General features: G+C 38.7%; 6 protein-coding genes and 2 pseudogenes across 8 annotated transcripts; 5 read left to right on the top strand and 3 right to left on the bottom strand.

The window, feature by feature from the left end:
- The first annotated feature begins 15,232 nt into the window (after nt 1-15,232).
- LOC116109290 (tubby-like F-box protein 7) lies at nt 15,233-19,419 on the top strand. Its single transcript, XM_031395523.1, has 4 exons — nt 15,233-15,656; nt 16,318-16,405; nt 18,075-18,204; nt 18,502-19,419. Exons 1-4 carry the CDS (start codon nt 15,327-15,329, stop codon nt 19,076-19,078), a joined length of 1,125 nt encoding a protein of 374 aa, XP_031251383.1. The 5' UTR covers nt 15,233-15,326; the 3' UTR covers nt 19,079-19,419.
- A 1,689-nt stretch (nt 19,420-21,108) lies between these two features.
- On the bottom strand, nt 21,109-31,660 carry LOC116109251 (annotated as a pseudogene).
- LOC116109289 (pentatricopeptide repeat-containing protein At1g02060, chloroplastic) lies at nt 24,074-27,329 on the bottom strand. Of its 2 annotated transcripts, XR_004124752.1 has the most exons (3): nt 24,868-27,329; nt 24,567-24,707; nt 24,074-24,478 (listed from the first exon to the last, which is right to left on the bottom strand). XR_004124752.1 is itself a non-coding variant. In XM_031395522.1 (2 exons), the coding sequence occupies exon 1, from the start codon at nt 27,094-27,096 to the stop codon at nt 24,889-24,891; it is 2,208 nt and encodes a 735-aa protein (XP_031251382.1). In that variant the 5' UTR covers nt 27,097-27,329; the 3' UTR covers nt 24,074-24,707; nt 24,868-24,888. The 2 variants fall into 2 exon arrangements, 1 of the variants encoding a protein (XP_031251382.1); XM_031395522.1 differs by having other exon boundaries at nt 24,074-24,707.
- An 8,823-nt stretch (nt 31,661-40,483) lies between the features above and the next one.
- LOC116109299 lies at nt 40,484-45,045 on the bottom strand. Of its 2 annotated transcripts, none has more exons than XM_031395541.1 (8): nt 44,187-45,045; nt 43,809-43,961; nt 43,589-43,684; nt 43,390-43,476; nt 41,712-42,290; nt 41,528-41,638; nt 41,323-41,421; nt 40,484-40,788 (listed from the first exon to the last, which is right to left on the bottom strand). In XM_031395541.1, the coding sequence occupies exons 1-8, from the start codon at nt 45,015-45,017 to the stop codon at nt 40,756-40,758; spliced, it is 1,989 nt and encodes a 662-aa protein (XP_031251401.1). In that variant the 5' UTR covers nt 45,018-45,045; the 3' UTR covers nt 40,484-40,755. The 2 variants fall into 2 exon arrangements, with proteins under 2 accessions (XP_031251401.1, XP_031251400.1); XM_031395540.1 differs by having other exon boundaries at nt 43,589-43,690; nt 44,187-45,044.
- A 167-nt stretch (nt 45,046-45,212) lies between these two features.
- LOC116109252 (polynucleotide 3'-phosphatase ZDP) lies at nt 45,213-50,764 on the top strand. Its single transcript, XM_031395486.1, has 12 exons — nt 45,213-45,671; nt 46,102-46,161; nt 46,307-46,339; nt 46,441-46,506; nt 47,103-47,222; nt 47,366-47,422; nt 47,872-47,948; nt 48,361-48,442; nt 48,581-48,697; nt 50,049-50,173; nt 50,321-50,390; nt 50,500-50,764. Exons 1-12 carry the CDS (start codon nt 45,306-45,308, stop codon nt 50,545-50,547), a joined length of 1,221 nt encoding a protein of 406 aa, XP_031251346.1. The 5' UTR covers nt 45,213-45,305; the 3' UTR covers nt 50,548-50,764.
- Nucleotides 50,765-54,378: 3,614 nt separating this feature from the next.
- Nucleotides 54,379-57,081, top strand: LOC116109300 (annotated as a pseudogene).
- Nucleotides 57,082-60,685: 3,604 nt separating this feature from the next.
- Nucleotides 60,686-63,216, top strand: LOC116109253 (squalene monooxygenase SE1-like). Its single transcript, XM_031395488.1, has 8 exons — nt 60,686-60,928; nt 61,172-61,283; nt 61,379-61,553; nt 61,700-61,880; nt 62,053-62,271; nt 62,349-62,624; nt 62,710-62,988; nt 63,106-63,216. Exons 1-8 carry the CDS (start codon nt 60,686-60,688, stop codon nt 63,214-63,216), a joined length of 1,596 nt encoding a protein of 531 aa, XP_031251348.1.
- Nucleotides 63,217-66,490: 3,274 nt separating this feature from the next.
- On the top strand, nt 66,491-69,390 carry LOC116109282 (squalene monooxygenase SE1-like). The gene is made up of 8 exons (XM_031395512.1): nt 66,491-66,730; nt 67,058-67,169; nt 67,271-67,445; nt 67,675-67,843; nt 68,027-68,245; nt 68,491-68,766; nt 68,863-69,141; nt 69,258-69,390. Exons 1-8 carry the CDS (start codon nt 66,491-66,493, stop codon nt 69,366-69,368), a joined length of 1,581 nt encoding a protein of 526 aa, XP_031251372.1. The 3' UTR covers nt 69,369-69,390.
- The last annotated feature ends 1,274 nt before the right edge of the window (nt 69,391-70,664 follow it).

The raw sequence follows: 70,664 nt of genomic DNA on the forward strand, positions 1-70,664 counted from the left end.
ATACATATATATTATTGAAATAACATGTTATCATAAAAAATTTTAAATAGAATATCTACATGTCGTTTTAAAGAATTGTCTTACTTGCATTAATAGTATAACATTATATGGGTTACATAATATTCTAATATGGGATTAGAGTTGGCATTATCTACTAGGGACAAATATTGATGCCATCCATCGTCGCAAATGTAGCAACTGTGGAAATGATAAAATCTCAAGGAAAAAGTTTACATGTTTTCTTTTCTAAAGAAATTTAACTATTACAATAAATTAATTCCAACTTTTCAACTTCTATTTTTGGAAATATTGAAGTAATCATTACTTCTCTCTCATCCTTCCATAATGTCAATGGAAGGAATTGTTTTTCCTCCAAGAGGCAGGGTTTAAGAGCCAAAAATAAATTTATTTTACTGAAGGATAAATTCCCAAAAAAGTTTTTGATGCGGATCAACTTATCCAAATAGCATTGTCCTTATTTCAGTTAGTATAAAATTGAGATATATTGTTATCAAATATATATATATATATATAAATTTGTTGAAAAGATTACTAATTAAACTCTAGATTTTTATTTTTCTATCTTGTGTTATAATCACAATTAGTTTAAATTAAATAGAGTAAACGATATTTTCCCGCCCAAGGTTTGGCGAAAAGGCAAATTTCCATCCCTGGTTTTATAAATTACAGATTGCCACCCTTAAATTAACATGGTTAGTTTTCTCCCAAAATAACCCCACACATCTCAAATTTCTCTCAAATAACCCCCACATCTTAATGGTAAGGCTGGTGGCGGCTCGCGACGGGGTGGAATGGCCTGAAAGAAAGCTACAATCAATCAAAAACAAAAAACACTTTAAAACCAATCATTCCCCTTCCAAAACAAACTCCAAATCAACCTCCAATCAACCCAAACACAACAATTTCACAAAATCCTAAAGGGGAAGGTAGACGACGATTAGCAGACAACTAGAGATGGGCATTTGCCCTGGCCCCACGGGGATCCGACCCGCCCTAGCCCGAATGGGGTGGGGAATCCCCGAAAAATTTGGGGATGGTCCTCAGAAAAATCCCCGCACCTGGGCAAGGGTCGGGGGAGGGGATAGTGCAATCCCCAGCCCGCCCCGCCCCGCTTTTTTGAGAATTTTATGTTTTTTCTTGTTCCCTTTGCGAGATTGCATATAAAATTAGAGTTTAAATCATGGTTTAAAGTAATGTATCTAAATTTATGATATACTTTTATAATACTTTCTAATGTTTGTATTAAATTTATAGAAAAATAATTTAAATGAGGGAGTCTAATAATTAAATATATGTTAGGGCCAAAAATCGCCCTTGGCCCAAATAAGCAAACAGGACCACTAGTGAAGGAAAGACCGGGCCTAGTCCTAGAGAGGCCCAAGCCAGATCGGTCCCATTTGATACGAAATATGGTCGACCCAAACTATCTGGGTACGGGCCTCCCAGTTCCAGCTCACTTCTTAGGTTTATAGGCGAGTTCCGAGCCCATGGCTTATTGATCATATTCCTGTTCCTGATCAATCTCCTATTCGAAGTCATTTTCCTGTTCAGAACACTTTTCTGATCAGAATCACCTTCCTATTCGGACACTGGTAAGACGACTTACCACGGCCCTAATTCTTCTAAGGTTTGCACCAGAGTCACATTAGGACTCCTACTCCCACCAGGATTGGGAGACTAGACAGTCACTATATAAACAGAGACCAACCCTCTCACAAGGGACATTACACCTTCACACCCGAAGCTCCTACTCGGGAGCTTTACATCACCGCCGTAGTCACAGTCCCTGACTAGACTTCCGGTAACCTCTCACTCCCTAGCCCTCACTATATTAGCCTTTCAGCCTTGCTGACTTGAGCGTCGGAGTGCCTATGACAAACACCACCCCGGTGTTTCCCGTTCGCTTCACGCGTGTGTTTTTCTACCTGTGCAGGTACAGCAGATCGCTAATGGCCTCATCCTCACGGGATCAGACCCCCCTTTCGTATAGGCAGATTTTTACGTCTACAATTTGGCGCCCACCGTGGGGCCTCTAGCAATCATTCGGCTCGACGAACCTTGCTACGTGGAGGAACATTCCATGGCTGACAACTCCGATAACGCTAACCTCGGCCTCGAGGCCAAACTGGAAGCTCTAACTGCTCTCATACAACAGAACTTGGACAAGGTGGCGGCATTGGAAGCTGAGAACAATGCGATCTGGACAGAAAACGCGTCCGTCAGGTCAGAAAACCAATCCCTCAAGGAGAAGGTAAGTCAATTCTATGACCTAGAGTTCCTTCCCGACCAAACACCCCTTAATCGGTTCCGCACCCCTGTTCCGCCCATGCAACCTCTGCTTACGCTAGAGCCCCGACCCTCGGCCTCTGGCAAAAGGCCGCGTCCCTTAAACCTGTCTGGGGTCAACAATTCTGTCCTAATTCATGGAGATAAAGTTATGCTTGAAGAGCACCAATCAGCTGATTCATCCCAACATCAAGACCAAGACGATCCAGTGGCCGAGAGCCCTCATCCACAAGACCAGCTCAATCTAACCATCCCAACACATACTCCATTCGGCCCGGCTCATCCCCGCGGGATGAACGGCCAAACAAAACCAACAGCACCCGAGCCCATCCATCTTGACCAACCGAATGACTATCAGAGGACTCCCCTAACCATCCATGTAAGGCGAAACACCAGAACAGTGACCTTGGGAGTCATCCAACCGGAAGGAATGACCGAAGACTTATGCTACCAAGGAACGCACGAAGGGACTCGTCAGCCTAACCCAAGAGGGATGACCCAACGGAATGTACCAAAGATAAGTGCAAAGGCCGACTCGCTCACGCGGGATGACCTAGTGGCATCCCTTCTCCTATAGAACAGGTGTTAGCCAAGAGATTGGCCGATGTGGAAGCAGTGATGCGATGCATTCCAGGAATGCCGGTCCCAACCAAGAAGAGCAGGCCCCATTGTTATCGGATTCACCCTTCGTGGACGAGATCGCCCTAGCCGACCTGCCACAGAAGTTCACTATCCCCAACATGAAAATGTACGATGGCAGAACCGATCCGGACGATCACATAGCCTCGTACAAACAACGGATGTTCACCATCTCAATACCTCGACCGCTTAGGCAAGCCTGCATGTGCAAAAGTTTCGGTTCGAGCTTATCCGGCCCAGCACTGCAATGGTACACAAACCTCCCGAATGGATCCGTCAATTCGTTCGCTCAACTCACCGACACGTTTGTGGAGTAGTTTGCCAGCAACAAGAAACTCAAGAAGCTGTCAGCTGACTTGTACAGGGTATACCAGAGAAGGGGCGAGCCATTGAGAGAATATGTCAGTAGGTTTAACAGAGAGAAGATTTCCATCCCAGCATGCAACCCTGAGATAGCCGTAGATGCCTTTAGGAAGGGTCTCCTCCCGGATGGAGAGCTATACAAAGAACTTACAAAACTGGGATGCACAACAATGGAAGACGCCTTGGCCCGGGCAGTGATCCAAATAAGGTAGGAGAAGGATAAGATAAACCGAATGATTCACTCCAGATATGAACCAAGGCGGAGCGACAGGAAGCCAAAGCCTGGACCGGTAGAGCACTGTTACCACCCTCCAGCACGCAATATGGGCAAAGTCAGGAAGCCTTATGATTGCCAACCCTCGAGAAATGATAACAGGCAGTTCGGATCGAACCGACCTAGGATACCAGAGTACAACCTCAGCGTCGAACCAACCCAGGTCGTAGCAATAATGAAAGGATTAGGATCCACAGTCAAGTGGCCTGGCAAGCTCCATCCCGAGGCAAGGAGAGACACAACCAAGTAGTGCGAGTTCCACAACGACCATGGGCACAACACCGCAGACTGTATTGCCTTACGACTCGAGGTTGCCGCACTTCTGAAAAGGGGACATCTCCGTGATCTGCTTACTGACAAGGGGAAGAACACTATTAGCCAGAAAAGCTCCAAAGAACAGTCAACCCCCTCCGCGGGAACCCACACTGAAAGGTTTCTGTTCGCTCATCTCCGAGGGATCAGAGATTAGTGGGGTAAGTTACTCATCGGCCAAGCGGTATGCTAGAGCCAACCACCACCATGAAGTCTAGTCCATCCATCCGGTCTTGCGATCACACTCTCATCAGGTAATTCAGTTTGAAGATGACGAACTAGTCACCATGGCCGCTCCTCATCACGATGCTTTAGTCGTATCCCTGCAGATTGCCAACATCCTAGTGAAAAGGGTGTTTGTAGATGGAGGTTCGTCAGCAAACATCATGTTCCTCGAAGCAGTAAAAGCAATGGGACTAGAAGAAGTAAACATCAACAGGCGGCCGACGCTGCTGGTTGGGTTCAGCTCGGAGCAGAAATACACTATTGGAGAGATAGTCCTTCCCATCTACGCCGGCGGAGTGAACAAATAGACCGTCTTCCTGGTGATCGATTGCCCATCTCTCTACAACGTCATTTTGGGTCGGCCTTGGATCCACGATATGTGGGCAGTCTCATCTACCTTCCACTAGACGATCAGGTTTCCAACCAAGTGGGGGGTGCGAGAGATCAAGGGCGACCCCAAAACTTCCAAAGACTGCTACAAGAACGCCTTCAAGAGCAAAGGAAACTCCTCATAATAATTACAGTCTCATCCAACCCCTCAGACCGAGCCTGACCAATCGACCATTGAGGAGTTGGATGAAGTGCAGATACATCCAGATGACCTTAAGAGAAAGACACACATAGGTTCCTGCCTCGAACCCGAGACAAGAGAGAAGCTGATAGAATTTCTCAAACAGAACGAAGACTGCTTCGCTTGGTCCCAGGCCGACATGACCGAAATCAGTCCAGACGCAATGGTCCATCAGCTCAAGGCAGATCCGGATCACCCACCAGTGAAGCAGAGGAGGAGGAAATTCACACCTGAGCGAAACCGGATCGTCAATGAACAGATTGAAAAGCTCTTGAGTAACGGTATGATCAGAGAGGTTCACTACCCCGAATGGCTAGCAAACGTCGTGGTCGTAAAGAAAAAGAACGGAAAGTGGAGAGTCTGCATCGACTTCACTGACTTGAACAAAACCTGTCCCAAGGATTCTTTCCCACTCCCACATATCGATATGATGGTAGATGCGACCGCAGGGCACGAACTCCTTAGTTTCATGGACGCCTTCTCGGGATATAACCAGATCCTGATGCATCTGGATGACCAAGAGAAGACAGCCTTCATCATAGAGAGGGGAACCTACTGCTACAAAGTAATGCCGTTCGGATTGAAGAACGCCGGGGCCATCTACCAATGGCTAGTCAACAAGATGTTCTCCAACTACTTAGGAGAAACTATAGAGGTTTACATCGATGACATGCTCGTCAAGTCCCTGATTGCCGAACAACACCTTGACCACCTTAGCCAGGCATTCGCCATCCTCCGAAAGTACAATATGAAGCTGAATCCAGCCAAGTGCTCATTTGGCATCTCATCAGGTAAATTCTTGGGCTATATGGTTACCCAGAGGGGGATAGAAGCGAACCCTAACCAGATCAGAGTGATCCTCAACATACCATCCCCGACTTGCATCAGAGATGTCCAGTGCCTTGCAGGACGAGTGGCCGCCCTGAGCCGCTTCATCTCCAGATCAGCTGATAAGTGCCACCTATTCTTCCATGCCCTCAAGAAGTCCAAGAAGTTCGACTGGAACCCCTCCTGCGAAGAAGCCTTATAACAGCTGAAGAGGTATCTGACCACACCCCCGCTTCTTTCCAAACCTATGGACGGGGAGCCGCTCTACTCTTACCTAGCGGTCTTAGGGATAGCCATCTCAACAGTGCTAGTTCGGGAAGAAGAATCAAAGCAGTTACCAGTCTACTATGTGAGCAAGTCGCTCCTCGACGTAGAAACTCGATACAGTCAACTGGAGAAACTGGCCCTCGCCCTCATCCATGCATCCAGGAAGCTCAAGCCGTACTTTCAATGCCACTCTATTGTTGTAATCACCTCCTTCCCACTCAAGAAGATACTGCACAAACCAGAACTATCAGGCCGACTCACGCAATGGATAGTAGAGCTTAGTGAATTCGACATATCCTACCAATCTCGCACCACTGTCAAGTCCCAGGCACTAGCAGACTTTATTGCCAACTTCACACCAAGCGCCACCACCCAGGCCGAAAGAGAGTTACTATGCATGAACGGCGCACCACCCTCAAAGTGGATTCTCCTAGTAGATGAATCGAGTAATGTCAATGGAACGGACTCAGAATAGTACTGATCTCACCAGAGGGAGACATCGTCCAGCGAGCAATCCGGTGTGGGTTCAAGTGCATGAATAACGAGGTCAAATATGAAGCCCTCCTAGCCGAACTTTCCTTGGCCAGAGAAATTGGAGCCAAAAGACTGGAAGTGAAGTCCGATTCCCAACTCGTAGTCAATCAACTACAAGGCACGTATCAAGCACGCGACTCAAAGATGACATTCTATTTGAGCATGGTCAAAGAGCTGCAGGCCCAATTTGAAGAGTTCTCCATCATGCAGATCCCCAGAGCTGAGAACTACCATGCCGACGCCCTCGCCAACCTTGGCTCGGCACTCCCATGTTCCTCCCAGTCATCCATTCCTCTCTTATTCATGTAGTGGCCAGCCAACTGGAAGGAATAACTACCGAACAAGTCTCCTGCAGAAGCCATGGGCATTGAACAAGCCGACTGCTGGATGACTCCGGTAGTAAGGTACCTGGAAAATGATGAACTCCCGACTGACAAGAATGAAGCACACCGACTGAAAGCAAGAGCCGCCAGATTCACCATACATGAGGGCTAACTCCTTAGAAAGTCATTCTCAGGCCCTTATCTCAAATGCGTAAGCTCAGAAGAAGCCCAAAGCGTTCTATCTGAACTCCATGAAGTCGAATGCGGGAACCACGCAGGGGGCCACAGTCTTGCACACCGGGTGATCACAGCTGGATATTACTGGCTGACCATACGCACCGATTCAACCGCTTACGTAAAGAAGTGTGACAGCTGTCAAAGGTTTGCCCATGTCTCACACCTCCCACCAGAGCGACTCCACTCCATCCTCACACCTTGGCCATTCATGAAGTGGGGAATGAACATCGTGGGAAAGCTACCTACTGCACTCGGGCAACAAGTCTTCATGTTGGCTGTAACAGACTATTTTACCAAGTGGATCGAAGCCGAAGCCTTCCACAAGTAAGAGATCGAGAGGTAAAGGCCTTCATCTAGAAGAATGACATCTGCAGGTTCGGGATACTGAAGGAGATCGTCACCGATAATGGGTCCCAGTTCATTAGCTCAAGCTTCAGGGATTATTGTGACAAGTGGGGAATCAAACTGAGTTTCTCAACTCCCCGCAACCCCCAGTCTAACGGCCAGGCCGAGTCATCAAACAAGACCATCATTCAGACATTGAAAAAGCGACTGCAGAAAGCCAAAGGCGCATGGGCAGACGAGCTACCCGGAGTCCTCTGGTCGTACCGAACCATGGCTCGATCATCAACGGGCGAAACCTCGTTCTCCCTTACATACGGTTCTGAAGCAATCATCCTAGCAGAAGTATCAGTTCCGTCCATCAGGCTCTAATGGGCGGACAAGGAATCAAACAGTCACAATCTCTGCCAGAACCTAGACACCATGGATGAGCTACGGGAATGGGCTAGCATCCGCAACGTAGTTTACCAGCAACAGGCCACCCGACATTATAACCGCAACGTGAGGATCCGTACTTTCAAGATAGGCGATTGGGTCCTCCGCAGGGTATTCCAAAACACCAAGGAGATCAACTCTGGCAAACTCGGCCCTACCTGGGAAGGCCCCTACAAGATAATCAAAGCAACAGGGAAGGGCGCCTACAAACTCCAGACCCCCGAAGGCAAAGACATCAACAATAGTTGGAATGTCATTCACCTCAAACACTACTACTACTAGGTGAACTTTGTTTTTCTTTATTTTTCATTTTAAAAAGGATGAGTAGGCTTATCCACCTCCTCTTAGACAGTCGGCCTCATGGCCAAAAATTTAATGAAGTATTATTCAGAAACTTTTGTCTTTCAAACCAACCTCGGTCGATGAATTACTGACACCTTCAGATCGGCCATGCCGATAAAAGTACTAACGCCTTCAAATCGACCTTGCCTGATAAACGTACGTACACCTTCGAATTGACCATACTCGATTCATGAAGATACCTTCAGTTCGGCCATGCCGATAAACATACTAACGCCTTCAAATCGGCCCTGCCCGATAAACGTACGTACACCTTCGAATCGACCCTGCTCGATTCACGAGGACACCTTCAGATCGGCCATACCGATAAACGTACTAACGCCTTCAAATTGGCCTTGCCCGATAAACGTACGTACACCTTCGAATCGACCATGCTTGATTCACGAGGACACCGTCAGATCGGCCCTGCCCGATAAACGTACGTACACTTTCGAATCGACCCTGCTCGATTCACGATGATACCTTCGGATCGGCCCTGCCGATAAATGTACTAAATATCGGCCCTGCCCGATTTGCGAGTTGCACCGTAGTATTGGCCCCATTCGGTCTACGAAACTCAGCATGACTTATGATTCACACCACCTAGTCGGCTCGATCCGACCCAAGAACTACATTCTAACTTCGTTCATCCAAGGGAATGCACACTCGGTCGATCAGACCGAATGAATGGTCTTTACACCATTGACAAGCAAAGCACCAACCCAGCCCAACATAAGGCCTACATGCCTTAACCATTGGGCCACTCTAAAGTAACATACATGACGTAGTGTACCTACAAATAAAGAAACAACCAACAGTTCATTCATCCAAGGAGACAACACCAGAAGTCAAAATAATCAAATGTTATACATATAGCATCAAACAGCCCAGTTCAGAATACAAAAATGGCACACACGCCAGACAAAAGGGCATCGCAGGCCCCAAAATACATAAACAAAGAAAAAACGCTAAGTATCCTCAGCACGAGCCTCATCTTCCATCGTCGAATCGGTCACCATGTCTGCACGGCCAGCGCCCAGCCCAACAGCCTAGCTGCTCGCATCATCAACACCCGATGGCCTCGGCTGGCTGAGGTTAGGTACCTGCTCATCGTCCTGCCCACTAGGATGACCACCTCTTTCTTTCAACAACTCTTGCATGAGCAGGATGTCTTCATCTGGATCCCAATGAGAGGTCCGTCCTTCCTTGAACTCTAGCATGAGCTCACCTCGGGCCTTGATGATAACATCATCAGCAATGGAGATGCACTGCTCCATGAGAGATTCGACCTTTGTGGTTCTCTCGGCCAACTCACGCCTTAATCTCTCGACCTCACGCTCACTATCCCTGAGGCGCTGCTAACTCTCCTGCTCAGCCCTCTGAGACGTTGCCTCCTTCTGGCGCAAGCTAGTATTGGCCTTGGACACATCCTGTATCTGTTTCTCCTGCACCACAACGGACTTCCTCAGATGAAGACTGCTAGTGAGCACCTGCAACAAAACATTGCCATCAGAACAAAATTCAAAACGAGAACACTGAGTAATACTGTCATACCTGAATAGCGCGGGATACCCCCAATCAGCAGCAGCAACTACCCCTATCTGATTCAGACGCGCCTAATCTGCCGGAAACAAGAAAGAGTCAACCAGCTTGCTCATAGAGGTCGCATCGGAATAAGTCGATGCAGTAGCCGGAATCGTGAATGTAATCATCCCGGACTCCTCGTCCAAAACTACAGCGTGGGACGACCCGGCCCCGGTGGCAGGCTGCTGACTCGGCGATTGCTGACTCGATGGCGTCACCAACAAATCCTCTACCCTCCTATCCTCTCTGGCCAAGGACTCCCTCCTTCTCTTCTCTTGGCGTCGAGCGATAGATTCACTCGCACTCGAGACGGTCAACTTCTTTATCAACGATTCTGCAAGTGCAAATTCTCCAACTGTTAGTGGGTTTAGCCCGGACTCACCAAAAATGATATGGTTGTAGTATCGACTCAGAAGCACATCCCAAGTCTGCTTCAGCGAGGGGAAGGGAGTACCTCTCTGTATAGCCTCTACTCCGGCCCAAAGAATGCTGGTCCTCAGGTTGGACTCTGCTAGCACTACTCGCCAATCCCTCTGCTCTAATGGGATGGCTAACACCCTCTGGGTAGCTACGTCCAAGCCGTCCCCGCTCTGTCCAGCACGATTGAAATCAAGCTCTACAAGCAAAAAACACAATCAAGATTTAGTAATCAAAAGTACGAAGGAAACAATTAAGTTCTCACTAGTAGCTCGCCAGCCGATCGGGATCTCACCCTGGCCTCTTTCTCTAAATACAGCTTGACCCCTCAGATAGAAATATTGGTTCTTCCAGTTCTTATCACTGAACTGTAGATCGGTCACCAAGTGAGACCGATCGTGCCTCAAGTTCAACAAGTAACGACCCTTCTCTTTATCATTCTCCATCAAGAAGTACAAGTACAACAGCTCGTGCAGCCCGAACCTCACTTGGTTCCAAAACATAGAGGTCTTCCAAAGCCATTAGCAGTCTTTAAGCATTCGGCATAAGCTGAGATGGGGCAATCATGAAGTGGTTGAGTACTTCCCACACGAGGCAAGGGACGGGTAGCCTCAAACCATCGTGAAACCACTTCTCATAAACACTGATCCAACCTTTAGCCTCACAGTCAACCCACTCATACGACCATGGCATCCGGATGTCAACCGAACTTGGAATGTGATACAAGGTCCGGATGCCCCACACATCACTATCTTTCAGCACAGGCGGATAGTCTCTAGTCAAAATCCCGCTGCCCTGTTGGCTTGGCGCCTCCCTAGAGCCACTACCGGAGGAGGACGAACTACCAACTCCTTCGTAGTCTTCCCCACTTCCCCCATGCCTACCCGAACCACTCAGGCTGGGAGTACTCGCACGTGGGGCAGCTACACTAACTCCGATCGGCACCCCAATCGGGACGCCCTCTTCAGGCATCATCACTATGGTGGGGGCACGCTCATATTCATCTCCAACATCCATCCCAACCTCACTAGAGCTTGCTGATTCGGTGTCTGACATGACGGCTAAATCGCCCAGCCCGCCCGACCGACTCCGTGTTAGCTTCAGAATTCCTAAAAACTGTCAAAGAACCACTCGCCCTGAATGGGCGACCGAACGAAGGAAGAGGCTCACACACTACTGATCGCCCTTCAGCACCAGTCGACCTACCCGACAACAAGATCGCTCCCTACCCTTGATCGACCCCTCCAACCGACCGACCCTGGAACCAAGTTCAACAGAGCACTGATTCGCTCGCCCCAAACGACCGACCCACCTCCAAGCTCAAACCTAGGTACCTACTTGCCCTGCTCACCAATCTACCAACCTAAAAACACCCACTCGCTCTGGATGACCGATCACCTATTCAATCCAAGCCACACGCGCCCTCACCACTTGGTCAGATGGACTTACCGAACCAAACAATACTTAAATCGACTTCGTCTTCCCGATTCTACCTAAAACGCTCGAAAAAGCACCAAAAATAATAGCCAACTTGCCGGAAACACACCGAAAATCTGAAAATCTGAGCCTATTCTAGAAAACCAAAATGCCAACACTTCTAAACTCCTCAAAACCAGTCAAAACTACTCAAATTTTTCAAAAACTTCACCCCTCATCCAAAAACCCAGCAAATAACGGAAACAAACCCAAAAATCAGTCCAAAGGAAAGAAGATTTACCGTAAAGCGACACACTGCAGAGAGAAGGCCACCACCGCTTCAAGAAACCGAAATGAAAAGAAGAAAGAAAGAGAAGAAAATTTTTGAAACACAGAAAATGGAAATGGAAGACGAAGAGTCTGTAAAATCGTTTTTATAAAAAGGATCTGACGTAGGCCGACACATGGCGACCCATGAGTGGCCGAGGATCAGAGAGACTCCTCGTTTTCCCGCCTCCAGAACGAAGATGGATCAGCACCGTATGCGTGGCAAGAATCTAAGTAACCTAGGAAACTGCAGTGTCGTATGGAAGATGCGTTAGATCGCCCGAGCACCCCGACCGAGCCAGCACACGACAGCCAGATTGTGCCTGACACACATCCAATCTACACAGGCCCATGAGGTACTCCTGGTCGGTCGAGAAGCTTCGAGTTGCTCGGCCTACACTCGTTCTCCAAGAGACCAAACCGGGATGCCTCGCTCATTCGTTCTTCTGTAGCGAACGAGTAGTCAATCACTGGTCGAGACCCGCATTTTACACTCACTCGATCACCTATATACCCCGACCGAATGAACCTTCGGTTCAATATGATCCCTAATTCGGTCGACCCGGCATGCTGAACAAACGCCCCAGCTATAGTACTGCAGCTTAGTTCTCTAGTCGGTCGGACGTACCGAATGAGCGCGTGAGCCTTCGAAGCCCGTTTCTCTTTTCCTTCGGCCCCCTACACCGATCAGGTACATCATTTTTCAATGATAGCCTACATCGGATCAGGAATGGATACCGAACGAAACCTGACCAAACAATCACCTGCAACAATCGGATTACTCATGCCGACAATCGTTCATCCAGGAAGGAAGACTGAGCTCACCTTGATCGCTGCCTACTCTCTGACTTAAGAAACTCTTAACTCAGAGAGTGGGGGACAAACTGTTAGGGCCAAAAATCGCCCTTGACCCAAATAAGTAAACAAGACCACTAGTGAAGGAAAGACCGGGCTTAGTCCTAGAGAGGCCCAAGCCAGATCGGTCCCATTTGATACGAAATATGGCCGACCCAAACTATCTGGGTACGGGCCTCCCAGTTCCAGCTCACTTCTTGGGTTTATAGGCGAGTTCCGAGCCCACAGCCCATTGATCATATTCCTGTTCCTGATCAATCTCCTATTCGAAGTCATTTTCCTGTTCAGAACATTTTCCTGATCAGAATCACCTTCCTATTCGGACACTGGTAAGACGGCTTACCACGGCCCTAATTCTTCTAGGGCTTGCACCAGAGTCACATTAGGACTCCTACTCCCACCAGGATTGGGAAACCAGACAGTCACTATATAAACAGAGACCAGCCCTCTCACAAGGGACATTACACCTTCACACCCGAAGCTCTTACTCGAGAGCTTTACATCACCGCCGTAGTCACAGTCCCCGACTAGACTTCCGGTAACCTCTCACTCCCTAGCCCTCACTATATTAGCCTTTCAGCCTTGCTGACTTGAGCGTCGGAGTGCCTACGGCAAACACCGCCCCGGTGTTTCCCCGTTCGCTTCACGCGTGTGTTTTTCTACGTGTGCAGGTACAGCAGATCGCTAGTGGCCTCATCCTCACGGGATCAGACCCCCCTTTTGTACAGGTAGATTTTTACGTCTACAATATATGTATTATTACTTTGTGAATTTCACAAAATAATAATACATGGCCCAAAAAAAATTTAGATTAGATTATTATAATTTACCAAACCAATATATTATGAGGTTTATGTTGCAATAGATGATTTGAGTATATTATGAGGTTTATGTTGTAGCCTGAAGAATGTTTATATTTTATTGCTTTGAAATCCATGAGCATATTTCAATTTTTGCCAAGAAATTGTTGTTATTCACCATATTCATATCAATTCTCAGAGAAATTTTCTTTTAGGTATTTATTTTATGAATTTTAGTAGATGAGACTATTTCAGTGGAACATTACAATGCCTCAGCAACATAAACATCAGAATGTGGAATCTAAATTCCTCTATTTAATACTATATAAAAAAGGTGTCACTAACTTAATAACAATTAAATTAGTTTATGGTGGTAGTTATGTATTGCTTTTTAAATCTTATTTTAAATTTTACAAGAAATTGTTGATTTTATATTTTCTTAGCATTTTTAATGAATTAACCACTAAAATTAAGCAGTCAAATATGGTACCTACTAACGTGCTAGTTTCTCACAATTAAAATAATTATAATAATTTAATATCATTGTTGTGAGAACATGCAGAAAGTTTTGATCTACACGGGGCAAAAATCCCCGCACAAAAAATCCTTGTTTGGGGGATAAATCCCTGCGGGGGGAAATTGCCCGCAAAGCCTTGTTCATCAGGTCGGGCTGGGATGGGGATGGGCGTGATTCCATCCCCATGGGTCGGGGACGGTCATGAGAAAAATTTCCGCCCACGGGGACAGTCATGGGAGTGGGTAACGGGGACGGGGACGGTGAATAGGGTCCCTGGTTAGCCCGTGCCCATCCCTACGGACAACCGAGGTCAGGGGTGTTGGGGGTTTTGGTGGAGGGATGCCTATAGTGCTATGGGTGGTGTCATGAGTGATTTTCGGCACAAAGATCAGTCGGAATTTGGCTAGAAAGGTGTGACCACCAAGTGAAACCCTAAGGCAAAGGCGATGGCGATCGACGAGCAATTGTGATTAGCAATATTAGGGGTTTTGGTTGGGAGAAGCTGATGATGCTATTGGCTGTGTCGAGGGTGGTTTCCAGTGTCGGGATCAGCCGAAATTTGGATTAAATGCTCAACCGAAACTAAGAGCGGTAACCGTCGATTGGGGGGTTCAATTAGGCGGGAAGGTTAGGGGTTTTGATGTGGGGGTTGAGGGGATTGTAATGATGGTGTCGGATGAGATTGACTGCACCAGAAACATGCCGGATTGGCCTGAAATCGCCGGTCGCACAATGGGGTGAATTTGAGATATGAGGGTTATTTTAAAATTTTTATCTTTGAAATGTTACCATTTTAACCGTTACATTAACTAATTTTCTGTTAATTTAAGAGTGGGAATCTGAAATTTTTGAAACTAAGGGTGGGAACTTACCGTTTGGCCAAACCTCGGGTGGAAGATGTCACTTACTCAATTAAATATTAACTCTAATGGAACATATCAGTCAACTGTAATGTAACCAAACCTAATTTCATGATATTAAAAAACATTATTGATTGTGACAACAGGTGAACGTAAGGTTGACTTTTTTGAATTTGAAATAATTATAATTTAATGAAGGCAACTTAACGTTGAAGTCATTCATTAATTAAGAGTTAATTAATTAATTAATTAATTAAAACAGTCAAATTTGTTGTGATTTATGAAAGAAATAGTCAGCCTCATTAACCCAACGCCGAATGACAATCCCTATTGACTCAGCGTCCTCTCACTAATAGAAATCAGCCACGTAACAAAACTAAATTCACATCAGTCGCCCGTCACAATCTCTTTTCATCAACCGTCCGTTACTCTACGCTCTCTTAAGCTCTCCCTTTTGTACTCTTCTTCTTCAACACAAGCAAATCTCTCTCTCTGAATAAAATCCAAAGATTTCTCTCTTTAAAATTAAAAAAAAAAAAAATTTAGAGACGCAAATGTCTCTGAGAAGGTCGTGTCTCTCTCGAAGGATCTCGAGATCGTTCTCGTTCAGGGAGACACAGAAATCGTTGAAAGAGACGCGACTCAGCGGCGCCGGTGACGACTCGGCTGAGTCGGACTCGGCCTCCGGGTCGTGGGCCGGGATGCTGCCCGAATTGTTGGGAGAAATCATAAAGCGCGTGGACACGAGTGAGGATCGCTGGCCTCAGCGCCAAAACGTCGTCGCATGTGCGTGCGTTTGTAAGAGATGGAGAGATATTACGAAAGATATTGTTGGGTCTCCTCTTCTTAATGGAAAAATAACTTTCCCTTCTTGCCTTAAGCAGGTCATTTTATTCTTTTAATTTTTAATTTTTTTTTTTTGAATTTTTTAAAATGATGAGTGGATTGAGCTTGGATCTTCGTAATTAGAGCTTGATTGAGGGATATTGATGTTCGTTCATGTGTTTTTCTTGCTTAATTTAGGTTATTTTCTTGATTTGATGTTAACTAGTCATCTTTTTTATTTTTTAAATTAGGGTTAATTAAGACAATGTAATACAGGAAAGATTAATAGTTTAAAATTTTTGAATTTTGGGATGACATTATGTTGGAATAGACGAGATGAACAACTTTACCAAATTTGGGATTTGGGATGTTTCATTTATGTGCTATTTTGAGCATTTTTGAGGGTATTATGCTAATCGAAAACATAGATGTTAGAAGGCATTTGAAGTCTTATAAAATTTGTAAATGTTAATGCTTTTTTGTGTTGCTACTTTTATTTGACTTCTCAGTAAACGAAATTAGAAAAGTTTTGTATATCTTAGTTTTATAAACTTCAACCTTTTTGTAGGAATTTTCTTTAAAAACAAGTGATACTTAAGAAATTGCCTTTTCATTGCCTTGATTGTTCATGTAAATTATGGGTTGGTGATTAGCTGTATGCCAATGAAATTGTTTGCAGTTCTGGAATTGATGTCTCTGTTATTTCTCTTTTAAATGCAGCCGGGTCCACGCGACCTTCCTCATCATTGTCTGATAAAGAGGAATAAGAAAACCTCAACCTTTTACCTTTATCTTGCTCTTACGCCATGTAAGTTACTCTTTTTGAAGTTGAATCGGTCATAAAAAGAGAACCATGAAAGCTGTTTCTTGGTCGAACTTACTATGTTTTCTCAACAGCAACATTTATTTGACTGGATATATATTTAATTCGCACATGCAGTTAACAAGTATTAAATATGAAAGGGATATATTTCATTTTTTCAAATCTGTGGATTGACTTTTCAGTCTTGGTAGGGACATGACATTTTAGTCAACTTGATTTGGTCTGAACTTGATAATTTTTAAGTTTTAGAAAGCAAATTGTTCCATTTTTCTTTAATATATTCTGATTACTAGATCATCTGTTAAAAACCATTTATAGTTATACAATAATGTGATAGATGCATATTGGTATTCTTTTATATCTTTTAGACACATGTTTATTTTCCGTGTGATTCTCCTTTTTTAACTGTTGAGAGTGAACCATAGATAGAATGTTTGTATGGGTACTCCCAACATTGAAATATCCATGGAACGAAGGTTGCTCATGAGCTAGGATATTGTGTTATTCTTGATCTGGGATTTTGATGTAGGATATTGGTAGAATGGAGCGTGATGGCTTTTTCTGGGATAATACAAATAGTTTATAAGTAGGATAATTGCGCATTCATGCATCTTCAAAATTTGTAGTCTAGGAGGAAAGAGTAAGATGGCATAAAAGAAGAGCAATTTTAGAAGAAACTAAAAAAGTATATAATTTATTAGAAAGAATTGTGAAGTCCATTGAGTTGTTAGCCAATAATTGGAATTTTACTTTTTAAGTTTTTGAATTTAACAATTAGGTTTTGTTGCAATAAATGCTGATGCTAAGTTTGTGATTAATCTTAAGTAATTTATCAGCTTAGAGTTGCTTTCAAATCTTGAATCCTTTTCCCCTTTCTGCCTCTCTGCTCATCTCGTTGATTCAAAGACATCAGCCATGCATCTTGCTTACATAATAGCTAAAGCTTTCTCTTTCTAACATTGTGTAGAATTTATTGTAATGGCTGAATTTGCATCTTGTGGTCTATAGTATAGCTTTACAAAAGGTTAATGGTGCAATGAATCCCATTCTTTTCCTGCTGCGGCCCCCTCCATTCACCCACCCCTCCCACCCCCCCAATTTTATTTTTCAATCCTTGAATTCTTTAGCCGAGTCTTCAAATGTGGGAAACACAGAGGGTGGTGTCTTGGCACTTAACATGATTATAACTTTCAGCCTACAAGAGAAAAAGGGTAAACCCAGTCAACTATTCAATTGAACTGACCTTTACAATTACAAATTCAGTTGATATGAATACAATATATTGAACAATTAAACCATGGATCCAAAATTTTCAGGGTTATACTTTATGCCATGGAAATGTTTATTTAAATTTCAATGGTTTCTTATTCTTTGGCAGTTGTTTATGAAAAGATTTATAATAAATGTGGTGCAATTAGTTAAACAACTTGATTGGGTGACCAACTTGGTCTAATATTTAGGTAGTCATGTGTTTAGCTAAGTTTCATTCTAATTGTAATATTTGTTTCCACCAAGCTTGATGTTAGAGGTTAATTTTTTTATCTTTCCTCAGTTTTGAATATGTACTGCAGTTCTTTTACTTGCAATTAGAACTTTGATGGCCTTGCTTTTGAACTCTTGATCATTCATTCTTTCCTATTGTTCTTGCTTCCAGCATTCAACGATAAGGGAAAGTTTCTTTTAGCAGCTCGGAGATATAGATGTGGTGCTCACACTGAGTATATTATGTCACTTGATGCCGATGATCTATCTCAAGGAAGTAATGCCTACGTTGGAAAATTAAGGTATAATGTTTATTTAAAGAAGTTTGTGTGAGGCATTATAAGTTTTTTGCTTTGTTCGTAATACAGCTATCAGAATTTCTATGATTGTGTTTCGATACCTTTTCAATTATATATTTGATTGAAATTTGACTTTTCAAACTTTGTCTTACATTGTATGTTATGTCTTCCTGAAAAAGATGTTGTCTTGATTATGGCATCTTTTGCAAATTTTCTTTTTAGGGTTCATTATGTGACCAAAGCTCAATTTCCTTTCACAATTTTTAGTTTATATTCTCAGTTGCGTTTAAATTTTTGCAGTTCGGATTTTCTTGGCACAAACTTTACAATCTATGATAGTCAGCCACCACATAGTGGTGCAAAGCCTTCAAGCAGTAGGTCTAGTCGAAGATTTGCAAGCAAGCAAATAAGCCCCCAAGTACCGGCGGGCAATTTTGAGATTGGACAAGTCTCTTATAAGTTTAACCTCCTAAAGTCAAGAGGTCCAAGGAGAATGGTTTGCACACTGAAGTGCCCATCATCAGGAGAAACGGCTAGTGACAAGTATCTGGACAATTCTGAGATGAAGAAATCAGAGACTGCTGTTTCTGGGTACACAGTTTTGAGAAATAAATCGCCAAGGTGGCATGAACATTTGCAGTGCTGGTGCTTGAATTTCCATGGACGGGTAACAATAGCATCAGTAAAGAACTTTCAGCTGGTAGCAACAGTGGACCAAAGCCAACCAGGAGGAAAAGGAGATGAAGAAACAGTTCTCCTCCAGTTTGGTAAAGTGGCAGATGATACTTTCACAATGGATTACAGGCAGCCGTTGTCAGCCTTCCAGGCATTTGCCATCTGCCTTACAAGCTTCGGCACAAAATTGGCATGTGAGTAACATGGTTGGGTATGTTATATATAGTTACCGGTTCAGGTGGATGTTTTATGATTATTGCTTCACTTACTGTAGTCTTGAACAGTTTTGTGGGAGGAAGCATATGATGTACATGTTGCTGTTGTATGAGTACAACTTTGTTGAATTATTATTGGTTGCTTAAAAATCTTCCAATGGCTAGAAACAGCGTCCAAGAATTGATTATTAGCGCCCATTGTTTAGAGTCGGTCGTTTGGAGCAGGGAGTCTCTCTGGTATCTGATAATGCTTATATTTAAGCTAAAAGAATTGTGCAATTAAACTCCGGGATTCAAAGGCGAAACGGTCTTTGTATTTTGCAATGCATTTGATGAAGAGGTCTTGGGCTCATGGCAATTGGTTCTTTTAAACCAGATAAAACAAGGCGTGTTCTCTTATAAATATCTCAGTCCTTTAAAATAATAATGATAATCACCAAAAAAATATCATAAAACTACTTCGAGAGAGTAGGTAAAATAGTATTCTTTTAAGCTAAGTGTAATTGGTATACAGGAGTAATAACAGAAGTTCTCTGGTGAATAGACTTAAATCAAGAAAAGACCCATCAAACACAAAATGAGATTCTTCTGGTTTTTCGTTGTCGGCTAAGCCAAAAAGTGCCCTTTAGTTAAAATAAAATGAATAATGTTACAACTTTCAATCCATTTAATGTCATTAAATTTCAATTGTATTGTAATTTGACCTGAACTATAACTTGGGGATCAGTGTTTGAGATCATACATCATATCTCATATAGAGAAGTTGAGTGCTCAACAAGCTGGCTTGGAGACCAAGAAAGGGACCTTACCAGTTACCCCAATTGAATCTCAAGGGTCAGCATTCTTACTAAATACAACCAAACCAATTTCTCTCTGGCTGACCCTGACCCCAATTGAATCTCAAGGATCAACTTTCTTATTATAAACAACCAAATAAATTTCTCTCTGGCTCTGGGGTGGAATGCCAGAGAAACATTCAATGCATAAATCTGAGTTGGGAACAGCAAACTGCTGCTGTGATGATCGTTCATTACCAAACGATGCTGTAGTCAGTAGGGAATGAATAGCCTAAAAATATATATAAGAATTCTGTTACATATTCCATGTTTAAATCCAAATTTCCAAACAGATTTAACATTTAAAAATGACCTGTGACTTTTATATAAAGAATAATATTACTCTTCACTAATGATACCAAGTTTCCTATCCCAAGTGATTTGTTCTCAACTCTCAAGTGACTTTGATGTGTAAATGAGAAATTGATGTGTTAAATGACATTTCGACACCACATGAGACTACACATCATTTGAGATGAAAAATTTAGGATTTCATTTGAGAAAATAATATTACTCTTATATAAGAAAGAGCAATATTACTCATATATAAATTATATTATCTTCTAGTGGCTTAAGATACAATCATTCAGTCCAATGTTTTAAAACCTAGCCCGACCCAACTGGTTGAACCGAGACACTAGAGCCTTCACCAAGTTTAAGTTATAAATCTTCCTATTTATTGAAAACCCTATAAATTAGGACATAAACAATTGAAGACTACAATGTTCTTTTAAAAAGAAATTACCAGTGAGTGTGAATGAATTGACCGATCGAAAATTGCAAAACAATGTCGCCAGATAAAGCCTACCTTGCCGATGATTGGAGAGACGAACTGGGGAAGGGTGAGATAGATTTTAGTCAGGAGGCTGAGGAGAGTATTTTGTGGTGATAGGGAGTATTGTCGCCGCCCGAAATAGGCACTATTTACCGACACCAACAATGGTGTTTTAGGTGTTTTTGCAAAATTTCAAACCTATAAAAACTTAGATGTAATTTTCAAAGGTATTTTTGTTAGATATTAAATCTATGGACATCGGTTTGATCCACCTGTCAAACCAATCAACCTGAGACCCGACCACTTTGCAAGGTTTCACCCGGGTTGAGTTTTAAAAAATTTGATCCAGTCCATATTCATCCTCTAATCACTCCAGGTTTACATAGGAATGGCAATGACAATTTACTGTGCAAATCTTCTCAACACAAATAAATTGCTATAGCGTAGAAATTGACAATGGCACTTTCAGCTTATGATGCAATAAGCACATGAAATACAGTTAAGTGCAAGTCAAAGACCGACCTCAAAGATTTATAGTGATAACAAAGAGTCAAACTCTAAAAGACACTTCTAATAAGCGAACCATGACAACGGTAGAACAAGTTCATATATACCACCAATTTTAAAGACTCACACAACAAACGACAACATTAAAAGTACTGGAAGTAGTTTCCTACAAGTTTCACTTCACTTCTTTCCTCGCAGTTTTGCACCAAGGGCCCTCTCCAGCTTGGTAAGTATCTGATGATTAGGAATGGCTTTACCAGACTCATACTCCTGTATAATTTGGGGCTTTTCATTGATCAGCTGCACAGAAAAGGAAGAATTAGTCAAGTGTCCTAATTAAGAATTATATATATGCATGGGGAGGGAGAGAGACCTGAGCAAGTTGAGACTGGGTAAGTTTCTTTTCTGTTCGTGCCTGCATAATTGCTTTCTTGAGTTCAGTTGGAACACGTTCGTCTGTTCATTTATAAAAACACCACAATAGAAGTTAGAATACTTTTATCCTCTCTTAGTGAAAATACTGCAAACAGGACAAATTAATGCATAACACCCAAAAAAAAAAAAAAAAAAAAAATATTGAAAGTTGGAAACAACAAACTTTAGTATAAATTAAGGAGAGGCAAGCGTGAAAAAATTTCTTGTAATACACATTAGTCAATTTCACTTGCCAGTATACATCACAGACTATTTAAATAACAATTATGAGAAGTATAAGACAAGATTGGTTGGTTCAGAACAAATAACAAAAAAACTTACTGTTATGACCTTATAACAAGCTTTTGAAATGAGACAAACAAATCCACAGCTTATGCCAAACAAGACTCAGCAGACTGAATTAAAAGCATGTGATATGCTCTTGATAGTCTTACAAACTATTCAATTCTTAATCCTTATTCAGATATCTCTTGATTCACATGATTTCTAATCATTCACTTGCTTTGACTACTTATGTTATGGTTGGGAGCATCAATTAAAAGCCTGGGATATAAATGACAGGATGTTATTGAAATTCTAAGGCTGACTTGATGGTCAGGCAATGAACCAGGGAAAGCATATAATTTCAAGGTTCAGCTATTTTAACAGTATGCACCCACCCATGTTTTCCATCATTCGAGCACCCCCTATACCTTTCAATCCACTATGATACTGACTATACAATACTAGTTAACCTAGAACAGCTGCACATGCTCAAACATGATAATCCACCCTGCAACACTAACTACCTACATCATATGCAATATCATAACACGACACTATCATATAATATAACTTTTGCACGAAGCTAACTCACGATCACCATATCAAACCATTTTAAAAACAGATGGACAGTACAATAAACACATTATCAATAACTTGAGAATGGTTGGTTGAAGATTTTTCCTCTGGAGGAGCTCTGAAACCTTCCAAGTCTATACAAGGTGCATAATTATAATAACAAGTAAACAAAGTTTAAGATACAAAATATAAGAAAGATACTCACGAGCAAGATTCTCTGTATCTTCATCAAGTTTCCTCGTGTTCAAAGAAGTGCTGCTGGAGGCAGCCTTGTTTGTGCCGCATTTGCTGCAGGGGAAACAAAAGACTAAGCATTTAAGCAGCTCATAATTGCATATTTACAAGCTGACTTTTGAAGATCACCACTATCCAATTCATATCCTTGACACAGGTACAGGGTAAATGAATGTCTTATCATAAACAAATATCTCGTTAGAAAACCCACTAAACTGTATTAGATTAACAAAAGTTTGGTGTCAACATTACTCATTGTTCAGAATGATCCAAACAACGGAATAACCATCTCATTTAATTCAAATTTTCATGCTGTACATACAATAGAAACCAAAACACAAGATCAGCTTGCAACATATTTCATATCAAAAGAAGTACTCATTTGATGAGAAAACCAACATCAAACCCATCAAAGACCTTTTCATTCCACGTTACCATTAAGAGAAATAACTACCCACCTAAACAGAAAAACCCTAAATATTCATATAAAAATGATTCATCTCCCAAAGAATACAAAACCCATCAACAGAAAAGTACAAGAAATGTGACAAAAAGCTGATGTACACCTAACAAAGTAAATAACAATCCATAAACCCTAAAACAAGTCATTTTCAGCTGATATAAAAGCTCAATTACCAGATTATATAGGCATCTAAGATAAGAAATAAGAGCAAATTAAAGATTAAAAGGTCAAAATATGAAGAGAGAGTTAACATTTTTTTATGGTTTCAATATCGGCGCCAGAGGACGGGCGGCGTTGACGACTTTCTCATCTTTCTTGGCGGCGGCGTTGGGGGCTTTCTTCCTAATGACGACGGGTTCCCAGTCCTGTGAATAGGTCCAACTCCGCCATTTTCGCAAATATCTCAAGCTCCTGTTGATTGATAGATTGATTCGATGAAATGATGAAATGAAATGCAATCTGATAGAAAATGCCCTTTGATTTATCTTTATAGGAGATTCCTTTGGTCCAGAGTGCCGTGTCGTATATATCTTGCGCCCTAATTTCTTTATTTCCCTTTTTACCCTTGTTTATTTGCGTTTTCTCAATTTCACCTTCCATTTAAGTTTTAATACAGTTCATTTATTTATTTTTAATTTTAGTTGTTTGAGTAAATAATCTAAATCATGTAGGACGAATGCATTTGTTTTTTCCAGTTTAATTTACTATTTATTTTAATAAGAATTTCAAAATTAAATGTATTTAATAAATCTTGTACAATAGTAATTTGGATATATTAATAAAGTATTTTAATTTTCTTTTTTTTAATATTCAAGTCAAATTTCAAAAGTTAATATGTAATTAAGTAGAAAACAGAAAACCAACATAAGGGGGGTGAGTGCGAATATAGGCTATGTTTAACCAACAAAATATGCTTCTATTAGTTTGTTCAAGCTGTAAATTACATTCACCACATTTAATTAGAAATAGAAACTACTGTCTTTATGCTATTCATTTTTACATTTTCAACCCCTGAACTTCTCATATGCAAATGGTAAAAAAAATTACTAAAAACCAAAGCTTAAATCTATGATCTATGCAGTGTTTTTCTAGACTTCTAGTCAGCATATCGGCTACTACTGAGGAATGCCGAAATTCAGAAAACAAAGGTAAGGAATGATGGAGTTAACTCAAATCCAACAGCACTTTACATTAGCAAACGCCTCAGCGGTAGCAGTCTTGCGTTGAGAAGTAATGCTTCGAGTTAAACATCATAATCAAGGATTATCAGCTCTCTATCAACTAGCATAGTAGCTATCTGCAACGCAACAAATGGGTTAATGTACAGAAAGTAGTTTCATGTCAGGAAAATGAAATACAAAAAGATTCAAATCGTTTAAGCAAACCATCGATAGAGTGTTTATCGAACAGGCAACTTCAATTCTCGCAGAGATTACAAGTGTCATCCGTCAAGGATTCTTGATGTCGCAGTTAGAATTCCAACTGCGGGTTGAAGCCCCATTTTGACTCCTTGAAATGTGTCTAACCTGTAAAGTAAATAACAAATTTTGAGTTCTTTTCAGAGAAACAAAATTCTACATATAAAATGCTAGGTAGCAGTCGCATCTGTATGAGTCCATCTCACATCTTTGGCGTCCTCCCTAATAGAATGGGAAGAGATATGAAAAAAGGGAGAATGGGAATTACTTGCGTCATGGAACCGAGAACTTAATTTGGAGATTTGTTTGGTCGCAACTGTTTTGGCATCCTCTTAAATACAAACTTAGCTTCCTCGGGTCTTCCACCGGCTTCTAGGGCATTTTTCAAATCTTCTAGGCAAGACAAATGTTGATGGAGCCCTTTCTCCACCTCCACCAATTCATAGTACAATTCAAATGCTTCTGAAAGTTTATGGATTTTACATAGACCTTCAATAACCGTGCTGTATAGGTGAATATCAACACTATGATTCTTCTGCAAACTAAATAACAACATTTTATGTGCCTCTAAGATCTTTCTACTCTGACAAAGGAAACTGATTACTTCTCCTATCTCAATCACAAATCCGTTATCATAAAGCAAACCAACAATCTGAAATGCTTTATCCCTCAGTCCACTACCAAAGAGTAAAATAACAGTACGCGTTGAAAGAGTGATGCTCTGTCTAATTTTTTTCTCCAACATTAACATTACCAAGCTTGCAGATTCATGGGCACTCTTCTTTTTCACAAGTTCTGCAAGTATAGAGTGGAAAGTAGATGTTCGAGGAAGATGAGAGCTCTTCAGCATCTTCTCTAGAGTCTCCTGGGCAAGAAGAGGATCACCCTTCTGCAAGAGACCGTTAATCAACGAATCATACATCTCAAAATCAGGCACATAATCTCTCCTTAACATCAAAACCAACAGCTCATAGCCAGCTTTAAATCTACCTTCCTTACAATGTCCTACGATCAAAGTCTTGAAAGATGACGGATCTTGTGTTCCTCTCCTCATTAGCTGCCTAAAAACTTTCTCTGCCTTCTTAGTCTTCCCATTTCCACACAGATACTCAAACATGGGATTGTATGCAGCAACCAGAGGAGTACACCCAGTATCACTCAACAGGATCTCTTTCTCTGAAAGCTCATCAAACAACTTCTCCGCTCTCTCAAAATCACTAGAGTGACACAAACTCCTTATCAGAGCACTATACGTACTCGAATCTGGCAGGACCTGCAACTCCCTCATCTTATCAAACATCTCAAATGCCTCAACCAAGTTCCCTCCACTACAATGTGCAACCATCACTGTGTTGAAAGTACACGTATCAGGAGTAAATCCTCCACTTTCTTTTGCTCCCTCCAAAACTTCCCTTATCTTCTCAAACTTCCTAACTTCACAAAGACCCTTTATAAGAGTATTATACGTAATTCCACTAGGCTTCAATCCTTGACTGATCATCTCTTCGAAAACAAGCAAAGCCTCATCAATCTCTTGTTTCATGCAATACCCTCTAATCAAAGTGGTATAAGAAACAACATTCGGTTTCAAATCCACATTCTTCTTCCCCATACCCTTGACGACATTGCAAGCTATCTTAACCTTACCGGCTCTACACAACCCATCAACAATTGTATTAAACGTAACAACATCAGGGACACACTTAAACCTTTCCATTTCTTTAAAAAACCTAAACCCTTCATCAACCATTGAATTCTTACAAAACCCTCTAATCAAAATGTTAAAAGTATAAACATCCGGTGTAACACCAAACGTGCTAAGCATTTCATCGAACACGTTCTTTGCCATACTGGTTCTTCCCCTTTTAAACAAAACTAACAAAAGAATATTAAAAGTAACAGCAGAAGGCGAAACCCCCATACTTTTCATCATTGTGAACATCTTTATAGACTCTTGAAACAAACCCGCTTCACCATAGCTCCTAATCAAACTATTAAAGAATTTGTCCTCCAGTTTAACCACCCCATCAGATCTCTTCTCAATGGAGAGAAGAAAATTACGAGCCACGTTAAGGTTTCGGTTTCGGCCCAATATTTCAAGCATTAAAAAGAATGATTGGTGATTGTGGGCGAAACCCATCTGCTGAACCCAGTTGAAAAATTGAAGGGCTTTTTGCGGAGATTTAATCAGGCGAAGAGTTTGATCAACGGTGGTTTTAGAGAGAGATGGGGCTAGAGAAGAGAAAGACGACTGGAGCTCACTTGACCAGGAGTTTGTGTTAATGAGTCGGGCCATGGATATAGCCGTGCTGGTTTTTGTCGTTGATTTGGGCCTTTTGGAGCTCTGCCTCATTCGCTGTTTGGTGCTTTTATGATTACCAGTGAAATTACAGTTGGTTTCCGAGGAGAAACACCTGAATTTGTGAAGCTGAGGCGGATGGTGATGGGAGCTGGAGTTAAGGAATTGCTCAACGAAGAATGATAAGATTCGCGCCATCAAAATGAATTCTGATTGTCCGCGCTCTATTTATAAATTTTAAATGCCCTTTTCAATTTCACTACAGGATTTTCGAATGAATGCTGGGCTGGACCACCTTGAATGGCGTGAGCCACATGCGGGGAGACCCGCACGTACGGTTTTTAGGGGGATCTGGTGGAAAGGAAAGACCGGCCGACGCCCACCCGACTAGAGGGACTGAGAAATTAATAGATTACAAAACTTATCTTCAAGCTTTACCTTATTCTGATAGTTCAGAGGGCGATCGTGGAGTCACTGAATGAAGTCCTCCGTTTCTTTCGGAGGTGCTGACCCGCAGCAAGGCAGAGATGACTAAGTGGCATATGAAATATGGCGACAACAACCGCATGTCGTCGAAGGAGATAACAGGTGGAGCCAACGACCCACTAAGACTAACGTATCTAAAACTACATCCCCGAGCGGTAGTCAAACGGAGGCGTGAATGTAAGATGCGAGCAGAATGATATACCGGACAGAGGCTAGGGCTGCTTCCTTCCCACCACGTCCGTCCTTGTGTGTCGGAGATATAAAGCGAGTGCACTGGAAAAGAACGGGAACTATGATTGGGATTACCACCCTGGGTGACTAAATGGTAAGAGAGCAAAGGGATTGAGTACGGTTTCTGAGTTTGAGTTTCTTCGTACCTAATAGGAACGAGCATCGTGAGAATTTATCTCGCTGGTTTCGGAGAATTATTAAGGCGTGTGTAAATTACTAAATTTTTATAAAAAAAATAAAAATATTGGGCCTTACCTAAAAATGGATGCTTTGACACATCCTTAAGACACAAGAAGATACTGTAATTTGTTTTGGAATAGGATTTTGAAGTTTAAATTTAGTTAAAAATTCAGTAAATCCTCATTTCATTTATCTTAATTTACTTAGATACTTTTCTAGTTAATGGATTATGGATAAAGAGATTGGCACAATGTATACTCTAAATTATTTTTGTATGAGCCAAAAATCCAATTAAACCTGACGAGGTCCAATAGCATCATAAACTTGTAACAACCCTGGGCCTTGGCCCAATTTCGATTGAATCCATACTTAGAATACCTTGTAAGCTGCATGCTCTATGAGTTGGGCTATCCCACGAGTTAAGTTAAACTGAGTCCGGCCTATTCGCTGACAATAGTTCATAATAAGGATCAGAATCCTAGTTAATTTCCTCTTAACAAGATCCCAGATCTCACCCAAAGAGGAAAGTCTGAATCGATAAAGGCAGAAAATCTAATCTCCTTCCAAAATGATAACTCATCTACTAAGTAGGACTTAGAGTCCTATTAGGATTCGGACTCCTTGGGTTCACTATATAAACAACGGTTCATTAGGCATGGCGAAATCACCTATAAGTTCCAATACTCTTACTCCCAAGCTCTTTGCATATTTCGACGACATTCCCATGTTGATTAACAATGGCTCGCATCATAAGATTCTGTCTTCACAAGTTCAATTGTAAATTTTATCGTTTGCAATTTCCTAGTTAATTATTGAATTAATTATCAGTCGATCTTTATATAATATCTTAGTTCTCTTAGTTATACCACTCAATGACTCAATAGTTCAATTATTGGGTAATCTTGAGATAGGGCATCCTAGTTTGATTCCAAATTTATTTCCTAGATAAAAAAACCATTTCCTGAATGCAGTTTCCTAACTCTACTAGGGATCAAAATCACTGCTTATTTAAGTCACATTTCACCAGGTTAATTAATTGCATGTTTAAGTTTGTTTCAAGATGATAATCAAACGTAAAATGAGAGCGCAACCTGAAATCTCACCATGCAAGAGAAGATTACTGCAGATAGCAATGGGATCATTCTATCTCCCTAAAGATGAAGACTCACTGCCACTTGGGCAAGATGCCCACTTCGTTTGTCAAGAGAAGCAGACTTTCGGGGTGGCTGATGGCGTTGGTGGCTGGAATAAAATAGGGATTGACTCAGGTGTATATGCACGTGAGCTCATGACAAACTCTCTTATTGCATTATCCGGTTTACCCAAGTAAGCCGTGGTGGATCCAAAGAAAGTTTTNGTTTGACCAAGTATATATTATCGCATTATCTTTATTTAATTTTAAAATTCTATAGTATACCCTTGTTTAATGTAGTACATTTTTTAGTCATTTTATAATAAAATATACTTATAAGCCACATTTTACCAAACGCATTAACTACTTATCAGTCACTTATAAGTACTTTGACCAAACACGTAATTGCTTAAAATTTCAAATGCTTATAAGTTAAAATTAGCTTATAAGCACTTGTTGCTTATAAGCTAATTTTCATAAGCTTAGACAAACACCCCCTTAATTGCACGTTTAAGGGGGTGTTTGTCTAAGCTTATAAGCTGTCAAACTTGCTTATAAGCTCTAAAATTAAGCTGACCTGTTTGTTTATAATTTTTTTGAGCTTATAAGTTGAGCTTATAAGCTAAAAAAAATAAGTTGGGGGGGAGGTACTTTTTTTTTTTTTAGCTTATAAGCACTTTGCTTATAAGCTAGTTTGACCAAGTATATTACCACATTATCCTTATTTAATTTTAAAATTCCATAGTATACCATTGTTTAATGTAGTACATTTTTTAGTAATTTTATAATAAAATGTACTTATAAGCCACATTTTACCAAACACCTTAATTACTTATCAATCACTTATAAGTACTTTAACCAAACACGTAATTGTTTAAAATTTCAAATGCTTATAAGTTAATTTTAACTTATAAGCAATTGTTGCTTATAAGCTAATTTTCATAAGCTCAGACAAACACCCTCTAAGTTTGTTTCAAGAAGATAATCAAACATAAAATGAGATTGCAACCTGAAATCTCACCATGCAAGAGAAGATTACTGCAGATAGCAATGGGATCATTCTATCTCCCTAAAGATGAAGACTCACTACCACTTGGGCAAGATGCCCACTTCGTTTGTCAAGAGAAACAGGCTTTCAGGGTGGTTGATGGCGTTGGTGGCTGGAATAAAATAGGGATTGACTCAAGTGTATATGCACGTGAGCTCATGACAAACTCTCTTATTGCATTATCCGGTTTACCCAAGTAAGCCGTGGTGGATCCAAAGAAAGTTTTGAAAGATGCCTATTCGATCACCAAGGCTCAAGGTTCATCCACTGTGTGCATTGTTACTTTAAAAGATTATTGTTTACATGCTGCGAATATGGGAGACAGTGGATTTATGCATTTTAGAAACAAGAAATTTATATATCAGTCATCGGTGCAACAACGTCGTTTTAATTGTCCATGTGAATTGGGTAATGGAAAGAGCAGCGATTGTCCTGATATTGTTGAAGAGTCGAAAGTGATGGTGGAGAGTGGAGGTATTGTAGTTTGCAGAAGTGATGGGTTACTTGATAATATGTTTCCGTTGGAGATTGAATGAATTCTAAAGGGGACAAAAGGAAAAATATGGAGGAAATTTAACTCCCCGAACATCCCAAGTTTGCATTTAACAAAATGACCCTAAAAATCTTTTTTATTATTATTTTTTTAATTTAGAAAAGCTGACGTGGCACACTTAGGATTCATTAAACATGTGAAATGGGTTAAACTGAAAAGATTTAAACAAATGTGGGTAAAATATAATTAACGAAAGTTGTTTAAATTTTGAAATTTGAAAATAAGCCCCACCCATTCAAAATCGCTTAATCGAAGGTGTTAGCCAAAAAATGACCGACGAAGACTATTCCTTTCTCTGCGATTTCTGGCGACTACAATGCCCAAATTCCGATAAATTTTCAATCCTAAAGCTTCCTTACACAAAATCATGGCTGACATTCACAAAGAGGAGGAAAACCCAACCCTTCTTCGAATCCTAGACTCCGACGGCTCCAACAGTTCAAAGGCTATCGAAAACGACGCTCCGGTGGATCATTCGATGAGTGAAGGTGGTCCACATGTAAAGGAGATGACGGCGACACCAGAATAGAGAGAAGAATTAGAAAATAGTTTTGAAGAAGAGGACACCAGCGAGAATTCAAGCGAGGAGGATGACGCCGGTGAAGAAATGGTATGTATTTTTACTTGTTTTTTTGAATTGAATGAGAAAATGGATTGATTTGTGCGAATTTAGGGGAGATGTGGTTGTGGTGTTTTGTCTAGTAGTTGGCAGGCATTGGTGGAGTCACTTTGTTTGGGTTCCAAAGGATAGGGGAAGGCAAGAGAAGCCATAGGGAGGTTGTTTTAGGGAGTTTAGTGGGCTGGGGATGGCAGGAGGTGGCTGATTTGGCAGGCTGGAGGGCTACCTTGCATATTGGCAAGGCTGGCCACGCACAGCGCTGCGCGCGCTGTGCTGTGCAAAGGGTTGCATGATTGTTTGCATAGATTTTAGAATTTAGTGTGAGATTCAGACCAAGTAAGATAGGGAACATATTCATATGGAAGTTGAAAACAAAATTAAATGTGTATAATTTGGAGATAGATTACATAAATTTAGAATAGAAAACTAACAGCCGAAAGATTCATTAGTTCTAAAAAGAAGGATATACCCTGGACAAAGCATCCATAGCACCTCCCATATGATTGATGTCATTAATGTCCAAGCAATTTACTAGAGCTTGCAACAGTTCAGGCCATACCGAAATCCCACCTAGTTAAACAAAAAAACTAACAACAGTCCCAACAGTGGACCTAATATGCCTATCAACAACTCCTAAACAAGGCAACAACTCTGACTTTATATACTGTTGGTTTGTAGGAGCCATAGATTTGTATGTTGTTCTAAGGTTATTTTTCAATAGAAAACCAACAACTTGTTGAACCTACACTGATTTACCCTATTTAAAGTTCCCACAAACATAGTGGCAATTGTTAACCAGAAGCTTTAAGCTACATCACCACCTAGAAGTTATCAGAAGTATAACTAGAATTCAAAAATATTTCAAGTCAAAACCTCGATTCATTTTCACTTCAAGATTCAATATGTTATTAGTCCGACAAAGAGATCAGTAAGGTTGTAGTTCAGAGTTGTTATTTCAAAAGGGCATTAATCAAAATGACGTCAACTTGAGCAGATGAACTTTAAAATAGAATAGTGACAGCATTATTGCCCATAATTGACAACTGTAGGGTTGTAGGGGTTGCATGATTGTTTACAGGGCTGGCTATGACTATTGTGTTAGAAGTGTTAAATTGTAGGGCTGGCTATGATGCATTAGATTTTTCGTTGCTTTATTATATAACAGGCAAATTACTTTCTTTGTTATATTTTGGTTGAATGTCAAAACATTAGATGATTGAAGGACAAATATTAAATCTCATTATACGATTAGACAACTTATTATTAGAAGAAGGTCACTACTTTTAGGTTGGCTCACCATCACCACTCAACTTTATATCATAATTTCTAAATCAAACAGAACCAGTGAAACCACAAAAAGCCTTTTTTTTTTTTTTTTTTTGTCATACATGTGAAAAGATTAGTTGAAAAGTTAATTGTATGATACTTTTTGTTTGTTTACAAAGTATGTTGGCAGCCTATTAGTTGTTTTCGTTTCTTTTTTTTTTTGCACTTGTATTTAGTTTATATCGATTGTGCAGATTTTCCGGAGCGTAAACTATAAAGACTATGAGTTGGAGGTTGTAAGTGATAAGGTACCGTATTCCCCTGTAAGGGTGATGGTTAGGTCGAGTTGGCAAGTTTTTACGAGAATAATGAAGATTTTACAAGAACTGAGGAATGGTTTAGATCGATTCAAAGAGAGTTGTTTCGGTCATTTTATGAAGATCAGAGAAAATTGGAAAAAGGCATTCTGGGGGCAGAGAGTACATTATATGTTGCTGCACTCAGTTAAAAGCAAAAAAAAGAAAGAAATATGGTTCGTGGTGGATGGAAAACCACTACGTTTTGGGATGATGGAATATGCCTTGGTGACATGCTTAAGATGTGGGAAATTTCTAGAAGCGGCAGAGCAACAGATAATAAAGAATAGTAGGGCAGCCATAAACTTGGCTAAAAAGGTTTTGGGAGAGAAAATGTCTATTACGAGACGCGATTTAGAGGAGAGGTTACAAGAAGGTGGGTATAGCTCTTCAGAGAGGTTCAAAATGTGTTTGGTATGGTTTGTGCATTCGATCCTAATGGGTTCTGACTCAACAAAAGTCGTTAATATAGATTGGGTGAAGTTTGCAAGCAACTTGGACTTATTTAATGCTTATCCGCGGGGACGATCATCATTTATGCTAACCATGGACTCCCTGCAAGGAAAAGACATGGCGTTAAAGCAATCACAATCTATCGATAAGAATAGAGTGAGCACGTACAGTTGTTTGGCTTCCCATAGGCAATGCAAGTAAATATTAGGGGCTTTTTGTTATATTTTTTGTATTATATGTGTTTTAATTATGATATGGACTATTTTTTTTACAATGTAGGCTTGGATGTATGAGGTCATCTCTGTCCTGGCTAGGGGGGCGGGGGGGGCGGTGGGGAAGGAGGATGAAGACTTTGGATGAGCGACCGCAATTTCCTAGGATGTTGCGGTGACACATCGAGAAGTGTACCCATTGAGATTACAACAAAATAGACATCAAAATTCAAGCGGTTGGGCTAAGATTAAAAGATTAAGCTTTTGAATATGCACTTGCTTTTAAATATGGCTTAAATCTGATTGATTTTATTTCTTATTGTAGGGAGTCATCCGTCCCTTCCTCACTGTTACTAGGGGTGAAGCGGGAGAGAAGTATGTTACATCCTTCGAAGCACTGGAGGATGAAGCAGATGAATTGATATACTGCCTAATGCAGGACCTAAAAGGGGTCACGCATGTGAGTGCAATTGTAGGGTCACTACTTGAGAATGCTGTTGACGCCGAGGATGATGAAGCTTTAATCGGCGGGAGAGAGGAGGGAGGAGGAGGAGGAAGAGGAGGAACAGGTTCGTACGCCTCCACCCAATTGGGAAACCGGTGCAACAAGTACCGCTTTGCCGAGGCGTCGGGGTCGGGAGAATAAGGTGGTTGACCTCATAAACGATCTGTTTGAGAGTTTTACAACAGCCGTTTATGAGAGGTTTGAGAAGATGGAAGAGCGGATGAAAAGGGTCGAGGAAAAAGTTGATAAGGTGGTAGAGAAAGTTGGTAGGGTGGAGGAGGAAGTTAGTGGAGTATTGAAAGTGGTTGAAGTGCAACCTGAGCTGAAAAGAGAGAGGCAAAAAAGTAAGTTTGTCAAATCTCCTTACACCGTAGCAACGTATAGAAGGAAGAGGAAAATGAAGAAAAAAAATTGAGGAAGTCCACGAAAGTGGAGAAACAAAAATGGAGGAGGTTAACGAGGTTGCTAGAGGAAGTGGGGAAGTGATAATGGAGGAGAGTAAGGCGGAACGCGAAGGAAGTGGGGATGTGCAAATGGAGAAAGGGAGGGGAAGTGGGCAAGCGAAAACGAAGGAGTTAAAGATCGATTTGTATAGGCCAATAGAGGAGGAAAAGAAAAAACTCTTGTATGCCTATTACAATGAATCTGGAAGTAATGGCCATGTGAAGTGCAAGACCGGGGATTTATCCTTGGGACTGGTTTGAAAAGATGTTGACGATGGCCAGGTGGCTTGACGACTTGGTACGACTTGGTGAGTTATTTTCCCTTATTTTTTCTTATTTTCCCTTATGTTTTCCATGAGGTATTGTATACTTATTATGTTGTTTTTACTTGATACAACACATCGATGAGGTGTTGGCACCCATGAGGCTACGTCAGAGCAGTATTGGTGATATATTGTATCCTGATTATGCCATCATCGATGTGGCCTTTGGCCAAACTCTAATAACGACATATGACACTTTAATGAAAAATGTCACTGGTAGAGGTGCAGCAAGAGGAGCCAAGCGAAAAAGATTGGGCACAGATGACTTCGACGACGTCCTTGATGATTTTTAGTTTGATGACAGGATCATGTAGTATGTATAAGGGAAAAGGCCCAAACATGGCCACAGCTGGGCAAAGGTTAAAAGAGTATACTGCATCTTCAACATCAAGGATATGCGCTGGATAACCGTCTTCGCGCTTCTAGAGGAGGGCTTGCTAAAGATCCTTGACTGCAACCCAAGTATTTATTGAGAGAGGCAGTTGGAGACGGAGTTGGAGCCACTGTGTGTATTGTTCCCACGACTATTGCATGACAGAGGGATGTTTTAGCACTTCGATGACGAAGCACTGACGGGAAAGTGGCCACTCAAGCGCCTTCCTGTCCCGACAAATGACTCAAGGTAAAATTTGTATAAAACTTACATAATACAATTGTTCTATAAACTAATTCTAATGCTAATGTCTTCCTCCTATTGTAGTGCTGATTGTGGGGCATATGCACTAAAATTTATTGAGTTCGACATGACCAACACCTCAATGGATGACTTGAATGACGAAACAATGAGCAACTATCGAGAGCGCTGGGCTGTTGAGTGCTACCATGGGCATATGGATCCCTTTTGACTGACAAAAACCCAATCCAAGTCATTGTTGATGCTGTTATCAAAAGGTATGAAGTTGGACTTAGAATTTTATAGTTTATGTGATTTTGTCTTATTAGGTTGTCTTGAATAATTGGATTGTGTTGAATTGAATCAGCTGGTGTTGTTAGGCGTCAGGCTGTTGATACTTGGGTTGTGGTGCTGATGCTGAAGGTGTGCCAGATAATTTTTAAGGATGGAGAAGTGGCTGAAGAGAATGATGAAGATTTATTTGTTGATACTTGGGTTGTGCTGTTGATGCTGAAGTTGTGCCCTGCCTGTTTTCCAATGTATATAGGAAATTTATTTATTTGTTGTACACAATGTTGTCATTAAATGTAATTGACACATTTCAGATTAATACAAAAGCAATTTAGTATTTCTCTCCCTCTTTTGAGTTTGAATTTATTTAATATTTTTATTACATGGCCTTGATGTGTTGATGATATTAGGTTGTCAAATTCAGGAGAAAATAGGAAATTAATATGTGTTGATGATATTAGGTTGTCAAAATCCAAGAGAACAAGTGGAAAAAATAGGTATTGCTTATGATCGCTTAAGCGATATATAAGCGACTAAATATATCGCTTAAGCGATAAAGGGCTTTCAACAGAGAATCACTTAAGCGACTGTGCATCTGGGAAGACACTGATTCTGTCTTGGACTTAATCACGTAAACGACCAAAGGTAAAAATGAAGAATCGCTTAAGCGAGACATTAAATCGCTTAAGCGGGACATTAAATCGGTTAAACGATCATGCAGCTGGGCAGATCTTGATTCTACCTCGAACATGATCACTTAAGCAACCAACGAAAAAAGTGAATAATCGCTTAAACGATACAATAAATCGCTTAAGCGATTGTGCACCTAGGCAGATCTTGATTCTGCCTTGGACATGATCACTTAAACAATCACAGATCGCTTAAGCAACCAAGGGTAAAAGCGAAGAATCGCTTAAGCGATACAATAAATCGCTTAAGCGATCGTGCACCTGTGCAGATCTTGATTCTACCTTGGACATGATCACTTAAGCGACCAACATTAAACAGAAGAATCGCTTAAGCGATACCATGAATCGCTAAAGCGATCATGCACCTGGGCAGATCTTGATTCTGCCTCGGACTTGATCTCTTAAGCGATCTAGGATCGCCTAAGCGACCAAGGGTAAAACCGACGAATCTCTTAAGCGATACCATAAATCGCTTAAGCGATCGTGAAACTGGGCAGATATTGATTCTGCCTTGGACTTAATCCTTAAGCGATCTATAATTGCATCAGCGACCAAGGGTAAAAGCGATGAATTACTTAAGCGATATTGTAAATCGCTTAAGCGATTGTGCATCTGGGCAGATCTTCATTCTACCTCGGACTAAATCGCTTAAGCGACCAAGGGTAAAAGTGAAGCATCGCTTAAGTGATTAAGATTTGTTTGTACCTAATCGCTTAAGTGACAGTACCAGATCGCTTAAGCAACTAAGGCTAAATACAGAGGATTGCTTAAGCAAGAAATGAGATTGCTTAAGCGATCCAGTGTATTCGGATTATTTTTATTGCCTTTCACAAGATCGCTTAAGCGATGAAAGCTTGTCAACATTGGATCGCTTAAGTGATTCATTTTTTTTTTTTCTGGTAATAGGTCACTTAAACTTTTGCTTTATGTTCTCACCAAGGTGCCTCATACAGAATCCGTGATGTGCTTGAGCGTAAATAGTGGTAATCCCCTTCTTTATAGAGTTGTGCCTATCGGATATTATGCACAACTCGTCATTGTCAGGCACTATTGTACGTAATTGCTCAAAAAACTAAGTCCACGACTTGTCATTCTCAGAGTCAACCACACACCATGCAATAGGATATGTGTGATTCTCGCTATCTTGTGTAGTGGCCACCAACAATATACCTCCATACTTTCCAGTCAAAAAGCAATCATCAACAGGCAACACCTTTCTCATGTTTACAAAACCCCTTATAGTAGAACTGTAAGCAACAAAAAAAATATTTAAACATCTTATTCTTGTCCCACTTCAAAGTCGTCTTGCTACCTTGGTTTGTCAACTCAAGCATATAACGGTACGCTTCTAATACTGCGTACTCATGCTCTGGCGTGCCCTTCACAAAATCTTGTGCATGTTGTCTCCCTTTCCAGCATTTAAAGTAACTAACAACACATCACAACTCTGTGCGCACAAGTCTCTGAATGTCTTTAGGAGATGGACTTTTCCCTTCAACGAACTGACTTTTGACAAATTGTCTAATAATATCAGCAGAGACTTATCGATGCTCACCTGAAATATGTCCCAAACCACATGTGTGCTCACGGGTATATGTGCTAAGAATAACTTTTTTGGACTTTGCCAAGCTTCTACAATAAACCTGCCACTTGCACTTTCGGTCACGATATGCAACCGTCACAACAGATGAATTAGACTGTTTGGTGATGAACTCAAAATTACCTCTCATGGCAACAAGTTTTAGCTTCCTCACCACTTCCTCTTTATTGTCAAATAAATACCCTATGCACAACTCCGATCCATCCGTAAAAACATGAGCTAATTCACTACTACCTACAATTGCCCCCTTTAAACCTGCATAAAAGGACCATAGTGTTCTCTTCCTCACAAACTACACCTTCTACATAATTTGTATTTAAAGGAATCTCTACATCTGCGGGAACATGTATAGGGTCCTCCTCCTCAACATTTTCATTCTGCCGCACATGACCAACCTCTTCTACAGTGTCTTCCTTACCACCCAAATCACTGCCTACTCTTGATTTTTCAACTAACAAATCAATGCCCTCGTAGTTCAAATTAAAACCAGCCAAATCTCTACCAACTTCCTCGTTATCCCCTTCCTTTGAATCAACTTCCAATGGTTTATCTACAAAAGAAACCCTTAAAATCGGTCTCGAACCATTATTGCCCACATCAATCATATATAACTTCACACCTTCATCCGACTTTAATATAGCAAGAGGTACCTTATAATGTTCAGGAACTCTACTCAAAACGTACTTCACAACTATATCACTACGTGAGTAACTCAAATCACCTCTTTTAATTATTTGATCAGTCAACTCATCAAAACTAACCTCTGTGCTCACAATAATTGGTATAACTTCTTTGCTCTTCCCAATCCACTTCTAGCAACTTCCTTCCTCCACCCACACACCAAAATATTCAACACCCAAAACAGCTTGTCCCATGCCTAATAATAGCCAAGTACCTATAATGCAAGAAAAAAAATATTATTAACTGATGTATTAAGGGTTGAAAGATTTTAAAAAGCATTTGCAGAGTCGCTTGAGTGATCTGGTGTATCGCTTAAGTGATCTAATATATCGTTTACTAGATCGCTTAAGCGATCCGGTATAAAAAAGCCTGATCACTTAAGCGATCTTATGCCATTTACACCAGACTTATAACAGATCGCTTAAGCGATCTACGAACTGCTACATCATACCAGGTATACCAGATCGCTTAAGCGATATAGCAGATCGCTTAAGCGATCTACAAACTGCTACATTATACTAGACATACTAGATCGCTTAAGCAATACACCATCGCTTAAGCGATCTATCATATCTAGAACAAATTTTTAGTCATCTCCGCCTACAATCGGTGCTACCACCCTCAGCTACTCACAATGCAAGAAAATATTCAACAAATTTCACTCCTTTCAACTTCCATTACATCAAACACAACCCAACAACCTAAACAACTAAATCAAAATCATAACCCAAACCCAAACCCAATCCATCATTGAATTTTTGTAAATCGAAATATAAAATGGAAAGGGGAGATACACATACCTGGACGAAATGTCAGGAGGAGGAAGAGGAGGAGGATCTGTGGCAGAGAAGATATTAATGGCGGAGGAAGAAGATAGTGTTAATGGCAGGAAGATGTATATGACGGAGGAAGAAGAAGAAAAAGATGTAGATGAAGCTTACAAGAAACAAGAAGCAGGGGAAGAATGTGTTAATGTGGCGGGAGGAAGAAGAAGAAGGAATTTGGGTTTGTTTGCAAGAATTTCGGCTTTTTGGGGACATATTATAATTTTTAAAAGATTACACAATTATTCATTAATCCAAATTAACCCCTAATCATGTTTAATTAAACTTAATAAAAAACAAGGTTATTTAGTTAACACTTACAAACTGTATAACCTTTTAATTAAATTTTAACTTCAAATAGGCTTTTAATAAAATGCCCCGAAAAATATGTCCACAGAGTTTAGCGGAGAACATAACAAAACATGCACTCGATAATTCGTTGGATAGATTAACAGATTCTCCTTTTGCAAGAGCTGCAAGGAAAGTGAAATACAACCATGTTAGAGGAAAGTTCGATGATATTTCTGTGATCGTTGCGATAATTAAACCAGCAGTTTGATCTTTCTTAATTTTTTTTTTTTTTCCTTGGAATTCTTGGTGAAAAGTTGTATGTAAAGAATTATTGCAGGAGTTTAAATCGACAATGTAATTAATTATGAAGAATTAGCACCACTCAATAATAGAGTTTGTTTAGTTTCATATGTGTTAATATTCTTATGTTAATTTTATTTTTTCTCTGCGAAAATTTCATAATTTCAAGATTCTTTCTAAAGATTACATAAACAATATATTTACTTTTATACAAAGATTAAATGCAGGTTACTAGGTTTGCTTTAATTTAGGAGCTGCTTTTAATAGAGCTCTCATTAGCCCTTTTTTAATCTTAAGTTCAGAGGTTTAGTTCTTCGGTAACATCGGTAATGTTACTACATGGACATCATATTATGATATCGATGTCAAAGGAAGATGTTATATTACCAAGGGTTATGAGAGAGCTCCTGTTTTTCTTCTGTTTTTTTTTTTAAATCCAAGGGCTGGAGGGCCCTGCAGGTCTGGTAACATTACCACGCCAGTGCTGTAGTATTCACCTCAAATATGCCACCAAAAGCATCTATTAATCATCATGTAAAGAGGTACAGGAAAACTAAGAAAAGTGAGGTTAGTGAAGGCAATACGGTGGGCAATAGCAGCCCAAGAGACCAAAAGTCAAAAGATGGCAGTTTCCTATGAATTCTGTTGCTAATACCCATTAAATAAGACATAGTCTGTCTTCTCAAAGATCATTACAACGGTTCTCCTCCATTCTCCTCCATTTCTGTCTGCAGAGAGACACTACCATGTTGAAATCTCAACTAATTTGCAATGCCATCTTTGTCCTGAGGTACCTGAAAACATATCATATAAACAGCAATCACCAAACATGATGAGGTTGTTCATTACCAAAAGGCAATGCACAAATCTCAAACTTAAAAAAATTGTCTCACCAGACAACCTTCAATCTACAATTTTCAATTCTACTGTCTGCAATTTCCTTATCAACATATTTTTATTTTTCATATGCACCATCTTCCTTAGTCTACTAGCTGAATGTTTATTGAGTTCTGTCCCCAACCTTCCCAATTCAATTAACCTGGCTTTAATTTTTATTTCGCAGTGAGATTATAGCAAACACAGAGTGCTAATGTGAATATTCAAAAATCATATACCCAACTAATTTTCATGATTGAATAAAAGAGAATTTGGTATAACTATTATGTTCGACACAGAAGATAGGTGAGAATTGCTAAAACTAAGCAAGAACATATGCAGTGGAAATTTTTTTGTCAAAATATATCCATTATTGGTAGATAAAACATATCCATAAAGGAAAATAAGATAAAAAAAGTTTTAAATGTGCTTAAACAGAGAAATCATCTCACCAAGACATCTGTTGCTCCCTCTTGACTCCTCTCCATAGCCAAAATCCCATTGCAAACATTAGTAGCATGCTTACTGGTATCATCTTCAATTAGATAATTCTGCAACGCAAAGCAATAAAATGAATAAATGCAAACATCCCTTTTGCCACTCAGATTTTCACAAAGAAACAAAAGATGAAAGCTCCTCAACTTGTGTGTTGCTAACCTCACTAATTGTCACCGTTGAATCCTCTTTTTGAGCTACTTCACATATCCTTTTGTTGTTGGGATTACTTAAACCATCCTTATAATCATCAGCATTTGCTTCGACTTCAGCCTACAACATTTCACTTAAGATATTAATGACTTCAAAACTACTAGGAAAACTATCACATGACAAGATCAGTTACCAGTGACATGCCCAACTTTGCCAAGGAGTGGCTGAGAGGTTCGCCTTTTAACACAATTGTTGGAAAACGGTCAATATCCCAACCAAGAACCCTACAAATTGCCTGACCAAAAGCTCTGTGCGCCCGCTTCTTTTTTGTCTTTAATATTGCATTGGAATGCTGTAGAAGCCCAAGACAACTTTTAAAATTCTTCCAAACCTTCTTTCCAATCCCACCACAAACCAGACAACAGAACTTCCCTCCTTCATAATTTTGCTCATAATAACTTCTGAGCTCACTATTCTCTATGAAGACCTTCAGAAAAAACTTGAACTCTTCACTGTCCTCAGGTCCATCTTCATCATCACTTTGATCACCATCTGAACCAGCACTTTTCTCAAAGAATTCTCGGCAAGCGTCTGAGACTTTCTGCTGCAACTGCACTGCATCTATCTTTGCTTGCTCTTCCGCAGAAGGTAAGCGAACTAATGAAGGCGTATGGGGCTTCAAGGTAGGCCATCCTGGACCTACTATAGAGGATTCATCAACAGGATTTAAGCATGGCCATCCCATGCTAGTGGCCAATGATGGGCCAGATTCCTGGAAGAGAAAAAATGTGTTATTTCAATATGATCAACATCGTTACCCAAATTTACATCTACGGTTGATATGGTGGAAAGGACACATAAAACTATTTCAGAAAAGCACTTCCAAATGACACATATTAGAAAAATCTTCTAAAGATAATGTTATGCAAAAAATGTGCTAACAATGCTAGAAGAAGTACAGACAATTCATTTTATAGAGAATGATTCATCCCAAAATCACTAGCCTTTTTTCCAACCTTGGATACTTCTTATTCTTCTTCATTTTTTCTCCCCCTTTTGGGTATTAGGTAATGAAGCTAAAACATCAATTGAGCACTGGTGAGCATCATTATGGTGTTCTCAAGGGCATGTGATAGTGATAATGAGATTAAAATTTGTCAGTGAAACATCAGTAAGAGGTTCTGCAGAGTAGGGGGAAAAAAATAAGTAAAAAAAAGTTCTTTTCTACCAATGCCAAGAACATTTCCACCTTAATCTTACACATTTCTCCAGTGATATGTGGTACTTATCCCACCAAATCACCATGAATATCAGGCCTCAGGCTGTTTGGTCCAGGCAAAATGCTTAAATTATAACATGGAAGGACTCATCATGTCTCGATAATCTCTTTAATTAAATATCAAATCATGGCTCTTTCTACTTATTGACAAAACCAAACAGCTCAATGTTTTCAGCAACTTTAATGTTTGAAGCATTTTTTCGTACTGCAAGAACTTCATTCACTATGATTATCTTGGTTTCCTTTTGAAATGGCCAACCGAAGAGGAAAAAAAAAAAAAAAAAAAAAGAAAAGAAAGAAAAGAATGAACAAAACCACATATCAAATGCAAATGGCCGTTTTCACCAGACAATGTTACATCTTTATCTGCTTCCAAATTCAAGAACTCACCATCAAGATTTTCAACACATGTATTGGAATTATCTACATTAAAAGAAAAATAAATGTTTTGTCTCACATAGAAATGACCAATGGGATAAAAAAAAAAAAAAAAATTTACATAGTAATACAACTCACTATCAATTAATACAGAAAATATTGCTTTATAGAATAATACTTTAGTAATTATATATCAATATAGAACATTCCTCACCTGGCAATCCACTGCAACCCCTTTATCTGCTTCCATATTCAAAAGCTTGCTATCAAGATTTTCAACACATTTACCGACATCACCTACCTTCAAAAAAAAGAAAAATCATATATTCATATTAAAGTGGCCAACAACAAAAGAGAAAAAGAAAATTCAAATACAAAGTATTTACATATCAAATATAGAACACTCTTCTCACCCAGCAATTCACTGCTACATCTTTATCTGCAACATTCAAGAACTTGCCATCAAAATTTTTAAAAGCTTTTTCGGCATCATCTACCTTGACAGAGCTCTGCAACTAACAATAGTTGAAAAAAAGTTAACTACACCGAATCACATAGCTAAACCTAAACCTTCCCAGGTTTTCACATTTCAATTTATAGTGAATAACTTTCAAAATAATACACATCACTAACCTCACCAATCATCAATTCACCATCATTTCGATTACCATCTAAAACCACTTTCTCAACAATTTCACCATCATTTCCACTTCTAGAGCCCTCGTTTTCCTGAGCAACAGTCATATCTTCCTTATTATCTTCTGCATTTGCCTTTGCCGCTTCATCCTTCAAGATTTAAACCCATTCATAAGCCACATTTTATTTTCCATATACGAATATTTCCTAGTAAAGACACCATCTTGCAAAAAATTAAACACAGACCTTAAACCACCAACATCACAATCGAAGAAATGCACAAAAAGAATTGCTTTTTGTATTAATTTCAGAGTATTTCACACATATTTTTAAAGATTGATTTTTTTTTTTTTTTTTTTTAATGAACTGTCTTACCTGTGTAACGCCGGAATTCACCAAAGAAGTTCCAAGTGGCTCACCCTTGAACACAATCACTGGCAAACTATCAAAATCCCATCCAAGAACCTTACACACAACCTGCCCAAGAGCTCTATGAGCTCTCTTTCTCTTCGTCTTCGATATAGAAATTGTGTGCTGAACAAGGCCTAAACAATCTTTATACCTCTTGTTAAGTTTCTCCCCAATCCCACGACAAACCAAGCAACAAAATTCACCCCTATCGTGGTTCTTCTCATAGTAACTCCTCAACTTATCATCCTTTACAAACAATTCTAGCAAAAAATTAAACTCCTTACTCTCTAAACCCTCATCATCCTCAGTCAAATAATCCATCTCACCAAACTCCTCATCGTAAATGCGATCCTCTTCTTCATCACTTTCATCTCTATTAGAGAAAAACTCCTGGCAAGCTTGAAGACCCTTCTGCTCTACTTGCATTGCCAACTGTTTCGCTTTCTCTCCGGCCGACAAAGGCCCAGCTTTCGACTCTGCTTTCAGTTTCACCTCTCCCCAGCCAGCGGTGGGTGGAGAGTTGACAGGCCATTTGGGGCCCCAATCACGATCCGGGTCGGAGTCTGATTCGGAGCCAGATTTGTTCTCGACAATGTTTAGTTTTTTGGAACTTCTCATCTTCTTTTGTTTCTTCAAAGGCGAGGTGGTGGTGGGTTTATGGGGGTTTCTTGATGAATTGCGAGTGTCGTTGGATTGGTTTGGTGGTGGGTTAGGGATTCTGGGAGGGCCTTGATGCCATAAAGAATGAAGATAAATCACTTCATCTCTCAGTCTCTGTTCATCGTACGAGTTCATTTTTCTTCAAGCTTTGAAAATGAAAAATAAAATTGGATTTCCTTATATATCGATCGGCTCAGTGAAATATTTTAATTATTTACTAGAGTCAAACTCGTCAAATATTCGATAATTAAATATTTTTAAAGAATTTGATAATAATTAAAAAAATAATGAAAATAAAGTATTTTACGGATGAAGTTTTTATCCTTAAGACTTTAACTTCGCTCGGTAACTGAAATTATGGCGGGAAACAATTCTTGAGAACTCTCAGTTATCTCCGCAACACTAAAACGATCTCCTTCCTTTATGTTTACTCTCTCCACTTTCCGTGCACCCTGCTGTAACCCTATCATTGTCCAACACTTGTTTACTCTCAGTTGTTTCTGTTTCCATAAAACACAAAATTACTTCCGCTGTTTCTGCTTCCAAAAACAACTGCAACTACCACTGCAATCAATGGCGCCTTCAGTCGTGGCGGAGTACGCGAAATCGAACCGGTCGGCGTGCAAGAAGTGCTCAGAAAAGATTGCGGCCCAGGCCTTGAGATTGGGGTCGGTCAGCAGAGACTCGCGAGGGTTTGACTTGACCAAATGGCATCATGTGGACTGCTTTCCTTTCGCTTCTGAGCCAATTGATTCTGCCGACAGCATCAAGGGCTTCTCATCGCTTAAGGTTTGAGCTCCGTTTTCAAAATTTTGAGTTTTTAGGGTTTTAGGGGTTTGTTTGGTTGGTCAGAAAATTGGGGAAAAGAAAGCGAAGTGGAAAATGGGTATGTATGGGCATTATGAGCTCTGTTTTTAATATTAAAAAAAATGTTCTTTTATTTTTATTTTAGGTTAAGGTTCGTTTATGCACCGCGTTTTCAACTCTAAAACAATGAATAACACATACAATTTTTTTTATTCTTTTTAAATATTTGGATACATGTCCTAAACTTAGATTGGTATTTTGTTGGGCGCTAAAAGTAAATTCTGAAAGTTTCATTCTTTTTTGTTTATTGGTTTTTGGTTACCTTGGTACTCTCTGCAACCAAGTGGAGGTTTTGGCTTTGAAGTATGCGCGATATAGTTTATTTTTATTCTTTTGTGGTCTATATATTCAGAGTGGTGATCAGGAAGCTTTGAAGAAATTGGTGGTTGAATGCAAGAAGTCTCCCGAGGAGGTATGAGTTGATTTTCACAATAACATATAACCAAATGACTTACTCTCTCTGCTTTGGAGATGTGGTCTTTTCATTGTTATAGATATTGTGTTATATTTATGTACCTTTTCTGAGCACCTATTTGAGCAAATTGTGAACTTTGCAGGTTTCAGGGAGGAGCCAAAACGAAAATGCGAAGGTACAGATGGCAAATGACATAGACTTCAGTTATCGGTGTGATTCAGTTGTTATTTTTGTTAATTACTTTTCTGTCACATATTATGTTTATTCTGTAACTAGGTTCAGAAAACAAATGAAGACAAAGAAGAGGTTGAATTGGAGGAAGGAAATTCAAAAAGAATAAAGGTAGTCAATACTCTCTCTCTTGGTATGTGGATTTGGAGGTCTTAAAATTAATTAGTATTTGTATAATAATTCTCTTTGGTATGTGTAAGATCTTTTACTATAGCTAATTTTTTTTTTTCTTGTATCCTAATGTAAGTGGTGGAATTTAATAACTCATGGAAAATGATGAAAGACAAGATGGAAATTGTGATAGACAGAGAACTATATAAACCACACACCAAAAATATCTATCCGAAATAGTAACCTCAGAATAACAAAAAAGGACTTTTGCAAATTCTTAGAGACAATTTTTATCTGAAAATTTTACAATTCTTGATTATTTCGGGGTGGATGACCTTGTGCTTGTTAATATTTCGTTTGTTTCTTCTGGCTGCCCAGCTTCAAAGTGTATGCCTATTTGCTTAGAGATAAAAAGATGTGACAGCATGCTTTGAGCTTTGTGCTATAGGTTCTTGTTTCATTTGTCCATATATAAGTATTTAAACCCTATATTGATTGTTGTCATTTATTTTCTGTTTATTAACACATTGCTTTTAACAAAAAAAGTTATAGACTACTATGATACTTACATCCATTTTTCACTAATCACTTGCAAGTTGGATGTTAATTTCCTTTCTGCCCTGTTTTCATGTGATTCCTTCAAGTTATCAACTCCTAGTAGGGAAGCTAATTTGGAAATACCATTTTCTGTCTCTGACATCAAGGAAACCTATAAGGTATGCTATATTCTAAATTACATTTTTTTTTTTTTTTCAAAAATCAGTCTTCTGTATCATTCTTATTTTGCTTTGGTAATATCTTTACCTCTTTCATGCTCCCACCCACCTGCATAATGTATTCAACTATCTTTCTGATTCAGGACGCAAAACTGTTACCAAACTGGAAGGCCTTCCAGACAACCATATTTCTTGAAAGGGTGAGACACCTGTCCTACTGATGGACATTATTGCCTTTGCTGCTTCTTTTCTTTTCTTTTCTTTTCTTTTTTTGTTTTTGTTTTTTGGTGGATATGGACTATGGTGAGTTATAGTGTAATATTAGTTGGTATTTCTTGGGGAGGGTTTCATAGTGATATAACATTGGCCAGGATTTCATATTGGTTAAATGTGATATATTTGGTCTTATGATCTGCCTTGTTTTATGCTTTCTTTGTTGAGGCATTGAAATCCAAACTATTTTCTTACCGTTTCTAGTTACTTTTCTGCTTTCTTACAATGTAGTACTGCATATACATGTTTGCACATGTTTACTCATGTCTCATATACTTGCATCTGTAGTTTGTCTGGAGGACTTCACATGGTTATGCCTTTCATCTGTAGTAAGAACCTATTTTGCTTATATGTTTGTGCTTTTTAATATTTATAGGATGATGGTCTTCATGATTCAAAGAAAATTGCAGCATTTGATTTTGATGGATGTCTTGCCAAAACATCTGTGAAAAGGTATGTTCATATTCTTTTTTGAGGCATTTCTTTATAATAAATTTTTTATTATAATATCTAAAAGGTGTATTATCATGACATAAGTGTCTGCTAAACAAAAGCATAGATCTTTGTTGTGTTCTAATGTTCGATAGTCAGATGGATTGCTAAAAGGATATGCAGTTATTTTAAGATTTTGGTTGCTCATTTTGCTCCAAACTAGTTCATAAAATCATGGGTTTGCCAAAGAGTATACTTTGTTTCTCACTCTCACCCTGTCCCTGCCTTACCCCTCTTCCCCTCCAAACACATGCATACATACAAAAAAAAAGAAAAAAAGAAAAAAGAAGAAAACCGCAAGTGCTGAATTAAATTTGGAGTTAAGCATCATTTGAAGTGACTGATCAATGAACTGTTAATCTCTTTATTCCAGAGTAGGTGCAGATGCTTGGTCCCTTATGTATCCTTCAATACCGGACAAGCTGCAGAGTTTGTATAATGATGGCTACAAACTGGTCTGTTTCTTTTCTACCACTAAAAGCTGTGTTTCTTTTTGCATCTATAGAGTCCTATGATTTGGCGCTACTGCTATCATATTTCTGGTAGGTTCTGTTGATTGTCGGGTGTGACATTTTTGTTTCTACGATGGTTAGGTAATTTTCACCAATGAATCTAACATTGAACGCTGGAAAAACAAAAGACAGACAGCTGTGGATTCAAAAATTGGACGCCTTAACAATTTCATTAAGCGTGTGAAGGTCCCAATTCAGGTGGTTCAACCATGTTATTTGAATAATATATGTTTGTAAAATGCTAGTGCCTGAAATTTGACCCTTGAGTAGTTGGTTTAACTTTGTTGGAGTCCCACACCGACTAGGCACGCTTAAGCCTATTGGGTTATAAGAGAGGGTAATCCTCTCATTCAACAATGCCTTATTGGTTGAGGAGTCAGACCCACCTCAAATTCTATCATGGTATCAAAGCCCAGGTTCAGTTGAGCTGAGCGCTTGACCAGCGGGTGAGGAGTTAGAGTCAGCAATTACCTCCATCAATAGGTATGACCCAACATATGGGCTTGACCGTGGGGGGAGTGTTGGAGTCCTAGACCGACTAGGCACGCTCAAACCTATTGGGTTATAAGAGAGGGTAATCCTCCTATTCAACAAGGCCTTATTAGGTGAGGAGTCAGACCCACTTCAAATTCTATCAAACTTGACAATTATCAAATTCTGTGTCAAGAACTCTACTTTTAGTCCCTGCAGAATTACAATTATCAATTTGTGTTCAAGAATCCTTGAGTTGTTGGCTTGAAATGACAAGAAAATGGATAAAGGGTGTGTGGCCTCTCCTGATAAGAAATTTGAGCTTCATAATTCTTTTCCTCCTTAGACTGTCTAGAAAGGCAAATAATAACTCCACATTGTTTAATTGTGAATGTTTGGATAATTTTGCAAGTTTACAAATACTTTCAAGTTAGTGTCATTGTGTTTCCACTTTTGATTGGTTTAGTTAACCTTGACACCTTCTAATTATCTAATATAATTCCCAAATTAATTACTCCTATTGCTGAACTTAGTGAGTCCTGAATTAGTCACCAACTTACCATGGTAGTGCTTCAAGAAATGCTTTTGTTGTTACACTTCCACACCCTTTGATGCTTAAATTTTGTGAATGTGGCTTCAATTTTTCAGCTCAAAAGGTAACATTAATTGCCCTGCCCTGATCAGTTAGCACTTCAGCATTCTCTATGATATTGTTATTCTAAAATTTAGAACGAAAGCAAATGACTGGTTTGTCAGTATGGCATGTGAAAATCTTTAACTGATGATCCTTCCAAGAGTTGCCATGTTCTAACAGTTCTTAAATGATAATTGTGTCCAATCTCCTCTCCTGCAGGTACAGAGGCATGCTCTTTATCCATATGTTGCCGTAGATTCTGGCTTTTAATCTGTTATACATAAATGTGACCTTGTGAACTGAAAATAGAGCTTGAATGTTGTAATAGTTCATTATTTTGTTTAATAACATGTCTGAAGTATGGGACAGAATTTTATTTTCTTTTTTATTTATAAATATTATTAGGACATATTATAGGAGTGAGCTTCCAATTTTTTTATGCAGGTTTTTATTGCTTGTGGATTAAGTAATTCTGATGGTAAAGTTGATCCCTTTCGCAAGCCAAAACCTGGAATGTGGCAGATTATGGAGAAACATTTCAACTCTGGCATTCCAATTGATATGGAACAGTTATTTTCCTCTTCCTTTTCTTCTTTTCAAGTTTGGCTTTCTATGATTTCTATCCCATTCTCTTTACATTGGAAGGTTTACCTGAGATTGGACAGATGTGACCTAAGATGTGATTTCTAGATATTCACTTTATCTTAATTTTGTAGATCATTTTACGTTGGTGATGCTGCTGGTAGAGACAATGATCATAGTGATGCTGATATTAAATTTGCCCAGGTATTGCTAAAGTTCTCAGTTATGTCTATGTATTGTCTCCATGCAAAATATGTTTGGTAGTTCCTTATCACTGCTTTTCACATGTACTACACTGCTTTCTTGTTTGCAGGCCATTGGATTGAAGTTTTATGTCCCTGAAGATTACTTTGTCTCTTAAAAGAGCTTATGGTTAGCGATGGATGTGTAACACGAATTTTGCTGTTTGTTATCACTGGAGGTCGCTGAGTGAATTTCAGTGTGTATATATATACTTTTTTCATCCTGGCCTGTGATGGTTGTAACTGAAAGTTTCCATTTTGTTTTATATAATATACAGACTTTATACCAAGTTTAGCTTCCTCTCTCATAATCGTTGTTTGTATGTGTGTAAATAGACTAATTTGAATGAAGGCAACCTAATTATACAGTGTTTATTGGGTAATAATGTCACAGAATTACGTTACTTGTAGAAGGAATGTGGGGCATATGATGGAATTTATAATTGTGGCAGGTAAGTGGATTAGGCACGTTAAATGGCTCAGCTTGAGTCTTATTTGATGAAACGCTCATTGCAGTAGATTGCTGCAAATTTCTTTATTTCTTTCTAATTTATTTTATAACTCAAGAAATTCAGAGCAGGCCTATTCTATTATGGAGTTTGGGGTGCAAACTGCAAAGTTTGTAACGTCATTGTAAAAGCTTTTGAAATAGATGTTATGATTTATGAGTTTCAATGGCATCTTCTTGTGTGGAATGAATGGTCAAGTGGTGAGTTCAATCTCGCTTGGACAAAGTATTATTCATCAAAAACAAAATATAAACGAAAATGACGAATAACTCAGGCTTTATAATGTACATATGCATACTTGCATAGTGGGTGTCTGCCGTTGACTTCTTACACATTATCAAGTGCAGGAGCATGGTAGCTTTTGTCATCAGGTAATAGAAGTAGACAAATTCATCCTAATAGAATATTCTCATAACCCTTCTCTTTGCTTTGTTTTCTACATCTTCTTCAGAGACTGACTCACATTGTTTTTGCAGTTCCTCACCTTGGAACTTCCTCCATTTCCTGGTGGTTCCTCACGTTGGAACTTTCTCAATTTCCTGGCAGTTCCCCACCTTGGAACTTTCTCGACTTCCTGGCAGTTCCTCACGTTGGAACTTTCTCAACTCCCTGGCCTATCTTACGCCAAACTTATACCATGGAAGTAGTTGCTTCAGTCTTGGGAACAGTTGTTGCTGAAACTGGTCGGATTTTATGTTGCTTTGTGTATTCTGACATCCGCAATTGCTTCAGTTCCTATTTGAACTCCAGTGCTCTGAAAGAGGAAAGTAGCATGCTTACAGATATTAGAAAAAAGGTGGTAGAAGAACTGAGTTCATTGGAAAAAAGATGGAAATCTCTCAACAAGTCATGCAAATACATGGCTTAGAGAGATTATAGGGCTTCAGCATGAGGTAAAATTGATCCAATCAGGTATCACTGCCTACAAAGGTAGCATCTCTGGCAGTTGTTGGAGTGGAGCAAGAAGGTGTCAAAGTTGCTGGAGGAGGTGGAATGACTCATAAAAGTGGGCAGTTCACTAGCTTGTATGGAGGAAATTAATGATCTGCCTCTATCAGTTGAGCATATCCCTTGCTCAATAATTGAAAGTCAAACAACAGGTGAAAGGAAATTAGCACAAATTATGGATCTGTTGAGTGATGACAGCATAAAAATAATTGGTATTTCGGGTATGGTGTAGTTGGGAAGACCACTCTTGTAATGAATTTGAATAACAAACTCAAAAGTGATTCTCCACTCCCTTTTTGCTTGGTCATATGGGTTAAAGTATTCAAGGAGCTGGAGTTGTAAAAGGTTCAAATAGCGGTTGAATCTGGTGGGGAAGTTGGCTGAAAGCATTGAGCGAAAGGCTATTCAAATATATCAGAGACTCCAGAAGGAAAAGAAATTTCTTCTCATTCTTGATGGTGTTTGAGAGAGAATTAACCTGGGTGATTTAGGCATTCCATGGCCAGAAGTTCATCTGGGTTGTAAGATCATTCTGACTTCTCGATCTTTGGACATTTGTAGGGATATGAATATGAAGACTGATGTAGACATTAAAATGGATATTCTCAGTGGTGATGAAGCTTGGCGACTGTTCTGCCAAAGTGCAGGAAATGTAGCCAGTTTAGGACATATTAAACCATTTGCTGAGGCTATATGCACAGAATGTTGTGATTTACCTTTAGCAATCATCTCTGTGGATGTCAATGAGAGGGAAGACAAAGGTAGAGTTGTGGAGGAATGCATTGAGTGAGTTGCAAAGTCAGGATCCTCCATTAGAGGGATTGAGAACAAGGTGTTTAAGCCCTTGAAATTGAGTAATGATTTATTACATGGCAATAATATTAAATCTTGTTTCCTCTTTTGCTGTTTATATCTTGAAGACTTCTCCATTGAGATAAATGAATTAGTACAATGCTGGTTGGCGAAAGTCTTGCTGGATGAATGCTCGAACCACAATGAATTGCTTAATCGGGGAATATCTGTAGTCGAATATCTGAAGGACTCTTGTTTGTTGGGACATGGTGATCGTGAAGGCACCGTGAAGATGCATGATGTAGTTTGGGATGTTGCCATATGGATTGCTTCCTCGGAGGAGGGTTGTAAATCACTTGTAATGTCAGGAACTTGCTTGAATAAATTTGCAGACTCTGACATGACGACTTTAAAAAGGGTCTCTCATTAACAACAAAATTCCAAGCTACCTGATTCTGTTCAATGTTCAGAGGCATCATCTATACATCTGCAAGGTAATTATTCCCTAGAAAACACTCCTGAAGGTTTTTTAGCGGGGGTTTCAAGCACTTAGGGTCCTGAATTTGAGTAGAAACCGCATCCAATTATTGCCATATTCACTTGATCAACTATGTGAGCTTCGCACACTTCTTTTAAGGTATTGCATCTATCTAGAAGAATTAACCCCACTTGAGGGGCGTAGTCTGCTCCAGGTTTAATTAACATAATATCCAAACAAAGGTTTGTTTAATATGGTACCCAAATGCATATTTTTACTTCAAATCTTCCCATATTACTATGTAACTTGTTTCTTAAGATTGTACCGCAGCATATAAAAGTCTATTTTTTTAAACATGTATTAGAGTAGAGATAAGTATCATATACCCAAAAATATTTAAGCCACTGAAAATACATTTAACCATGGTTAAATTTAACCTGAACTTCCAAGCTAATCCCGGATAACTACAAATTTCTTTGACCAATGACTTTCTCTTGCCGATCTCTTCCTTTATTTTTCTTTCACTGTTGATTTCACTAATTTGGTTCAAAATAAACAACTGCAAACTGCCACATAGGAAGTTGCATTTATAGGGTCTAAAGTTTAAGTTCAAAAACTTGGGGTGGCCAAATATTAAAACTGATCTTATAGGGACTAAATTTAAAAAAAAACATATAATTAAAAAATAGGTTATGAGTTAAATCCGTTATATCCAATATTTTTGTTCTATATTCAACAGGTATTAAGCCTTAAAATATTCAGCATTGAGAACATCACCAGTTCAACTACAAGTATAAGCATTTGTCAGGTTTTGACAACCCTCACTAGTTTACTTACGAATGATTACTCATGGCTACCGTCCTGGAATTATTTAATCTGTCTAATACTGAGAATGGGACAGTCTCCAATGATTCGTAAAGCTTGAAAATATTTTTAACCTCATCAATTCTCTTTGACCAACTGCAGTCTGTCCTGTTTATATTTTCCGTTGACTATTGTTTTCAGAGATTTTGTTTATCATGGACCGACGACCCCTTCCTCAACATTTCTAAGCATTCATTAATTTTCATTTTGAATATTATGAGAACTTTTAGTTAAAATATTTATCTCTGCTCTTGTATTTTGAATACTATCAGAACCCTTTAAATGAAAGGTAAAAAGTATTCAGTTATAGTTCTGTTGGCAGGTCTATAAAAGACTCATAAACATGCACATTTGCCTACACAAGCCATAGAGAAAAGTTAAGTTGCAGTTACAGCTTAAAAGATTCATCACATCTTTTCAATATCAATTCTTGATATCTTAAGATGGTTTATCAAATGATTATGTTGGGAACAGTCATAGCTACTACTCTTTTGAGGTTATTTTTCTTGAATTGTTCAAGAGGAAAGAAGAAGAGTGGAGATGCTTCAATGAAGATTCACAAAAATGAGCGTTCAAAGAGATCAGAAAATCTAACACACCCTGCAGAGGTTGCTGGAAGCACCGATGTAATAATTGTTGGTGCTGGAGTTGCAGGTTCAGCTCTGGCTTACACTCTTGCAAAGGTAAATCAGTCTGCAAAATGAAATTGGTTATCTTGTTTTTGAAGCCTGGAGGATGTTTTTTCTGTTTCATTCCGAGCAACATTTCTTCTAAACTCTTTTTGCATAACATAAGAAAGAAGAAATAGAAATGGTTTCTAGCCTTTCTCTTCTGTCACTAAATTCACTTTTGTTTGCTACAAGAAAAAAAGTTGATGAGTCTCAGGAGTATTTAAGTTGTGAATAATCATTGAATTTAACCAAGTAGCCATATTGATCATACTCCACGAGGTTTTGAGTATGATTATAACCTTGTTTTATGCTGTTTGTTCCAGGATGGTCGCCGAGTGCATGTGATTGAAAGAGACTGGACTGAACCTGACAGAATTGTTGGTGAACTCCTACAACCAGGAGGCTACCTCAAGTTGATAGACTTGGGTCTTGAGGGTAAGCACAAATTTAGCTATCTCACTGTACCGTTGTCTTCTCTTATGGCTAACAAGTGTTTGGATCTGTGAAATGTGTGTGGCTACAGATTGTGTAAATACGATTGATGCACAACAAGTGTTTGGATATGCTCTCTACAAAGACGGAAAAAGTAACAAAGTATCTTATCCATTGGAGAATTTCAATTCAGATGTGGCTGGAAGAAGTTTTCACAACGGCCGGTTCATTCAAAGAATGAGGGAAAAAGCTGCATCCCAATCCAAGTAAAGTTTTTATCCTCTAACATTCATTTCAAATTGGTTTTCTCAACACTATTGCCAATCTCAATAGTTTGAAAATTCTCCTGGCACTCAAGTTATAGAAATTATCTAAGTTTGAAATAATTTCAATTACAAACATCTTGTTTGAATCATTTTTCTTGTTTTCTGCAGTGTAAGATTGGAACAAGGAACTGTAACATCTCTGATTGAAGAAAAGGGGATTATTAAAGGGGTGACATACAAAACCAAGACAGGTCAAGAGCTGACAACATATGCTCCCCTCACTGTAGTATGTGATGGCTGTTGCTCAAATTTGCGGCGCTCTCTCAGCAAACCTAAGGTTAGCATCCTTGTCTAGTTTGGCATGCATTTAAACAATCTGATTGCTGACTTGAATTTGTTGGAAGTTTGAAAGTACAACCCTTATTACTATAATTGTTTTGCACTAGAGTCTTCTAAAGGGTGCTTATCATTTTTGCAGGTTGAAATCCCCTCTTGTTTTGTTGGTTTGATCCTGGAGAATTGTGAGCTTCCATATAAAAATCATGGGCATGTCATATTGGCAGATCCTTCACCAATCTTATTTTATCCTATTAGTAGTACTGAAATTCGCTGCTTAGTAGATGTACCAGGCCAGAGAGTACCATCCATTTCAAATGGTGAAATGACAAATTATTTAAAACCGTGGTGACACCTCAGGTATGTGTAATTTGTTTGAAATGGTCTCAATACAGTTTGTTATTTTATTTTACTACTTATGCATAATTATATTTTCAGATTCCCCATGAACTCCACTCTGCTTTCATGGCTGCAATTGATAAAGGAAACATCAGAACAATGACTAATAGAAGCATGCCTGCTGCCCCATCTCCTACTCCCGGTGCTCTTTTGCTAGGGGACTCATTCAATATGCGGCATCCTTTAACTGGAGGAGGAATGACTGTGGCTTTATCTGATATTGTTGTCCTAAGGGATTTGCTTAGGCGTCTGGGCGATCTAAATGATGCACATTCCCTTTGCAAGTATCTTGAATCTTTCTACACCCTCCGTAAGGTAAGTAGCATTGATCCATTCAACATCTGATAGCATCTATCCTTTGGCTATGATATTTATAGATCATTCTTTGATTTACAAACAGTTTTAATTTACATGATTAGCTTTGCAGCCAGTGGCATCTACAATTAATACATTGGCAGGTGCCTTGTACAAGGTTTTTTGTGCATCACCTGATCCCTCAAGAAATGAATTGCGCCAAGCATGTTTTGACTATCTGAGCCTTGGAGGTGGTTTCACAAATGGACCAATAGCTATACTCTCTGGTCTAAACCCTCGGCCGCTTAGCTTGGTCAGCCATTTCTTTGCTGTTGCAATCTATGGGGTTGGACGTTTATTGCTTCCCTTCCCTTCACCTAAACGCATGTTGATTGGTGCTAGACTGATTTTAGTGAGTATCTGTACTGCTCATAACTTTAAATGGCCAAATTAGTTTCTCACTAATTTGTCTATCTCTAAATGGATACAAATTTTCCCTAATTTGACATTTATGTACTTTTTCAGGATGCATCAAGTATAATTTTCCCGATTATGAAGGCTGAAGGTGTAAAAGAGATGCTCTTCCCCGCAAGCATACCTACACATTACGCAGTTCAGGATCTATGCTTAAGCTAGGTGAAGAAATATGAGAATCATCATACAATTTTTATTACATTGTAGGATTTATTCTTAAAATATTAGAGAAAGTTCCAATTAAACTGAAACTAGGCATTCTTTGTATAAGGTAAACTATTTGATTCAGTATGTTAACATGCCTTTTACACTGGAAAGATGACTTGCAATGTGAATGTGTAAGTTGAAACTTAAAAGTAGTCGCCCCTGTGAACTGAGGTAAACTGAAGATTTCTATTAGATTATGATTCTTCGAGAAATTAACAGAAAATATTGTAAAAATGGAGTAACTCTGCTGTCACCTCTCTTCCAAAATTAAATGCTAGTTTTTCAGGAAATTCGGTTTTAGAAGGATTTTGTGTGAAGTAACAAAAGAAAATGGAGTTCCGCGGCCTAATAAGGCTTCGTCAGCAAAAATGTGGATTAAGAGAATATATTAACATCAGGTCAGTTTAGAATTAGAAATAATGCGAGAGAGCAAACTCTCCAATAATAGCGTATGCAACTGCAGAACAATACTAACAAATCCACTGTTTTCCAGTTTTTCATCGAGATTCGACACTAGTCCGTAAGGGAATTCAGTTTTTCATGACGTACGTGGGTGGATCCTGAAGGGAATGACATTATCTGTAAAAGAAATAAATAAATAAATAATTGCTTTGATACGCGACATAATCAAATAATCGCTACAAAAAAATTACTGGACAAGCCCTGTATATATATACTGCCAGAGAAAGTCATAATCCTTGGCAGAATTCCATTGTCTCATTCCTTATTTAGGATTCATTGATGTTACTGCAAGATGACAATTGACTACCCCTAAGTTAGAAAAAAAAAAAAAAAAAAAAATCTCAATAGCGATGAAGCTTGGAAATTGTTCTGTGAAAGTGCAGGAAATGCAGGCAGTTTAAGACATTTGCAGAGGCTATATTAAAGAATGTTGCATACTGAATTAAAAAAGACTTTTGAAACATAATCCGGTGCCAGAATTTGAATACAGAATCGAAGCAATTACACGAGTTTGTTCCATATTAGGTACACTCCCAGTCCCGGATGAATACAAATTTCTTTGACCAATGACTTTTTCTTCTTGCTGATCTCTTCTGTTACCTTTCTTTGACTGTTGATTTCACTAATTTGTTTACTTGAACCACCCTCTTCCTCAACATTTCCAGCTGCCAAGTTATCTTGGAATCCACAATAATAATGTTATACTGATACACAATGAGATGAAACTTTTATTTTAAAACAACCAACATTTTTGGTCGTTAGCATAAATGAAAGTTCCAATTAATTGAACTGAAACTANCTTTTTCTTCTTGCTGATCTCTTCTGTTACTTTTCTTTGACTGTTGATTTCACTAATTTGTTTACTTGAACAACCCTCTTCCTCAACATTTCCAGCTGCCAAGTTATCTTGGAATCCACAATCATAATGTTATACTGATACACAATGAGATGAAACTTTTATTTTAAAACAACCACCATTTTTGGTCGTTAGCATAAATGAAAGTTCCAATTAATTGAACTGAAACTATTGATTCAGTCTACCAACATGCCTTGCCTTCTACACTTGGAAAAATGACTCGCAATCTCAGTTTTAAAACCCAGACAAGATAGGCCGGGACCGGTAGCCTTTCCAGTTCGGTTTACTTCCAGGGGGTGTCTTCTATATTCCAAATTTGTAGGGGTTATTTTTTAATATTTCAAACTTTTAGGGCCAACTGAATTTGTTGGGAACTAATTTATAATTTTTTTGAAAATTCTTTTGTTGCTGACATCACATATCCAACCGGTTGAACCAGTCGACCTGTAACCTGGTCACTTAACCAGGTCTCACAACGGATCAGGTTTTAAAACAATGCTTGAAATATGATTGTGTAAGTTGAAACTTAAAAGTAGTTGCCCCTAAGTAAACTTAGGACTTTTTATTAGATTATGATTGTTCAACAAATTAACAGAAAGTATTGTAAAAATGGAGCAAATCTGTTGTCACCTCTCTTCCAAAATTAAATGCTAGTTTATGAAGGTTTTAATGTCAAGTAACAAAAGAAAATTGGAGTTCCTCTAATAAGGCTTTTTCAGCAAAAATTGTGGATTAAAGCGGCAATTGAAGAACAAATTAACACCAGACCTGTAGAGCAAATGCAGTCGCAGAAAAAATACCAATAAATCCACAGTTTGGCTACTCTGTCAACCTTTAAACAAAAATAAATCCTGGACTAGTCCTCTATACTGTTAAAAGATATAACAAAATCCCAGTTCAATTTGACTCCAGGGGAATTTAATAAAGGCTTGATCAGTTGATGGCTATTTCACATGGCTGCTTGGGAGGAATTTTACTTCTAATCCTCCTTTATATGACTATGCCCCAAATCCTGTGACATTACATTCTTCTTACTACACTACTCAAATACATTACTAGATTCTTTAATAATTTTTATATATATATATATATATATTAGAATCGGCGGGAGTCGGATGGTGGATGACATGACCAATATACACTTCCTCCGGTGGGACTCATTAAGTTGTTATCTATTATCCTACCCACTTTTATGGTGGGGTTAAAAGGGCATCCTCATTGATTCAAACTTAAGATTTTATCATTCGAAACGAAAAATGGGTTAGAGGAAGATCCGAGCCCATCTATGAAAATGGGAATAACAATAAGTCTCAGAGCCCCACTAGAGGTAGTGATTAAATATTCTTCTAAAGAAATCTCTCACTTTATCTGCTTAGCTCTTAAACCAAACAATTGAATTCGTCACTCAATCTCTAGAAAATATACTTGAAGATCTTGTAATCTTTAGACCCAGAATAATTTTTTTTTTTTTTTTCACCACTTCATTGCAATTGCATTGCTTATAATATAACATGCCAAAATGGCCATAATTAAATTATTGTAGCAATGAGATCATATCAGGGAAAATGACTTTGCTAGGTGACCAGGGATGTCCTGAGTCAGCACCTCAACTAATTCTCACGGCTCTAAACCAGGTAAGCCCCTCAATCGAATTTAAGATCTCATGAAACTTCATTTTGTTCTTATACATCGTGCCATCCAGTCACTTCAACCATAATTCATCTTTATAATTTTCTAAAACCTCACCATTTTACTATGACCTATTAGCTATAGAGAGAGAATTGCTTTCATTTGTCTACTAGCGGCAATTGGACAGTTCCTCAGATTTACATATTTTTATAATTTCGAAAGCTTTGAAAATATTTTTAACCTTACTAGGAATTTGATTGATCATTAAATTTCCCAGATAACACCAATTGCAATCTGTCTTGGTTTTTCTTTCAAATTTTGATTCTCTTGGATTATTATTTCAAAATTTTTGTTGATCACTGACCGACCCTATCCTCAAACTCTGTAAGCCTTCATTAATTTTCAAATTGAATACTAGCAGGACCCTTTTGGTTCAAATATTTTCTTCTGCTCTTTTACTTTGAACACTAGCACAACCCTTTGAACGAAAGCTAACAATTACTGAGCTACAGTTGGTTTCTTCCTCGGCCCTATAAAAGACTCATAGTAACATGCATATTGCAAACACAAGCAAGAGAGAAAAGTAAACTTGCACCAATAACTATCTGGTCTTTTCAATAGCATTCCTTTATATCTGAAGATGGATTATCAGTTTATGATGATGTTTGGAGCACTTGTAGCATCTATCTTGGGGTTGCTTTTCTTGCAAAGTTCAAGAGGAAAGAAAAATAGTGGAGTTGCTGTAAGGAAGATTCGGAAAAATGAGTGTTCGAAGAGATCAGAAAATGTAACACATCATTCAGCTGATGTTGCTGGAAGCACAGATATAATTATTGTTGGTGCTGGAGTTGCAGGATCAGCTCTGGCGTACACCCTTGCCAAGGTGATATGCTAAATTAATTACTTTGTTTATCTTGTTTTAAAGACTTGGGATTCTTTGATTAAAAGTAGTATGCTCTGCCTTGTGAATAGATAACCAGGTCTGATTCAAATTCAGATGATGAATGGTCATAGAAGTTGGATCGATTAGCCATATTGATTGAATATTTGAATGGATGAAAATAATATCTATTTCCATTGTTGTTTTGAGTATTCTCTGAACCTTGTGTTGTTCTGTTTGTTGCAGGATGGCCGCCAAGTGCATGTGATTGAAAGGGACTTGACTGAGCCTGACAGAATTGTAGGTGAACTTCTGCAACCCGGGGGCTACCTGAAATTGATAGAATTGGGTCTTGAGGGTAAGCACAAATTAGTTTTGTAATTATATCTTGGTCTTCTCAAATTGCTACAACACCAGCATTCTAATTTGTTAAATATGTTTATGTTGCTATAGATTGTGTCAATCAGATTGATGCACAACAAGTGTTTGGATATGCTCTCTACAAAGATGGAAAAAGCACCAAAGTATCTTATCCCTTGGAGAATTTCAATTCAGATGTGTCTGGAAGAAGTTTTCACAACGGCCGGTTCATTCAAAGAATGAGAGAAAAAGCTGCATCCCTATCCAAGTAAAGTTTTTCTCCTCTTTAACATTCATTTCAAATTGGTTTTCTGAACACTATTGAAAATTCTCCTAACGCTCAAGATATAGAATTATCTAAGTTATTTTCATTTACAAACATCTTGTTTAAATCATTTTTCTTGTTTTCTGAAGTGTACGATTGGAACAAGGATCCGTAACATCTCTAATTGAAGAAGAGGGGATTATTAAAGGGGTAACTTACAAAACAAAGACAGGTCAAGAGCTGACAGCATATTCTCCCCTCACGGTAGTATGTGATGGCTGCTGTTCAAATTTACGGCGCTCTCTCAGCAAACCCAAGTTTAGTATCCTTGTCTGTTTTGGTATACATTTAAACAATCTGATTACTGACTTGAATTTCTTGGAAGTTTGAAAGTACAACCATTACTTACCAAGCTGGGTTTTCAGCTATCACAAGAAAACCTACTTATTGCTATAATTGTTTTGCAGTAAAGTTTATTAAAGGGTACTTATCATTTTTGCAGGTTGAAATCCCCTCTTGTTTTGTTGGTTTGATCCTGGAGAATTGTGAGCTTCCATACAAAAATCATGGGCATGTCATACTGGCAGATCCTTCACCAATCTTGTTTTATCCTATTAGTAGTACTGAAGTTCGCTGCTTAGTAGATGTACCAGGCCAGAAAGTACCATCCACTTCAAATGGTGAAATGACAAATTATTTAAAAACCGTGGTGGCTCCGCAGGTATGTGTAATTTGTTTGAATTGCTCTCTATGCAGTTTCTTGTTTTATTTTACTACTAAAGCATAATTATGTTTCAGATTCCCCGTGAACTTTGCTCTGCTTTCATGTCTGCAATTGATAAAGGAAACATAAGAACAATGACTAATAGAAGTATGCCTGCTGCCCCGTCTCCAACTCCTGGCGCCCTTTTGCTAGGGGACTCATTCAATATGCGACATCCTTTAACTGGAGGAGGAATGACTGTGGCTTTATCTGATATTGTTGTACTAAGGGATTTGCTTAGACCTCTGCGCAATCTAAATGATGCACCTACCCTTTGCAAGCATCTCCAATCTTTCTATACCCTCCGTAAGGTAAGTAGCATTCATCGATTTAACATCTGATAGCATCATTCTAGGATGTAAAAACAAGATGAATTTACATGATTCTTGTTTGCAGCCAGTGGCATCTACGATAAATACATTGGCTGGTGCCCTCTACAAGGTTTTTTGTGCATCACCTGACCCATCAAGAAATGAATTGCGTCTAGCATGTTTTGACTATTTGAGCCTTGGAGGTGCTTTCACGAATGGACCAATAGCTATACTGTCTGGTCTAAATCCTCGTCCACTCAGCTTGGTTAAACATTTCTTTGCCGTCGCAATCTATGGTGTGGGACGTTTATTGCTTCCCTTTCCTTCACCTAAACGCATGTTAATTAGTGCTAGATTGATTTTGGTACGTATCTCTACTACTTGTAACTTGAAATGGCAGCCTCAATAGTTTTTTATGATTTGTCTATCTTCTAATGGATTCAACTTTTTTTCCTAATATGTCAATTCTGCTCTTTTTCAGGATGCAACAAGTATAATATTTCCCATTATAAAGGCTGAAGGTGTAAGGGAGATGCTCTTCCCCGCGAGCATGCCAACAAATTACGGAGTTCAGGATCTTTGCTTAAGTTAGGTGAAGAAATATGTAAATCATCTCATAATTTATTATTAGATTGTTACAGAAAGCTCCAATTGAACTGAAACCAGACATTCTTTGTACGATGTAAAACCATTTATTCAGTCTATTAATATGCATTTTTTTTTTTCACCGGAAAAATCAGTTGCAATGTGGATGTGTATGTTGAAACTGAAAAATAGTTGCCACTATGAATTATGATTCTTCAAGAAACAGAAAAGATGGTAAAAATGGAGTAAATCTGTTGTCACTTGTCTTCCAAAATGAAATGCTAGTTTTTCAGGAAATTCAGTTCGTGAAGGTTTTAGTGTCAAGTAAGAAAAGAAAATGGAGTTCCTCTAATAAGGCTTCAGTGGCAAAATTGTGAATTAATGTGGAAATTGAAGAATCTGAATTAGAAATATGGCAAGAGATCAACCTCTCCAATAATAGCAAATGCAAATGCAAATGCAGAAAAACACTAATAAATCCATCGTTTAGCTACTCTGTCAATCTTTAAATAAATAAAAATCCTGGACAAAAGGATTTTTTTAGTGGTAAATTAAGAAGAAGAGAGCCTAGAAAACGAAGAGCTCTAATGAATGATGTAAATGTGAAGACTGAAACGATGCCGTAAGCTGTCGTTTCAAGTGTGGCTAGAACAAATCAAGGCCATCCGTTGTTCTGAGATCCAACGGTTACAAATCTCTCCAAACTTGGTCAACAGTATTTAAGCAGACAAGTCATCGGTTTTTAGAGTGAGTCGATTCTGTTTAGAAAAAGGGAAAAAAATTAGCTCTGCTAGGGTTTCTCTGGTTCTTGATTGGTACCTTTGTAAGTGGTGTTTGAGTGATTAGAATTAGTCATTCTGTGAGGGTTTTTGTCTCTCAAGGGCTAGAGAATCTCGGGTTTGCTTCTCTAGGTTATTAGTTACAAGTTGGGTTCAATTAAGGGTTTTGTTCTTGGATCGACTTATCTAAAGTCTGTAATCTGTAATATTGATTCTTGATTGTGCAGTGAGCTTCTTCTGTTTCTGGAGCTCAACGTGGATGTAGTCTTTCCAATTCTTGGAAAGGTGAACCACTATAAAAGTGCGGTGTTGATTCTTTGTGTGTTTGCTTGATCAGTTTGCATTATTAGGTTTTGTGTGTGCTTATCCTACAAATGACATAGCAAATTAGCAATTATAGATAAGCTGACAAGGGCAAGCACAAATATATGGCGTAACATTAACAAATTTGTACAACTGTGCCAGAGTAGTTTGGCATCAAAAGAGTTTCATAAATGCTTGATGATTATTTTGAAATAGTTAAAAATTTAAAATCCTTTACATAAGCCTAATGCCTCATTCCATTCCACCAATCTCACCATAAAGACAACTAAGACCTCAGGATGAATTTTACATCTCCTAATCTTCCTCGTCCCAGGACCAAATCCAGAAAAGTTCCATTTTTGCTCCCTTACTGGAATAAGTGATTCTAAAAATGAAAAAAAGAGAGAAAGAAATAGATGAAATATTTAAAGAGATTCATTTGGGTTTATGTTGGAAGCCACAATGTGATCACAAGACACAATTAGATGAAAGATTTACTCCAACATTTTTTGCGGTTATGATAGATGAAATAGATAAAACTATGTACTCTCTTTAATAGGTTACATATTCAAAATTTTAGTCCTATTATCTGGTATTAAGCCTAAAAACATTCACCATTGAGAACATCACCAATTCAAAATAACCATTTGTCAGATTTTGAGCTACAGACAGATAATTTATTTTGTCTAATAGTGAGATTTGGATAGTCCATTATTTTAATTTTTCAACCACTGTTTGGTTCCATTGATTTGGAAATGCTTGACCATATTTTTAACCTTAACCTTACTTGGCAAGCATTTGAGGAATTATCAAATTCCAAGCCGATTTTAAGATAACACCAAAATTGCAGTACCTCCTGTTTATCTTCTCCCTCAACCTTTCTAAGTATTCATTAATATTCATTTTGAACATTAGCAGGACCTTTTAGTTGAAATATTTTTCTGCTCTTGTGTTTTGAACACTATCAAAACCCTTTGAATGAAAGGTAAAAGGTATTCAGTTATAGCTTTGTTCGCAAGTCTATAAAAAGACTCGGAGTTGTAATTAAAAAAAGCCGGAGAGAAAAAGTAAACTTGCACTTACAGCTTACAAGAATCAAGTTTTTCAATATCAATTCTTGATATCTGAAGATGGTTTATCTGTTGATGCCGATGTTTGTTGCACTGATAGCATCTATATTGGGAGTGCTTTTCCTTCAAAGTTCAAGAAGAAAGAAGAAAAGTGGAGATGTTTCAATGAAGATTCAGAGGAATGAGTGTTCCAAGAGATCAGAAAATGTAACACTCCCTGCAGAGGTTGCTGGAAGCACTATTGNAATGGTCAATGGCTCTAATTTCTCTTAATCTACAATCCCCCTAAGGTTTTATTAAATTACAAATATCTTATTGAGGTTGCAAAAACAAAAGGAAGAGTAAATTTCACTTACAATCCCTCAATTTTGTAAAAGTGACAGGTGCTTATCAAGTTTAGAGTTTTTCGCCACATAACACCCCCATACGGCCATACCATTCCAAAATTATGGTTTGGCTTAATGAACACTTTAGTTTTAGAGAATATTTTAGTAATGCTTTGGTTCCTATCAAAGACATGTTGGTTGCTAAGGTTTGTTAATTGCTAATCAGAGGGATTAGCTAATCAGAGGGACCAAAATGTTACTGCCAGGGACTAAAACTTTACTAAAAACTTTTGGTAGACCACATTTATCTAAGCCAAACTTCATGGATGAAATTGTCATTTTCCCGTTTGGTTCCTATGATTTCGAAAGCTGTGAAAATATTTGTTAACTTTACTAGGCATTTAATGGACTATAAAGTTTCCAAGATCCAGTTCCCAGAAAAAAACAATCTCTTTGACCGGTTGCACTATGTCCTGTTTTTTCTTTCCAATTTTGCTTCTCCTTGACTATTATTTCACAAATTTTGTTCATCACACACCGACCTTTCCTCAACCACTGTAAGCATTCATTCATTTTCATTTTGAACACTAGCAGGACCCTTTTGGTTCCAATATTTGTTTCTGCTCTTGTACTTTGAACACTAGCACAACCCTTTGAATGAAAGCTAACAAGTATTGAGTTATAGTTGTTTTCATGCTAGGCTCTATAAAAGGCTCTCGGTAACATGCATATTGCAAACACAAGCAAGAGAGAAAAGTAAACTTGCACCAAGAACTATCTGTAGCATTCCTTTATATCTGAAGATGGATTATCAGTTGATGATGATGTTTGGAGCACTTTTAGCATCAATCTTGGGGCTCCTTTTCTTGCAAAGTTCAAGAGAAAAGAAAAAGAGTAAATATGATTTAATGAAGATTCAGAGAAATAAATGTTCGAAGAAATCAGTAAATGTAACACACCATTCGGAGGTTCCTGGAAGCACAGATATAATTATTGTTGGTGCTGGAGTTGCAGGTTCAGCTCTGGCTTACACTCTTGCCAAGGTAGTACACTCTGCAATGTGAAATTGGTTTTCTTTTTTTCAAAGACTAGGAATATGCTTTTTCCTTAATTCTGAGGAGCTTTTTTTGGATTTCTTTAAAACTCTGTTTGATTGCCAAGAAAACATAAAAGGAAGAAATAGAAAACTAAACATCTTTTATTTCCAGCCTTTGTTTTCTATAGTTAAGTTCAATTGAATCTGTTTGATGCAAATGATCACATAATATTGACAAAGGAGGATATTGATTGGATGAATGAAGAATATCATATCCATACTTGTTTTGAGTATGATATCAGAACTTCGATTTAATTTCAGCTGTATGTTGCAGGATGGTCGCCGAGTGCATGTGATTGAAAGAGACTTGACTGAACCTGACAGAATTGTTGGTGAACTCCTACAACCAGGAGGCTACCTCAAGTTGATAGAGTTGGGTCTTGAGGGTAAGCACAAATTCAGCTACATCACTGTGCCTTTGTCTTCTCATATGTTATGGCTACAACACCTCTATTCTAATCTGTGAAATATGTTTGTGTGGCTGCAGATTGTGTAAATACGATTGATGCACAGCAAGTTTTTGGATATGCTCTCTACAAAGATGGAAAAAGTAACAAAGTATCTTATCCCTTGGAGAATTTCAATTCAGATGTGGCTGGAAGAAGCTTTCACAATGGCCGTTTCATTCAAAGAATGAGAGAAAAAGCTGCGTCTCTATCCAAGTAAAGTTTTTCTCCTCGAACATCTCATTTCAAATTGCTTCTCTGTTCTTATAAGACGAAGCTTAATAAAGTTTACACGATATGTTCCTCCAGGCTAGCCATTACAAATCTCAATAGTTTGCATATATTCCTGGGGCTTAACTTTCTGCAAAGTTATCTTAAACTTTTATCTTTCAAAGCAATATCATTACTAGCATTTTGTTTACATAATTTTTCTTTTTCGCTGCAGTGTAAGATTGGAACAAGGAACTGTAACATCTCTAATTGAAGAAGAGGGGATTATTAAAGGGGTGACATACAAAACTAAGACAGGTCAAGAGTTGACAATATATGCTACCCTCACGGTAGTATGTGATGGCTGTTGTTCAAATTTGCGGCGCTCTCTCAGCAAACCTAAGGTTAGTATCCTTGTCTGGTTTGGTATGCATTTCAACAATCTGATTAATGACTTGAATTTCTAGGTAGTTCGAAAGTACAATCATTACTTAACAAGCTGAGGTTTCAGCTATCACAGAAAACCTACTTATTGCTATAATTGTTTTGCACTAGAGTTTATTATAGGGTACTTATCTTTTTTGCAGGTTGAAATCCCCTCTTGTTTTGTTGGTTTGATCCTGGAGAATTGTGAGCTTCCATACAAAAATCATGGACATGTCATACTGGCAGATCCTTCTCCAATCTTGTTTTATCCTATTAGTAGTACTGAAGTTCGCTGCTTAGTAGATGTACCAGGCCAGAAAGTACCATCAATTTCAAATGGTGAAATGACAAATTATTTAAAAACTGTGGTGGCTCCTCAGGTATGTGTAATTTGTTTGAATAGATCTCTACACAGTTGTCTAATTTTACTACTATTGCATAATTATGTTTTAAGTGTTCTTTTGCAAATCAAGTGAAATGAGAATGTCACATTTGCTTATTCCTTAAAGTATATGAGTGATTCTGGCGATGAAAACAAATTTTTAATGTTTTAAATTTTCTTAACAAAATTTGAATTTAGCTTGTGACTGATTCCTTAATACTTATCGGAACTTGCATGTTTCAGATTCCCCATGAACTCCACTCTGCTTTCATCGCTGCAATTGATAAAGGAAACATCAGAACAATGACTAATAGAAGCATGCCTGCTGCCCCGTCTCCTACTCCCGGTGCTCTTTTACTTGGGGACTCGTTCAATATGCGGCATCCTTTAACTGGAGGAGGAATGACTGTGGCTTTATCTGATATTGTTATCCTAAGGGATTTGCTTAGGCCTCTGGGCGATCTAAATGATGCACATGACCTTTGCAAGTATCTGGAATCTTTCTACACCCTCCGTAAGGTAAGTAGCATTCATCTATTCAACATCTGACAATGTCTATGCTTTGGCTATGGTATTTATAGATCACTGTTGGATTTACATGATTCTCATTTGCAGCCAGTGGCATCTACAATAAATACATTAGCTGGTGCCCTCTACAAAGTTTTTTGTGCATCACCTGATCCATCAAGAAATGAATTACGGAAAGCATGTTTTGACTATTTGAGCCTTGGAGGTGGTTTCACGAACGGACCAATAGCTATACTCTCTGGTCTAAATCCTCGTCCACTCAGTTTGGTTAGCCATTTCTTTGCTGTCGCAATCTATGGTGTGGGACGTTTATTGCTTCCATTTCCTTCACCTAAACGCATGTTGATTGGTGCTAGACTGATTTTGGTACGAATATCTTCTGCTTTGTAACTTTAAATGGCCTAAATAATTTATCACTGATTTATATATCTTCTAATGGATTCAACTTTTTTACATAATTTGTCAATTCTGTTCTTTTTCAGGATGCATCAAGTATAATTTTCCCGATTATGAAGGCTGAAGGTGTAAGAGAGATGCTCTTCCCTGCGACCATGCCAACACATTACACAGTTCAGGATCTATGCTTAAGTTAGGTGAAGAAATATGAGAATCATCAAACAATTTTTATTATATTTGTAGGATTTGTTCTCAAAATATGACAGAAAGTTCGAATTGAACTGAAACTAGACATTCTTTGTACAATGTAAATTAGTTATTCAGTTTATGAACATGCCTTTTACACTGGAAAAAGGACTTACAATGTGATTGTGTATGTTGAAACTTAACATTCTCTGTGTATTATAAACTATTTGTTTATTCTCTAACATGCTTTTTCACTGGCAATGAACTTAGATTGTGATTGTGTATGCTTAAATTGAGGGGAAAACAAGTAGCTATTGTGAACTGCAGTGACCATATCCGTAAGGAATAACAATGATAGGCTAGTTTATCCTTGTGAATGTGTGTACATTTTAATACAAGAAATGTTTAATGCAGACAGTATCACATTCTGTAGAAAGAAAACAAGCAGTCAATCCTAATGTTATGAGTAGGGGAATTCAAATTATGGATCTTCATGAAATGGAAAACATGGCGATAGACATTTTTTCATTAAGCAACCATAAGGAGGAACGGAGCAATATCCTGTTCTGCAAGATTACTCAGTTATTGAAGGTTTTATTCCGTCCCAAAAACCAAATATGGTGTTTCTTACTTACAACTTTGCTGGTTTGAATGAATAGTTTGGTTGTTGACGAAACAAGACATAAGGTTGAACTTCGAAAAACAAGCGGGTGTTTCTACAATTAAGCCTTCGAATATCTCTTCACTATTTTATCCCGGATTGTCTATACATATACAAGACAAAACCACACACAAAGTTTATTAATTATTACTTAGATTGCATCAACGATTTACCTATTCCAGTGGTTTCTTTTTTGAATAACACATAATGTATAATTCTTCCATAAAATAATGTGATAGAAGTGAATAAACGAATTTATACAAAAAATTGAACTTAATAAATGGTTAAAAATACATGAATGATGTGATAATAAAAGAGTTATATTACACAGTGTATATACAAAAAAAAAATACTTAGTTTATATATGTAACGAACTTTTCTTTTTTAATTCCTAATTTCCATCAAGTATTAACAGATTCTAATAGATTACGGAACATGGAAAACGTTCAAGATTTGCAGTGCACACTCAGCTTGTCAAGATCTTAAATGAGCAATTTTAATAAAATTGTACAGTGTCACGACCTTATTCCGCCAATGTCGTGACAAGAGCAACAATGGGAGAGCGTACGAGTTGAGTGATTCGCGAAGCATTCACATGGGGTGTGACAACTGAGTAGATATCAGGTGTGTTTCCTCATAGACATGT

This window comes from Pistacia vera, unplaced genomic scaffold (assembly GCF_008641045.1).
Source record: "Pistacia vera cultivar Batoury unplaced genomic scaffold, PisVer_v2 Contig577, whole genome shotgun sequence".
NCBI lineage: Eukaryota > Viridiplantae > Streptophyta > Magnoliopsida > Sapindales > Anacardiaceae > Pistacia > Pistacia vera.

Excerpts from the sequence above, each read along its gene's own strand:
- LOC116109253 (XM_031395488.1), top strand. The coding sequence starts at position 60,686 with ATGGATTATCAGTTTATGATGATGTTTGGAGCACTTGTAGCATCTATC. Across the intron at positions 61,284-61,378 it reads GATAGAATTGGGTCTTGAGG|ATTGTGTCAATCAGATTGAT; the intron begins GTAAGCACAAAT and ends ATGTTGCTATAG. Across the intron at positions 61,554-61,699 it reads AAAGCTGCATCCCTATCCAA|TGTACGATTGGAACAAGGAT; the intron begins GTAAAGTTTTTC and ends TGTTTTCTGAAG.
- LOC116109282 (XM_031395512.1), top strand. The coding sequence starts at position 66,491 with ATGGATTATCAGTTGATGATGATGTTTGGAGCACTTTTAGCATCAATC. Across the intron at positions 67,170-67,270 it reads GATAGAGTTGGGTCTTGAGG|ATTGTGTAAATACGATTGAT; the intron begins GTAAGCACAAAT and ends GTGTGGCTGCAG. Across the intron at positions 68,246-68,490 it reads AAACTGTGGTGGCTCCTCAG|ATTCCCCATGAACTCCACTC; the intron begins GTATGTGTAATT and ends TGCATGTTTCAG.
- LOC116109289 (XM_031395522.1), bottom strand. The coding sequence starts at position 27,096 with ATGGCGCGAATCTTATCATTCTTCGTTGAGCAATTCCTTAACTCCAGC.
- LOC116109252 (XM_031395486.1), top strand. The coding sequence starts at position 45,306 with ATGTTTACTCTCTCCACTTTCCGTGCACCCTGCTGTAACCCTATCATT. Across the intron at positions 47,423-47,871 it reads CAACCATATTTCTTGAAAGG|GATGATGGTCTTCATGATTC; the intron begins GTGAGACACCTG and ends TAATATTTATAG. Across the intron at positions 48,698-50,048 it reads GTGTGAAGGTCCCAATTCAG|GTTTTTATTGCTTGTGGATT; the intron begins GTGGTTCAACCA and ends TTTTTTATGCAG.
- LOC116109290 (XM_031395523.1), top strand. The coding sequence starts at position 15,327 with ATGTCTCTGAGAAGGTCGTGTCTCTCTCGAAGGATCTCGAGATCGTTC. Across the intron at positions 15,657-16,317 it reads TCCCTTCTTGCCTTAAGCAG|CCGGGTCCACGCGACCTTCC; the intron begins GTCATTTTATTC and ends TTTTAAATGCAG. Across the intron at positions 16,406-18,074 it reads TTATCTTGCTCTTACGCCAT|CATTCAACGATAAGGGAAAG; the intron begins GTAAGTTACTCT and ends TCTTGCTTCCAG.
- LOC116109299 (XM_031395540.1), bottom strand. The coding sequence starts at position 45,017 with ATGAACTCGTACGATGAACAGAGACTGAGAGATGAAGTGATTTATCTT. Across the intron at positions 43,477-43,588 it reads ATGTAGCAGTGAATTGCTGG|GTAGGTGATGTCGGTAAATG; the intron begins GTGAGAAGAGTG and ends TTTTTTTTGAAG. Across the intron at positions 41,422-41,527 it reads CAACGGTGACAATTAGTGAG|AATTATCTAATTGAAGATGA; the intron begins GTTAGCAACACA and ends TTTGCGTTGCAG.